We start from the raw sequence: 72,089 nt of genomic DNA on the forward strand, positions 1-72,089 counted from the left end.
ACACACAAACCAAACAGATTAAACTATCTATACACGCTACACACACTATAAACAAAATACACACTTCACGCACACTATACATTCAATACATTCCAACCAAATATACTAGTCAAACAATACAACAAAACACATAATTTACTCATACTATGCACAATATACACAAACTATACACTAAATATAGATGTACAAAAATACACTATAAGCACCATACACAAAGTACACGCTCTATACACAAAATACAAGCACATTTATATACACACAACACAAAATACACACACCATAGATTGCACATAATACACACACTATACCTAAAGAACATATACATATACATTGCACATAATACGCACACTATACACAAATTACTAATGAAACACGGCTCAATAAACAAAATATATGCACACATACATTACTACACACAAACCAAACAGATTAAACTATCTATACACGCTACACACACTATTAACAAAATACACACTTCACGCACACTATACATTCAATACATTCCAACCAAATATACTAGTCAAACAATACAATTAAACACATAATTTACACATACTATGCACAAAATACACAAACTATTGACAATATACACAAACTATACACTAAATATAGATGTACAAAAATACACTATAAGCACCATTCACAAAGTACACGCTCTATAAACAAAATACAAGCACATTTATATACACACACAACACAAAATACACACACCATAGATAGCACATAATACACACACTATACACAAAATACAAGCACATTTATGTACACACACAACATAAAATACACACACTATACCTAAAGTACATATGCATATACATTGCACATAATACGCACACTATACACAAATTCCTAATGAAACACGCACTATAAACAAAATATATGCACTGCAAAACACACTACACACATACATTACTACACACAAACCAAACAGATTAAACTATCTATACACGCTACACACACTATAAACAAAATACACACTTCACGCACACTATACATTCAATACATTCCAACCAAATATACTAGTCAAACAATACAACAAAACACATAATTTACTCATACTATGCACAATATACACAAACTATACACTAAATATAGATGTACAAAAATACACTATAAGCACCATACACAAAGTACACGCTCTATACACAAAATACAAGCACATTTATATACACACAACACAAAATACACACACCATAGATTGCACATAATACACACACTATACCTAAAGAACATATACATATACATTGCACATAATACGCACACTATACACAAATTACTAATGAAACACGGCTCAATAAACAAAATATATGCACACATACATTACTACACACAAACCAAACAGATTAAACTATCTATACACGCTACACACACTATTAACAAAATACACACTTCACGCACACTATACATTCAATACATTCCAACCAAATATACTAGTCAAACAATACAATTAAACACATAATTTACTCATACTATGCACAAAATACACAGACTATTCACAATATACACAAACTATACACTAAATACACTAAATATAGAAGTACAAAAATACACTATAAGCACCATACACAAAGTACACGCTCTATACATAAAATACAAGCGCGTTTATGTACACACACAACACAAAATACACGCACTATACCTAAAGTACATATACATATACATTGCACATAATACGCACACTATACACAAATTACTAATGAAACACGCACTATAAACAAAATATATGCACTGCAAAACACACTACACACATACATTACTACACACAAACCAAACAGATTAAACTATCTATACACGCTACACACACTATAAACAAAATACACACTTCACGCACACTATACATTCAATACATTCGAACCAAATATACTAGTCAAACAATACAACTAAACACATAATTTACACATACTATGCACAAAATACACAAACTATTGACAATATACACAAACTATACACTAAATATAGATGTACAAAAATACACTATAAGCACCATTCACAAAGTACACGCTCTATAAACAAAATACAAGCACATTTATATACACACACAACACAAAATACACACACCATAGATTGCACATAATACACACTATACCTAAAGTACATATACATATACATTGCACATAATACGCACACTATACACAAAATACTAATGAAACACGCACAATAAACAAAATATATGCATTGCAAAACACACTACACGCATACATTACTACACACAAACCAAACAGATTAAACTATCTATACACACTACACACACTATTAACAAAATACACACTTCACGCACACTATGCATTCAATACATTCCAACCAAATATACTAGTCAAACAATACAACTAAACACATAATTTACTCATACTATGCACAAAATACACAGACTATTCACAATATACACAAACTATACACTAAATATAGATGTACAAAAATACACTATAAGCACCATACACAAAGTACACGCTCTATACACAAAATACAAGCACACACAACACAAAATACACACACTATACCTAAAGTACATATGCATATACATTGCACATAATACGCACACTATACACAAATTACTAATGAAACATGCACTATAAACAAAATATATGCACTGCAAAACACACTACACACATACATTACTACACACAAACCAAACAGATTAAACTATCTATACACGCTACACACACTATAAACAAAATACACACTTCACGCACACTATACATTCAATACATTCCAACCAAATATACTAGTCAAACAATACAACAAAACACATAATTTACTCATACTATGCACAATATACACAAACTATACACTAAATATAGATGTACAAAAATACACTATAAGCACCATACACAAAGTACACGCTCTATACACAAAATACAAGCACATTTATATACACACAACACAAAATACACACACCATAGATTGCACATAATACACACACTATACCTAAAGAACATATACATATACATTGCACATAATACGCACACTATACACAAATTACTAATGAAACACGGCTCAATAAACAAAATATATGCACACATACATTACTACACACAAACCAAACAGATTAAACTATCTATACACGCTACACACACTATTAACAAAATACACACTTCACGCACACTATACATTCAATACATTCCAACCAAATATACTAGTCAAACAATACAATTAAACACATAATTTACTCATACTATGCACAAAATACACAGACTATTCACAATATACACAAACTATACACTAAATACACTAAATATAGAAGTACAAAAATACACTATAAGCACCATACACAAAGTACACGCTCTATACACAAAATACAAGCGCGTTTATGTACACACACAACACAAAATACACGCACTATACCTAAAGTACATATACATATACATTGCACATAATACGCACACTATACACAAATTACTAATGAAACACGCACTATAAACAAAATATATGCACTGCAAAACACACTACACACATACATTACTACACACAAACCAAACAGATTAAACTATCTATACACGCTACACACACTATAAACAAAATACACACTTCACGCACACTATACATTCAATACATTCGAACCAAATATACTAGTCAAACAATACAACTAAACACATAATTTACACATACTATGCACAAAATACACAAACTATTGACAATATACACAAACTATACACTAAATATAGATGTACAAAAATACACTATAAGCACCATTCACAAAGTACACGCTCTATAAACAAAATACAAGCACATTTATATACACACACAACACAAAATACACACACCATAGATAGCACATAATACACACACTATACACAAAATACAAGCACATTTATGTACACACACAACATAAAATACACACACTATACCTAAAGTACATATGCATATACATTGCACATAATACGCACACTATACACAAATTCCTAATGAAACACGCACTATAAACAAAATATATGCACTGCAAAACACACTACACACATACATTACTACACACAAACCAAACAGATTAAACTATCTATACACGCTACACACACTATAAACAAAATACACACTTCACGCACACTATACATTCAATACATTCCAACCAAATATACTAGTCAAACAATACAACAAAACACATAATTTACTCATACTATGCACAATATACACAAACTATACACTAAATATAGATGTACAAAAATACACTATAAGCACCATACACAAAGTACACGCTCTATACACAAAATACAAGCACATTTATATACACACAACACAAAATACACACACCATAGATTGCACATAATACACACACTATACCTAAAGAACATATACATATACATTGCACATAATACGCACACTATACACAAATTACTAATGAAACACGGCTCAATAAACAAAATATATGCACACATACATTACTACACACAAACCAAACAGATTAAACTATCTATACACGCTACACACACTATTAACAAAATACACACTTCACGCACACTATACATTCAATACATTCCAACCAAATATACTAGTCAAACAATACAATTAAACACATAATTTACTCATACTATGCACAAAATACACAGACTATTCACAATATACACAAACTATACACTAAATATAGATGTACAAAAATACACTATAAGCACCATACACAAAGTACACGCTCTATACACAAAATACAAGCACACACAACACAAAATACACACACTATACCTAAAGTACATATACATATACATATACATTGCACATAATACGCACACTATACACAAATTACTAATGAAACATGCACTATAAACAAAATATATGCACTGCAAAACACACTACACACATACATTACTACACACAAACCAAACAGATTAAACTATCTATACACGCTACACACACTATAAACAAAATACACACTTCACGCACACTATACCTTCAATACATTCCAACCAAATATACTAGTCAAACAATACAACTAAACACATAATTTACTCATACTATGCAAAAAATACACAGACTATTCACAATATACACAAACTATACACTAAATATAGATGTACAAAAATACACTATAAGCACCATTCACAAAGTACACGCTCTTTACACAAAATACAAGCACATTTATATACACACACAACACAAAATACACACACCATAGATTGCACATAATACACACTATACCTAAAGTACATATACATATACATTGCACATAATACGCACACTATACACAAAATACTAATGAAACGCACACTATAAACAAAATATATGCACTGCAAAACACACTACACGCATACATTACTACACACAAACCAAACAGATTAAACTATCTATACACACTACACACACTATACACAAAATACACACTTCACGCACACTATACATTCAATACATTCCAACCAAATATACTAGTCAAACAATACAACTAAACACATAATTTACTCAAACTATGCACAAAATACATAGACTATTCACAATATACACAAACTATACACTAAATATAGATGTACAAAAATACACTATAAGCACCATACACAAAGTACACGCTCTACATAAAATACAAGCACATTTATATACACACAACACAAAATACACACACCATAGATTGCACATAATACACACACTATACCTAAAGTACATATACATATACATTGCACATAATACGCACACTATACACAAATTACTAATGAAACACGCACTATAAATAAAATATATGCACTGCAAAACACACTACACACTACACACTACACACTACACACATACATTACTACACACAAACCAATCAGATTAAACTATCTATACACGAAACACACACTACACAAAATACACATGCTACACACAAACAAAATACACACACTTCATGCACACTATACATACAATACATTCCAACCAAATATACTAGTCAAACAATACAACAAAACACATATTTACTCAGACTATGCACAAAATGCACACCCTATTCACAATATACACAAACTATACACTAAATATACATGTACAAAAATACACACTATAAACACCATACACAAAGTACACGCTCTATACACAAAATACAATCACATTCATATACACACACAACATAGATTGCACATAATACACAAAGCAAAGCTACACAATATTACTCAAATACACACCATGTGCTAAAAATACATATATTGAATACAATACACACAATACACATACTACTCACACCACATACATTATAACAAAAACATACTATATAGAAAAAATATGTACGTAAGGAAAATATATACGCAGAATACATGCACTACACTGCACAGACACTTACACAACCTACAAAAAAATACATGCACTGTAAACGCAAAACATAGACTATGCGCTACACACACTACAGAAGGACACAATACACACACTACATAAAACACACATTATAGAATATAAACTCACATATAGAAAATACACACTGCACATACATATGCACAGAAATACATGTACTGCAAATACACTGCCCACTTAGTTACACAACCTATAAACAAAATACATGCACCGTAAATACAAAATACAAAATACAAAATACAAAATACAAAATACAAAATACAAATAATGCGCTGCACACTCACTACAAAATAAATAATACAGACTAACACTAAACTCGTACACTATAAAAAAATACACACTGCACACTAATAATATTACACAATAAATGCATTGCAAAAACACATTCACACACTACACACTGCACACACAAATACAAACCAACAAACACTACACACAAATTTCACATGAAACACACTCTATAAACAAAATACATGCACTGTAATTACACTACAATACATACACATATAATACATACAAGCATTACAAACACACACCCACATCACAAAATACACACTATATACGTTGCACAAAATATAAAGAAACACTACACACAAATTACAAACATAGTACACACTATAAACACATGGACACACGCTATACCTAATAAATACAAAATAAAAAAACTAAATACACTATACACAAAACAGACACACTACACGCACGCTATACATACAATACATTGCAGTCAAATATACTAATCAAACAATACAAAAAACACACACTGCACAAAATACACAAATTATACACAAATTATACATAAAATACACATTACAGAAACTATACATAAGATACCCACATTACACATATTTTAAACCAAATATACACTATATACAAAATACACACTAGATATACATACAGAAAGCAACATACAAAAAAAAACACATATATGCTACAAAAAACACACACATCACACACAATAACACACTGCACAAAATACATGCACTGGACGCACACTAATACACGAAATTCACATTCTATACACAATACAAGCACATCACATACATACACAAAATACACATTACATAAACTACAAATAATAAAGTATATACATAGAATACACAATACATACTACACATACTATACATAAAATAAATGCACTAAATACACAATACACAATACACAATACACAATACACAATACACAATACACACAGTTTACATACACGTACGCGAACAAAACACACCACACAATATAAACACAACAAAAAGACTAAATACACCATACACTACAAAAAAACATAGTACATGCAAAAACACACAATATATAATAAATATACATGTACTGAAAATACACAAAATACAAACAAATACTACACACAAATTACAAATGAAACACTCTATAAACAAACTAGATGCACTACAAACACACAACACACAATGCATTGCAACTATGCACAAACTAGATAGATTAATTACATTATATACAAAATACACACATTACACACACTATAAACCAAATACATATACTAGACACTATACATACAGAACTATACATACAGACAGCTACATACATAAAATACACATATACAAAAAATACAAACAAAGCACCCACAATAAACACACATTGGACACATGCTATACGCAATGTTCACAAAACAAAAAGACTAAATACACTACACAAAACAGACAGAACCCTAAAATTACACAGATTATAAACAAAATACACACACTACATTATATAGAAACTGCACATTATACATAGGACACAAAATACACGCTCTACACACAAAATACAAGCACCGCACATACACACACTACATAAATTACGCATAAATGCACATTATACATTGGACACAAAATACATGTACAGAAAATACACATATATCACATAAACACACTATACACAAAATAAAAGCACTGGACAGACAAAATACAAGCACCGCACATACACACACTACATATATTACACATAATACACACGCTATAGACAAAATATATACACAAAATACATACAATTCATATTGCATACACTACACCGCACATACACACACTACATATATTACACATAATACACACGCTATAGACAAAATATATACACAAAATACATACAATTCATATTGCATACACTACATAAAACAAACGTGACTAAATACACAATAGACAAAAAACACAGTTTACGCACATACACATACACATACACATACACATACACATACACATACACATACACATACACATACAATCACAAAATCCAGACACTATGTTACACACACTATACAATCACACTACAACATACACACTACAAACACTGTACACACATACGCACTATACAAAAATATACACCCTCCACGAACTATAAACACACTAGATACACTACACTTAGGTGGCACATACTACACTCATTATGCACACGATAAACGAAAATGCAAAAAAAAATAATAAGACAACTTTTGAGGGGTTTAGATGTTTGATGTTAAACACACTTCATGGCCTGAGCACGAGTCTTTATGTCGGCTCCTCTTTGAGTGATACCTATCAAGTAAAAATTAGCATACGTAAGAAATAACCAAAAGCTTATTAATTTTAACTCAACGAATATCAGAAAAACATCAGGAAAAAATATGAGCATTTGCATCTCATAACTACGTGTAAGAGTTACAATTGTGACAAATAACTACATAGCTAATCAAAGAAATGCAAATAAATAACTTGTTGCAGGACCTTCTCAACAGACCATTCTTAGGTTAAGTTCAGTAGTCCAAGTAGTCTCAAGAGAAAGCTATAATTGCCCAAATAAACGTAGAAATGACATTGGACAAACAAAACAGAATTGGAGATGCAATCAGTACACAAAATTATTAAGAAAAATTAGAACAGTGGATAAACAAAGTTCTAATTCAAGCAATAAGAAAAGTGCTAATACAATTTTGAAAAACTAATAATTATATGAGATCATGTGAACATACAATTTTTAACATTTTAAGATATTACCGACCAACATCAACGACTCAGTAATGCAATCTTGTTAGATCTTTTAAAAAAAAATGTCAATCTATTTGCTTCCTCAGTATTGTACAAACTTTTCAAACTAAAATCCAAAGAATTATCTACGTAGTAAGTTAGTTAAGATGTCCCTAATAGATTAAATGTGATTCGAAGACTCTTGATTCCCAATAACTAATATTAAAAAATTATCACACTATTTGGTTCTTTGGACAACTTTTTTCAAATGTATCGATTAACAATTCTGAGTAGATATTTCAAAGACATACCTAATCTTCCGAAAAAGCATTCCATTGAAAAATATTCCTCATCATTACCCCTTACCCTGTTCAGGAGAACCTATTCTATGATTTTTAAAGCTTCATTCCAGTCTGAGCCCAACACCAGACTAAGTCTGTGGCATTGGTAGTCTATCTGTGTGGATTTCAGAAACACCATAGTTCTCCCTGAGAGTTAAAAAAAAAACAGAAATTAGTAGAAAGTGAACACATCTTAAAAATTATTAAGAGATGTGTTCAAGGGAAAATAGCAAATCAGTTTGGATAGTGGTGTTGATTATAGACAATCAGTAATTCAGTACATAAAAGTTTGAGTAACGATTGAATGTTGGGATGCCCACGGGTCTTGATATGTCCCCACTTTGTTCAGATGGATCAGACCTATGGGCCAATGAGGTCATTAATAACTAATTACCATAACCAAAAAGGAAAGGAACAATGAGGTCATTAATAATTTTTCCCTTTAATAGTATGCAAATATAAATTATAGCAACAATTTACAATGAATGTCTTGCCTTGACACACAACAATTTGGAACAGATTTGGGTCCAAAGTCATTCCTCTCGATCATTTAAGTATATTATAGAGTATACATAAATAACAAGAAGTTCAACATACCTCGGTGCTTCCTGACATATATCCAAATATCATCACCTACATAATTTTCAGAATTATCAGGAAAGACGATGTTCAAAACAGAAGTAATAACTATGCATTCACTCACCACAACTTCCTTAGCTTAATAAAACTTTGGATACTGGTTGAGATATTACATTTAAAAAAAAAAATTCAATCCAATTCAAAAACAGCCGAAATCACATGCCAAAGACATATAGCCAGAAGACTATTAACAACATATCACATAGACAGTTAACAAATCAGTTACCTTCTCAGCCAAGCAAGGAAGAAAGATGGTTTCCTCAACTTCTGTCATAGTGTAGCCCTCATTTGTCAACATATCCAGAAGCTCGTGAATAAATTCAAGTACCTTATCAAAGTTGTAGAAGGTCAAGAGAGATAGTTTAAATATGATAGATAAGAATATCCGAACATATATATTCACTGGCTGTAACATCATTAGAGAGCTAGATATTGGAAAATCAATAACAATTTGTAATTTTAGCAATTCCACAAACAAACTGAATAAATAAATGTTCTAATAACAAGTGTCTTGAGAATACTCAACAAATATGATAACTCTCATTTTTTTTCATAATATCATTAGATAAATTCAGACAGCTAAGCACACGGCATGCTGACAAAAAAAAACTAACAAATTAATAAAATCTTATTTACCTTTTAATAAGCATGATGTGTTGGATTCACAAAACCTCAACACAAATCACTTTAAAAGTATATCGAAGACTTCAATCACCTCCCTTCCCATGGATGGAAGAGCATGTATATCTTAAACTTACCGAAGGTTAAAAGAAAATTTCAAGTTACACAATAGAAACTAGAATTTATGTTGAAAGAACCTTCTGCAACATCTCAATGCCATCATCTTGTTCTTTGAAGTCAGCACTAAATATACATGTACAGAAAATACACACATCACATAAACACACTATGTACAAAATAAAAGCACTGGACACACAAAATACACGCTCAATGCACAAAATACAAGCACCGCACATACACACACTACATAGATTACACATAATACACATCCTATAGACAAATTATATACACAAAATACACACAATTCATACTGCACACACTACACAAAACAAATGGACTAAATACACAACACACAAAACACACAGAGTTTACATACACAAACACATACACAATATACACAAATAACACATTGTACACAAGATACATGTATTGTACACAAAAACACAAAATCTAGACACTACGTTACACACACACTACAGCAAAACATACACACTACAAATTGTAAACACACTAGTTACACTACACTTAGGCAGCACATACTACACACATTATACACACACGATAAACAAAAATGCAAAAAATAAAAAATAACTAAGACAACTTTTGAGGGGTTTAAATGTTCTGATGTGACACTTCATGGCCTCAGCACGAGTCTTTATGTCAGCTCCTCTTTGAGTGATACCTATCAAGTAAAAACTAGCATATGTAAGAAATAACCAAAAGCTTATTAATTTTAACTCAACGAACATCAGAAATAAATATGAGCATTTGCATCTCATTACTATGTGTAAGAGTTAGGATTGTGACAAATGACAACATAACCAATCAAAGAAATCCAAATAAATTTTCATGATAATGATTGCACCAAACTATAGAAGTCTATTACCTGAAAGGCAAAGCACAACACACTCTTTAGGAAACTTTGATGTTGTTGCAGGACCTGCTCAACAGACCATTCTTAAGTTAAGTTCAGTAGTCCAAGTAGTAGGTAACAACAAAGAAGTTATGTAAAAAATTTATGCAGCACCTAAACATTTTTCTCATCATATGGATCAAAATCTGTTTGTGATTCAACCTGCTCTTAAAAAGACACAAAAGCTAAAACAAAAAATTCATAAATTAAAAATTGTAGTACAAATATGATTTTATTAGTAGCAACATAAAAATTTTGAATAGGCGGCCTCATTTGTCAATGCAATTCATACAAAAGCATCTCAGTAAGCGCAATACTCTAACATCAAAGAACCAAAGACAACATGTATATAATAGTATTATCTAGCATTTTTAAAAAAGACCAATAAATAAAGATTGTATATAAATATTCACCATATGAAGGAAAGAGAATATCAAGAAAATTACATGATATGCAGATTAATCTACACCTTATATACGATTTCAGTTCAAATATCCATGATAAATTTATCAAAGTTAAACAATGGCAAAGGAATGGATAAAGGTTTATCTTAAAAGCAATACAAATATTTAAACAAGCAGATTCTTGACACCATAAACTTGTAAATATTGGAGAAAGAATAGCTAAGACATGACTATACCATATACTAAAGTTGCTAAATCTATAAAATATTTAGGTAGACGAGGAAACCACACAGAAAAACTAACAATTTCTTCAACGGGAGCATATTAACTAACCAGAAAATATTTCCACAAGAAAAACATAAGAATGCTAAATTATATTGAAAAATGGTCATCTATGAAATGATCAAAATACACCAAGTGACTTACAAAACAGATGCATTGGTCCCAAGAATGCTAAGCATCAGAGCTAGACAACAACTGTTTCAATTCTTAATAAATTTCTATGATATTGTGTCCAAAATCTCAGTTGAGACCAAACACGGAATCATTTTTTTCAGTAAGCTGCAAATCATATGAATTAGGGACAGATTTACACCCAAGAAAGTGGGATACTACCTCCGTCCCACTCAAGATGTCGGTGGCACGGAGTTTTAGAAAAAATTATTTAGTGTAATAAAGTAGTGAGAGGCAAGATAGTTGGGACATCTTAAGTGGGACAAACTTGGGTGGGAAGGGGGGAGTACAATGAACACACATAAATATGACCTAAATATACAACTGTCATAAATAAGGTCATGCAGTAATTTGAACCCTAACCTTCAAATATACAGAGTATCGGTTATTAAAACAATAAAGAAAGCATAATGTCATAAGCAATTATATAATATGTCTTGGTTCAATAATCAAAATATAAAATCGTCATAATAATAATTATTATTATTTTATGTTTTTGTTTTAATTTAGTACGTAATAACTAATTAAGAAAATTTGAAATTGTGAATTATATTCTACTACATTCATATACTAATAATAACTATAATTATTATTATTGATATTATTATATTATTTTGAAATCTGAATCATACATTATAATAATAATAAAAATATTATAATTATTATTATATTTTCATTAATGGCACAGAGATTTTTAGGTGGAGTAGCTCGGTATGATAAACTAGAATGAAGAAACGGTGATATATTTTAACAGCCCATTGTGCGACTCGTGGGATCAGCAGTTGCTTGTGACAATTCATAGCACACCTTTCATGCCTTCATCAGCCTGTTGCCAAAAACAACAATAAGTTTCTCAAGAGAAAGCTATAATTGGCCAAATAAACGTAGAAATGACATTGGACAAACAAAACAGAATCAGAGATATTATCAGTAGACAAAATTATGAAGAAAAATTAGAACAGTAGATAAAAAAGTTCTAATTCAAGTATTAAGTAAAGTGCTAATACAATTTTGAAAAACCAATAATCATATGAGATCATGTGAACATACAATTTTTAACATTTTAAGATATTACTGACCAACATCAACCACTCAGTAATGCAATCTTGTTAGATCTTTTAAAAAAAATGTTAGTCTATTTGCTTCCTCAGTATTGTACAAACTTTTCAAACTAAAATCCAAAGAATTATCTACACATTAAGTTAGTTAAGATGTCCCTAATAGATTAAATGTGATTCGAAGACTATTTATTCCCCATAACTAATATTAACAAAATTATCACACTATTGGTTCTTCGGACAACTTTTTTCAAATGCATCGATTAACAAATCTGAGCAGATATTTCAAAGACATACCTAATCTTCTGAAAAAGCATTCCATTGAAAAATATTCATCTTTACCCCCTACCCTGTTCAGAAGAACCATATTCTATGGATTTTAGCCCAACAGCAGACTAAGCCTGCGGCATTGGTAGTCTATAACGATTGAATGTTGGGATGCCAACGGGTCTTGATAAGCCCCCACTTTGTTCAGATGGATTAGACCTGTGGGCATTAAAAACTAATTACCATAACCAAAAAGGAAAGGACCAATGAGGTCATTAATAATTTTTCCCTTCAATATTATGCAAATATAAAGTATAGCAACAATTTACAATGAATGTCTTGCCTTGTCACACTACAATTTGGAACAGATTTGGGTCCAAAGACATTCCTCTCCATCATTTCAGTATATTATAGAGTATACATAAATAACATCAAGTTCAACATACTTAATTGTGCCTCGGTAAGCATCCTGACATATATCCAAATATCATCACCTACATAATTTGTAGAATTATCAGGAAAGACAATGTTCAAAACAAAAGCAATAACTATGCATTCACTCTCCACAACAACTTCCTTTGCTTAATAACACTTTGGAGATGCTGGTTGAGATATTACATTTTAAAATAAAAAAAGAAATTCAATCCAATTCAAAAACAGCCAGAATCACATGCCAAAGATATATAGCCAGAAAAACTCTTAACAACAAATAAAAGCATATCACAAAGACAGTTACCAAATCAGTTACCTTCTCAACCAAGCGAGGAAGAAAGATGGTTTCCTCTACTTCCGTCATAGTGTAGCCCTCATTTCTCAACATATCCAGAAGTTCGGGAATAATTTCAAGTACCTTATCAAAGTTACTTTGTGTTAAAATTTCAAGTACCTGCTCTTTAAAAGACACAATAGCTGAACAAAAAATTCATAAATTAAAATTTGAAGTATAGATTTTAACAATTTTGAATAGGCGGCATCATTTATCAATGCAATTAATACAATAAGTGTAATACTCTTAACATCAAAGAACCAAAGATAACATGTATACTATAGTATTATCTAGCATTTTTAGAAAAGACCAGTAAACAATTGGAGTATATAAAAAGAATATCAAGAAAATTAAAAATAAAAAGGCATGATATGGGGATTACGCTTCAAATATACATGATAAATTTATCCAAGTTAAACAATGGCCAATGTTATCAATCTCGTATGGCGGCTTATGGTGGTTCGCCTAAAAACCGCCACAGGGATATGGCGTATTAGTATGGAGGATAGGGCGGTCAATAATTAAATAAATAAAATAATTCTTATATATTTATATATAATTCAAAAATTAGAAAATAATAAAAATATAACATCTAAAACTATTAAAACAATTAAAAAGCATAAAATACAACTCTAATCTCCATGTTTCTTGCATAGTGCCCCATTCCTAAATGCAGTACACACGCAATGTTGTCAAATGGCAGATATGGCGGCGCTATGGCAGCGCCATGGTACTATGGCGTTTCCATCACCGAACGTCATGCTATAGCGCCATGGCACCGCCATATCTGCTATTTGATAACATTGTCAATGGCAAAGAAAAATTCAAAACAAGCAGATTCTTGACACCATAAACTTTTAAATATTGGAGAAAGAATAACTAACACAGAACAATACAATATACTAAAGTTGCTAAATCTGTAAAATATTTAGTTAGACAAGGAAACCATACATAGAAAAACTAACAATTTCTTCAACGGGAGCACGTTAACTAACCAGAAAAATTTCCTCAAGAAAAACAAAAGAACGATAAAATTATATTGAAAAATGATCATCTATGAAACGATCAAAAGACACCAACTGACTTACAAAACAAATTCACAGGTTAAGAGTTATTTTTCTAAGCAGACATTTGCATCATAGCTAGATAACATTGTTTCCATTCTTAACAATGATGCAGGATATTTTTCCCAAAATCTCAGTTGAGACCAAACATGCAATCATTGTTTTCAGTAAGCTGCAAATTATATGGTTGAGGGACAGTTTTACACCCAAAAAAAGTGGGATACAATGAACGTACGATGCAAAATCATAATTTAAGGGGGAAAACACACTTTAAATATGACCTAAATATGCAACTATCACAAATAAGATCAAGCAGTTGTTTGAACCCCAACCTTCAAGCCGCTCTTTCCACACAACACCTTTTAGTTGGGTAATTGTCTCTGCTTGGATAAAGGATCCTAATCTGCTCTAAAACTCTATAAACTCATTTCTGTTGGCTGTAAAGAAAACTAGGACAGTTAGTCAAAAATATCGTTCGCCGTGTCCCTGATGAGCCATCATACAACAGGTAAAAGAGGAAAAGTAAACAGCAGCTCAGACCTCGACATCTTCACGCTCCATAGGTTTAGAAATTTTTATTGTTTGTCATCCTCCATCACCCTTTTTGTTGGTACCAGATTTTCCAGATGTGGCTTTCTTAGTGGCAGCTGGCTAAAAAGAGATGTGCATACAAGTAAAACGGAAGAGTTAATAGTGATTAACTATATATGTATGTGAAGTAGCTAGATGTCTAGAATACTTGCTCCAAATGTGTCTCGTTATGTAATAGTAATATTTTACATTGCACTTACCTCTGCAGCAATAGGCTTCTTTCCACTAAGCATGAGTATGTTGATTATCCTTACGGCGAATGATGTATTCCAATTCCATAATCCTCTGCATAAGTAGGAGAAATTTGTCATAAAGAATACTAGTAATTAGTAAACAACAATGTTTATGGATGGCGTTTGGCGGCCAACCCAAAAACCGACAGTATGACATGATATGGCGGTCGATAAAATACTATGAACATACATATTTATCAATTCAAATAATAAGAAAATAATAAAAAAATGTAATATATCTGCTATTAAAACAGTCTAAAGCATAATGTCATAAGCAATTACTCTGCATATAATGTCTTGTTCAATAATCAAAAATATAAAACCGTCATAATAATAATAATAATTATCATTATTTTATGTTTTTGTTATAATTTAGTAATAACCAATTAAGAAAATTTTAATGAAAATTTGAAATTTTAAATTACATTCTAACTACATCAAAATACTAATTAATAATTATAATAATAATTATTATTATATTATTTCTTATTATTATGCTATATATTTACTTATTAAGAAAATCTGAATTTAAATAATAAAATTATGCATTATAATAATAAAAATATTATAACAACTATTATTATGTTTTTCATTAATAATTCATTAAGAAAATCTTAAAATAATTTTAATATTATTGATTATATTAAAATTATTATTATTATTACTTATTTATTAATAAAATTTTAATTATCATTAGATCATTCAGCCAAGGCAGGGGGCGGCAGGGAAACTAGGGCACTATGGGTGGCAGCGCCATGGCGCCACACTCATGGCGAAGTAGGGTGTTTTTGAGGGACTGTAAACTGATTCTAAAAAAAGCTCAAGTTTTGAGTTAATTTGTCATTTTATTTTATTAATTGGGCAGGGTTCAGGGCTAAAAACAAAGGCCATGGCACCGCCATGGCGCCTCACTCATGGCGGCAAATGTTCAAAACAAAAGTAATTAACTATGCATTCACTTGCCACAACTTTCATAGCTTAAGAAACAATGAATATCGTATAAAAAGTCTAAATGAACAACCCAACAATAGTAAGTTATAAGCTTACCAAGAATATTATAACCTATAGCCAAATTATTTAATACAGCTTTGGGGTGTCACCATGTTGTTCAGCAGTTAACTTGCGACTATTTGCAAGGATTTTAACTGGCTAATTATCTGCCAACAGGAATACATGGAACGATATAGCACACAAAAACAATAAAGCACTAGACTTATGCATTGAAGAATAAATAAGGCTGCTGGCTAACTCGTTACCTCAGCTCCATAGTTATCTAATAAGACTCCAACATGGTCAGCGGACTCGGTCCTCGTTCTGTTGTTCCTAGAACGCAAACCCTGTAAAATGTAAGGAATAGTCGTTGCAGCAGAATATGTTTGGATGACTTGTTTCATCAGTTCACGCATTTTTTCTCGAACTTTTTAATGTTATGTCCAGACTGCAGTCAAGATAATAAGACATTAGATACTGCTTGAGATATTACTTTCTGAAAAAAAATAAAAAGAAATTCAATCCAATTCAAAACAACCAGAATCATTTGACATTAACTTATAGACAGAAAACTCATAACAATAAAGAAAAGCACATCACATCAGTTACCTTCTCAACCAAGTAAGGAAGAAAGATGGTTGCCTCTGCTTCTGATAGTGTAGCCCCTCATTTCTCAATAGATCCAGAAGCTCTTGAAGAAATTCAAGTACCCTATCGAAGTTAAGGAAGATCAAGAGTCAAGAAAGGATCCAAGATTGTTCAAATATGTTAGATAAGAATTATCAGGACATATGTATTCTACGATGCAGGATATTGTGTCTAAAATCTCAGAATGAGACCAAACATGCAATCATTGTTTCCAGTAAGCTGCAAATTATACGGTTGATGGACATTTTTATAACCAATAAGTGGGATGCAATGAACCCACGATGTAAAACCATACGGTTGAGGGACATGTTTACACCCAAAAAGTGGGATACAATGAGCCCACGATGCAAAACCATAACTTAAGGGGGAAAACACACATAAATAGACCTAAATATTTAACTGTCACAAATAATGTCAAGTAATAATTTGAACCCTAACCTTTAAGCCGCTCTTTCCACACCGCACATTTTAGTTGAGTAATCGTCTCTACTTGAATAAGAGATCCTAATCTACTCTCAATCTCTTCCAAACTCATTTCTCTTGGCTGTAAAGAAAAATGGGTTGTTAGTAAAAAATATCTATCGTGATGTCCCTAATAATAATGCATTCAGCTATCATACCAAAGGTAAGAGGGGGAAAAGAAAACAGCACCTCAACAGTTCGTTCAAGCTCCACAGGTATAGTTGAATGATAATCTCTACTTTTTTCTCTATTTTTCCTTTTTTATTCCTTTTTTCTTTTTTTCCATTTTTTTCCTTTTTCCCCTTTTTTTCTTTTCTTTTTTTTCCTGTTTATCTTCTTTTTTTGGGAGTGTTCTCAGACTTCTATAGGGTTGTCCAGAGCTTGAATAGCTTCAGCTGCAACAGCGCTTTTTTTTTCCTTTTTTTCTTCCTATCGTAATGTTTACATCTGTAACCTGCAAGATTCAAAAATGTTGCTAAGGCAACACCGATTACTTGGTCACAATATTAACACTAACAACATGTTCTACATAGAGTCAAGAGAGAACTGAATTAACTTGTGGACTTGCGGTCATTGAAACCATAGCATACCTTCTTTATTGTTCGACAAACTTCTGAAAAATCTAGAGGAGTAATCTTTTTGGTGGATGCAAGTTCTGTTAGTTCAGCGACAACCTCTTTCCTCTCACACCATTTGAACCTTTTTGAAAATAAAATATAAACAGTATGAATAAAATGCTACCAGAATTATAATTATCTGCAGTGGATATGTGGCACGAGAAAAATCAATATAATGATATCGAAAAGTGGAATAACCTAATATATTTTTGATTATGAGATAAATGAGTTATAATGGAAAGTAGCATAATACCTTCAAAAGCACCATATGGCTTTAATCATTCGCTATTCGCTAATTGCTAATAATAGCTAAAGCAGAACCTTGTATATCTCTCAAGTTTTTCCCCTTTTTTCTTTTTTTTCCTTTTTATTTTTGTTTTCTTTTCCTTTTTTGTCCTCCTTGGGAAGTGTTCTCAGACCCCTATAAAGGTTGCCCAGTGCTTGAATAGCTACAGCTGCAACAACAATGGTTTTTTTATTTTTTTTGTCCTTTTTTTCTTCCTATAGTAATGTTTACATTTGCGATATAGCCTGCAAGATTCAAAAATATTGCTCGGGCAACACCAATAACTTGGTCAAGAAATTAACAACAACAATATGTGATGTATAAGTCAAGAGAGAACTGGATTAACTTGTGGACATGTGGTAATGGAAACCATAGCATACCTTCTTTATTGTTCGACAAACTTCTGAAGAATCTCCAAGAGCAATCTTTTTGGAGGATGCAAGTTCTGTTAGTTGAGTAAGCGTCTCTACTTGAATTCCTAATCTGCTCTCGATCTCTTCCAAACTGCTTTCTCTTGGCTGTAAACAAAATGGGTCGGTTAGTCAAAAATATCTATTGTGATGTCCCTAATAATGTATTAAGCCATCATACAAACGGTCAGAGGGGAAAAGAAAACAACAGCTCACACCTCAACATCTTCATGCTCGACAGGCTTAGTTGAGTAATCGTACTTCTTTTTTCTTTTATTTTTCCTTTTTTTCTTTTTTCCCATTTTTCCTTTTTTTCCTATTTTTCTTTTTTTCCCTTTTTTGTCCTTTCTCTTGGGACTTGTTCTCAGACCCCTACAAAGGTTTCTTATAGTAACCTGCAAGATTCAAAAATGTTGCTCAGGCAACACTAATTACTTGGTCACAATATTAACACCAACAACATGTTCTACATAAAGTCAAGAGAGAACTGGATTAACTTGTGGACTTGCCGTCATGGAAACCATAGCATACCTTCTTAATTGTTCGACAAAATTCTGAAAAATCTCCAGAAGTAATCTTTTTGGTGGATGCACGCTCTGTTAGTTCAGCGACAATCTCTTTCCTCTCACACAATTTGAACTTTTTCTGAAAATAAAATATAAAAAGTATGAATAAAATGCTACCAGAATCATAATTATCTGCAATGGATATGTGGTACGAGAAAAATCAATATAATGACATGGAAAAGTGGAATAACATTATCTATTTTTGAGTACAAGATGAATGGGTTATAATGGAAAGTAGCATATTAACCTTGAAAAGTTCCATATTGCTTCACTCATTCGCTAATAATAGCAAAAGCGGAACCTTGTAATCTCTCAAATTTTTGGATAACTACAAGGGGAGAGATATAAGATAGGTTTAGTGCCACCAAACAACTAAAGTTAGCAAACCTCATTCAAGGAATAAAAATTTTAGATGTTCATACAATTTCTTGTAAACAAACCCTCAATGTTTCATAAAAGCATGTTTCAGCTGCTCTTTAAAAAGACACAGTAGTTGAAACAAAAAATTCATAAATTAAAAATTGAAATATAGATTTTATAATTAGGAAGATAACAATTATGAATGGGTGGCCTCATTTTTTAAAGAGATTCATACAAAAAAGCATTTAAATAAGTTTAATACTCTAACATCGAAGAACCAAGGACAACATGTATACTCAACTAAAATTGACAAAGCGGTATATAAAGAGAATATCAAGAAAATTAAACATAAAAATTCATGATATGAGGATTAATCTACACCCCATATACTATTTTGCATCAAATATACATGATAAATTTTTCCAAATTAAAAAATGGCAACAGAATTGATAAAGGTTTATCTTAAGAGCAATAGGAAAATTCAAAACAAGCAGATTATATGATCCATATAATTGTAAATATAGGAGGAAGAATAACTAAGACAGAACAATTCCATACTAACGTTGCTAAATCTATTAAATATTTAAGTAGACAAGGAAACCACAAATGGAATAACTGACAATTTCTTCAACGGGAGCATATTAACTAACCAGAAAAAATTTCATTATGAAAAACAGAAGAACGATAAACTTATAATGAAACAATCATCTATGAAACAGATGCACCGGTCAAGAGTTATTTGTAAGTATACATTAGCATCAAAGACAGATAAATTGTTTCCATTTGTAACAAATTTCGGTGATGCATGATATTGTGTCTAAAATCTCATTTAAGAGACTAAACATGCAATCATTGTTTCCAGTAAGCTGCAAATAATACGGTTGATTGACATGTTTATACCTAAACAGTGGCATACAATGAACCCTTGATGAAAAACCATATCTTAAGGGGAAAACACACATATCTGACCTAAATATGTAACTGTAATTAAAAAGGTCAAGCGCTATTTCGAACCCAAACCTTTAAGCTGCTCTTTCAACACATCAGATTTTAGTTGAGTAATGTCTCTACTTGAATAAGGGATCCTAATCTGCTCTCAATTTCTTCCAAACTCATTTCTCTTGGCTGTAAAGAAAAATGGGCCAGTTAGTCAAAAATATCTATCATGATGAATATCTATCATGATGCCCCTAATAATAATGTATTCAGCTATCATACCAAAGGTAAGAGGGGGAAAAGAAAACAGCACCTCAACATCTTCAAGCTCCACAGGCATAGTTGAGTAATAGTCTCTCCTTTTTTCTCCTTTTTTTCCTTTTTTTCTTTTTTCTTTTTTCTTCCATTTTTTCCTTTTTTTTCTTTTCTTCTCTTTTTTCCTTTTTTTCTTTTCTTCTCTTTTTTCCTTTTTTTTCCTTTTTTTGGGAAGTGTTCTTAGACTCCTATACAGGTTGCCCAGAGCTTGAATTGCTTCAGCTGCAACAGCAATGTTTTTTTTCCTTTTTTTCCTTCCTATCGTAATGTTTACATCTGTGATATAACCTGCAAGATTCAAAAATGTTGCTCAGGCAACACTAATTACTTGGTCACAATATTAACACCAACAACATGTTTTACATAAAGTGAAGAGAGAACTGGATTAACTTGTGGACTTGCGGTCATTGAAACCAAAACATACCTTCATAATTGTTCGAGAAATTTCTGAAAAATGAAAAATCTCCACGAGTAATCTTTTTGGTGGATGCACGCTCAGTTATTTCAGCGACAACCTCTGTCCTCTTACACATTTGAACCTTTCTGAAATTAAAATATATAAGGTATGAATAAAATGCTACGAGAATCATAACTATCTGCAATGGATATGTGGTATGAGAAAAATCAATATAATGATATGGAAAAGGGGAAAAACCTTGTCTATTTTTTATTATAAGATGAATGGGTTATAATGGAAAGTAGCATATTAACCTTGAAAAGCTCCATATTGCTTTAATAATAGCAAAAGCGGAACCTTGTAAATCTCGTAAATTTTTGGATACCTATAAGGGGAGAGAGAGATATAAGATAGGTTTAGTGCCACCTAACAACTAAAGTTAGCAAACCTCATTCAAGGAATAAAAATTTTGGATGTTCATACAGTTTCTTGTAAACAAACCCTTAATATTTCATTAAAGCATGCTTCAGCTTCTCTTTAAAAGACACAGTAGTTGAAACAAAAAAATCATAAACCAAAAATTGAAGATCAGAATTTGTCCTTAGCAAGATAACAATTTTGAATGGGTGGCCTCATTTTTTAAAGCGAGTCATACAAAAGCATCTAAAAAAGTTTAATACTCCAACATCGAAGAACCAAACACAACATGTATACTGCAACATTATATAGCCTTTTTAAAAAAGACCAATAAACAAAGCGGTATATAAAGAGAATATCAAGAAAATTAAAAATAAAAAGCCATGATATGAGGATTAATCTACACCCCATATACTATTTTGCTTTAAATATACATGATAAATTTTTCCAAATTAAACAATGGCAACAGAATTGATAAAGGTTTATCTTAAGAGCAAAAGGAAAATTCAAAACAAGCAGATTATATGATCCATATAATTATAAATATAGGAGGAAGAATAACTAAGCAATTCCATACTAACGTTGCTAAATCTATAAAATATTTAAGTAGACAAGGAAACCACAAATGGAATAACTGACAATTTCTTCAACAGGAGCATATTAACTAACCAGAAAAATTTTCCTTATGAAAAACTGAAGAACGATAAAATTATAATGAAACAATCATCTATGAAACAGATGCACCGGTCAAGAGTTATTTGTAAGTATACATTAGCATCAAAGATACATAAATTGTTTCCATTTGTAACAAATTTCGGTGATGCATGATATTGTATCTAACATCTCATTTAAGAGACTAAACATGCAATCATTGTTTCCAGTAAGCTGCAAATCATACCGTTGATTGACATGGTTATATCTAAACAATGGCATACAATGAACCCTTGATGCAAAACCATATCTTAAGGGGAAAACACACATATGTGACCTAAATATGTAACTGTAATAAAAAAGGTCAAGCGCTAATTCGAACCCAAACCTTAAGCTGCTCTTTCCACACATCAGATTTTAGTTGAGTAATGTCTCTACTTGAATAAGGGATCCTAATCTGCTCTCAATTTCTTCCAAACTCATTTCTCTTGGCTGTAAAGGAAAATGGGCCAGTTAGTCAAAAGTATCTATCATGATGCCCCTAATAATAATGTATTCAGCTATCATACCAAAGGTAAGAGGGGGAAAAGAAAACTGCACCTCAACATCTTCAAGCTCCACAGGCATAGTTGAGTAATAGTCTCTCCTTTTTTTCTCTTTTTTTCCCTTTTTTCTTTTTCCTTTTTTTCTTTTCTTCTCTTTTTTCCTTTTTTTCTTTTCTTCTCTTTTTTTCCTTTTTATGGGAAGTGTTCTTAGACTCCTATACAGGTTGCCCAGAGCTTGAATAGCTTCAGCTGCAACAGCAATGCTTTTTTTTCCTTTTTTTCCTTCCTATCGTAATGTTTACATCTGTGATATAACCTGCAACATTAAAAAATGTTGCTCAGGCAACACTAATTACTTGGTCACAATATTAACACCAACAACATGTTTTACATAAAGTGAAGAGAGAACTGGATTAACTTGGGGACTTGCGGTCATTGAAACCAAAACATACCTTCATAATTGTTCGACAAATTTCTGAAAAATCTCCACGAGTAATCTTTTTGGTGGATGCACGCTCTGTTATTTCAGCGAAAACCTCTTTCCTCTTACACCATTTGAACCTTTCTGAAATTAAAATATAAAAAGTATGTATAAAATGCTACGAGAATCATAATTATCTGCAATGGATATGTGGTATGAGAAAAATCAATATAATGATATGGAAAAGTGGAATAACCTTGTCTATTTTTTATTATAAGATGAATGGGTTATAATGGAAAGTAGCATATTAACCTTGAAAAGCTCCATATTGCATTACTCATTCGCTAATAATAGCAAAAGCGGAACCTTGTAAATCTCGTAACTTTTTGGATACCTATAAGGGGAGAGATATAAGATAGGTTTAGTGCCACCTAACAACTAAAGTTAGCAAACCTCATTCAAAGAATAAAAATTTTGGATATTCATACAGTTTCTTGTAAACAAACCCTCAATATTTCGTAAAAGCATGCTTCAGCTGCTCTTTAAAAAGACACAGTAGTTGAAACAAAAAATTCATAAATTAAAAATTGAAATATAGATTTTATCATTAGGAAGATAATTATGAATGGGTTGCCTCATTTTTTAAAGAGATTCATACAAAAAAGCATCTAAATAAGTTTAATACTCTAACATCGAAGAACCAAGGACAACATGTATACTCAACTAAAATTAACAAAGCGGTATATAAAGAGAATATAAAGAGAATATCAAGAAAATTAAACATAAAAATTTATGATATGAGGATTAATCTACACCCCATATACTATTTTGCATCAAATATACATGATAAATTTTTCCAAATTAAAAAATGGCAACAGAATTGATAAAGGTTTATCTTAAGAGAAATAGGAAAATTCAAAACAAGCAGATTATATGATCCATATAATTGTAAATATAGGAGGAAGAATAACTAAGACAGAACAATTCCATACTAACGTTGCTAAATCTATAAAATATTTAAGTAGACAAGGAAACCACAAATGGAATAACTGACAATTTCTTCAACGGGAGCATATTAACTAACCAGAAGATAAACTTATAATGAAACAATCATCTATGAAACAGATGCACCGGTCAAGAGTTATTTGTAAGTATACATTAGCATCAAAGACAGATAAATTGTTTCCATTTGTAACAAATTTCGGTGATGCATGATATTGTGTCTAAAATCTCATTTAAGAGACTAAACATGCAATCATTGTTTCCAGTAAGCTGAAAATCATACGGTTGATTGACATGTTTATACCTAAACAGTGGCATACAATGAACCCTTGATGCAAAACCATATCTTACGGGGAAAACACACATATCTGACCTAAATATGAAACTGTAATAAAAAAGGTCAAGCGCTAATTCGAACCCAAACCTTTAAGCTGCTCTTTCCACACATCAGATTTTAGTTGAGTAATGTCTCTACTTGAACAAGGGATCCTAATCTGCTCTCAATTTCTTCCAAACTCATTTCTCTTGGCTGTAAAGGAAAATGGGCCAGTTAGTCAAAAATATCTATCATGATGCCCCTAATAATAATGTATTCAGCTATCATACAAAAGGTAAGAGGGGGAAAAGAAAACAGCACCTCAACATCTTCAAGCTCCACAGGCATAGTTGAGTAATAGTCTCTCCTTTTTTCTCCTTTTTTTCCTTTTTTCTTTGTCCTTTTTTTCTTTTCTTCTCTTTTTTCCTTTTTTCTTTTCTTCTCTTTTTTTCCTTTTTTTCCTTTTTTTGGGAAGTGTTCTTAGACTCCTATACAGGTTGCCCAGAGCTTGAATAGCTTCAGCTGCAACAGCAATGCTTTTTTTCCTTTTTTTCCTTCCTATCGTAATGTTTACATCTGTGATATAACCTGCAACATTAAAAAATGTTGCTCAGGCAACACTAATTACTTGGTCACAATATTAACACCAACAACATGTTTTACAGAAAGTGAAAAGAGAACTGGATTAACTTGTGGACTTGCGGTCATGGAAACCAAAACATACCTTCATAATTGTTCGACAAATTTCTGAAAAATCTCCACAAGTAATCTTTTTGGTGGATGCACGCTCTGTTATTTCAGCGACAACCTCTTTCCTCTTATACCATTTGAACCTTTCTGAAATTAAAATATAAAAAGTATGAATAAAATGCTACGAGAATCATAATTATCTGCAATGGATATGTGGTATGAGAAAAATCAATATAATGATATGGAAAAGTGGAATAACCTTGTCTATTTTTGATTATAAGATGAATGGGTTATAATGGAAAGTAGCATATTAACCTTGAAAAGCTCCATATTGCATTACTCATTCGCTAATAATAGCAAAAGTGGAACCTTGTAAATCTCGTAAATTTTTGGATACCTATAAGGGGAGAGATATAAGATAGGTTTAGTGCCACCTAACAACTAAAGTTAGCAAACCTCATCCAAGGAATAAAAATTTTGGATGTTCATACAGTTTTTGTTAAACAAACCCTCAATATTTCATTAAAGCATGCTTCAGCTAACCTCATTCAAGGAATAAAAATTTTGGATGTTCATACAGTTTCTTGTAAACAAACCCTCAATATTTCATTAAAGCAGGCTTCAGCTGCTCTTTAAAAGACACAGTAGTTGAAACAAAAAATTCATAAATTAAAAATTGAAATATAGATTTTATCATTAGGAAGATAACAATTATGAATGGGTTGCCTCATTTTTTAAAGAGATTCATACAAAAAAGCATCTAAATAAGTTTAATACTCTAACATCGAAGAACCAAGGACAACATGTATACTCAACTAAAATTAGCTAAGCAGTATATAAAGAGAATATACATGATAAATTTTTCCAAATTAAAAAATGGCAACAGAATTGATAAAGGTTTATCTTAAGAGCAATAGGAAAATTCAAAACAAGCAGATTATATGATCCATATAATTGTAAATATAGGAGGAAGAATAACCAAGACAGAACAATTCCATACTAACATTGCTAAATCTATAAAATATTTAAGTAGACAAGGAAACCACAAATGGAATAACTGACAATTTCTTCAACGGGAGCATATTAACTAACTAGAAAATTTTCCTTATGAAAAACAGAAGAACGATAAACTTATAATGAAATAATCATCTATGAAACAGATGCACCGGTCAAGAGTTATTTGTAAGTATACATTAGCATCAAAGACAGATAAATTGTTTCCATTTGTAACAAATTTCGGTGATGCATGATATTGTGTCTAAAATCTCATTTAAGAGACTAAACATGCAATCATTGTTTCCAGTAAGCTGCAAATCATACGGTTGATTGACATGTTTATACCTAAACAGTGGCATACAATGAACCCTTGATGCAAAACCATATCTTACGGGGAAAACACACATATCTGACCTTAATATGTAACTGTAATAAAAAAAGGTCAAGCGCTAATTCGAACCCAAACCTTTAAGCTGCTCTTTCCACACATCAGATTTTAGTTGAGTAATGTCTCTACTTGAACAAGGGATCCTAATCTGCTCTCAATTTCTTCCAAACTCATTTCTCTTGGCTGTAAAGGAAAATGGGCCAGTTAGTCAAAAATATCTATCATGATGCCCCTAATAATAATGTATTCAGCTATCATACCAAAGGTAAGAGGGGGAAAAGAAAACAGCACCTCAACATCTTCAAGCTCCACAGGCATAGTTGAGTAATAGTCTCTCCTTTTTTCTCCTTTTTTTCCCTTTTTTCTTTTTCCTTTTTTTCTTTTCTTCTCTTTTTTCCTTTTTTCTTTTCTTCTCTTTTTTTCCTTTTTTTCCTTTTTTTGGGAAGTGTTCTTAGACTCCTATACAGGTTGCCCAGAGCTTGAATAGCTTCAGCTGCAACAGCAATGCTTTTTTTCCTTTTTTTCCTTCCTATCGTAATGTTTACATCTGTCATATAACCTGCAACATTAAAAAATGTTGCTCAGGCAACACTAATTACTTGGTCACAATATTAACACCAACAACATGTTTTACATAAAGTGAAAAGAGAACTGGATTAACTTGTGGACTTGCGGTCATGGAAACCAAAACATACCTTCATAATTGTTCGACAAATTTCTGAAAAATCTCCACAAGTAATCTTTTTGGTGGATGCACGCTCTGTTATTTCAGCGACAACCTCTTTCCTCTTACACCATTTGAACCTTTCTGAAATTAAAATATAAAAAGTATGAATAAAATGCTACGAGAATCATAATTATCTGCAATGGATATGTGGTATGAGAAAAATCAATATAATGATATGGAAAAGTGGAATAACCTTGTCTATTTTTGATTATAAGATGAATGGGTTATAATGGAAAGTAGCATATTAACCTTGAAAAGCTCCATATTGCATTACTCATTCGCTAATAATAGCAAAAGTGGAACCTTGAAAATCTCGTAAATTTTTGGATACCTATAAGGGGAGAGATATAAGATAGGTTTAGTGCCACCTAACAACTAAAGTTAGCAAACCTCATTCAAGGAATAAAAATTTTGGATGTTCATACAGTTTTTGTTAAACAAACCCTCAATATTTCATTAAAGCATGCTTCAGCTAACCTCATTCAAGGAATAAAAATTTTGGATGTTCATACAGTTTCTTGTAAACAAACCCTCAATATTTCATTAAAGCAGGCTTCAGCTGCTCTTTAAAAGACACAGTAGTTGAAACAAAAAATTCATAAACCAAAAATTGAAAATCAGAATTTGTCATTAGCAAGATAACATTTTTGAATGGGTGGCCTCATTTTTTAAAGCGATTCATAAAAAAGCATCTAAACAAGTTTAATACTCCAACATCGATGAACCAAAGACAACATGTATACTGCAACATTATATAACCTTTTTAAAAAAGACCAATAAACAAAGCGATATATAAAGAGAATATCAAGAAAATTAATAATAAAAAGCCATGATATGAGGATTAATCTACACCCCATATACTATTTTGCTTCAAATATACATTATAAATTTTTCCAAATTAAACAATGCAACATAATTGATAAAGGTTTATCTTAAGGGCAAAAGGAGAATTCAAAACAAGCAGATTATATGATCCATATAATTATAAATATAGGAGGAAGAATAAAAAAGACAGAACAATTCCATACTAACGTTGCTAAATCTATAAAATATTTAAGTAGACAAGGAAACCACACATGGAATAACTTACAATTTCTTCAACGGGAGCATATTAACTAACCAGAAAAATTTTCCTTAAAAAAACTGAAGAACGATAAAATTATAATAAAACAATCATATATGAAACAGATGCACCGGTCAAGAGTTATTTTTCTAAGCATATATTAGCATCAAAGACAGACAAATTGTTTCCATTTGTAACAAATTTCGGTGATGCATGATATTGTGTCTAAAATTTCATTTAAGAGACTAAACATGCAATCATTGTTTCCAGTAAGCTGCAAATCATACGGTTGATTGACATGCTTATACCTAAACAGTGGCATACAATGAACCCTTGATGCAAAACCATATCTTACGGGGAAAACACACATATCTGACCTAAATATGTAACTGTAATAAAAAAGGTCAAGCGCTAATTTGAACCCAAACCTTTAAGCTGCTCTTTCCACGCGTCAGATTTTAGTTGAGTAATGTCTCTACTTGAATAAGGGATCCTAATCTGCTCTCAATTCTCTTGGCTGTAAAGGAAAATGGGCCAGTTAGTCAAAAACATCTATCATGATGCCCCTAATAATAATGTATTCAGCTATCATACCAAAGGTTAGAGGGAGAAAAGAAAACAACACCTTAATATCTTCAAGCTCCACAGGCATAGTTGAGTAATAGTCTCTCCTTTTTTTCTCCTTTTTTTCCTTTTTTCTTTTTTCTTTTTTCTTTTTTTTCTATTTTTTCCTTTTTTTCTTTTCTTCTCTTTTTTCCTTTTTTTCCTTTTTTTGGGAAGTGTTCTTAGACTCCTATACAGGTTGCCCAGAGCTTGAATAGCTTCAGCTGCAACAGCAATGCTTTTTTTCCTTTTTTTTTCTTCCTATCGTAATGTTTACATCTGTGATATAACCTGCAAGATTCAAAAATGTTGCATAGGCAACACTAATTACTTGGTCACAATATTAACACCAACAACATGTTTTACATAAAGTGAAGAGAGAACTGGATTAACTTGTGGACTTGCGGTCATGGAAACCAAAACATACCTTCATAATTGTTCGACATATTTCTGAAAAATCTCCACGAGTAATCTTTTTGGTGGATGCACGCTCTGTTAATTCAGCGACAACCTCTTTCCTCTTACACCATTTGAACCTTTCTGAAAATAAAATATAAAAAGTATGAATAAAATGCTACGAGAATCATAATTATCTGCAATGGATATGTGGTACGAGAAAAATCAATATAATGATATGGAAAAGAGGAATAACCTTGTCTATTTTTGATTATAAGATGAATGGGTTATAATGGAAAGTAGCATATTAACCTTGAAAAGCTCCATATTGCTTTACTCATTCGCTAATAATAGCAAAAGCGGAACCTTGTAAATCTCGTAAATTTTAGGATACCTATAAGGGGAGAGATATAAGATAGGTTTAGTGCCACCTAACAACTAATGTTAGCAAACCTCGTTCAAGGAATACAAATTTTGGATGTTCATACAGTTTCTTGTAAACAAACCATCAATATTTCATTAAAGCATGCTTCAGCTGCTCTTTAAAAGACACAGTGGTTGAAACAAAAAATTCATAAACCAAAAATTGGAGTACAGATTTTGTCATTAGCAAGATAACAATTTTGAATGGGTGGCCACATTTTTTAAAGCGATTCATACAAAAGCATCTAAAAAAGTTTAATACTCCAACATCGATGAACCAAAGACACCATGCATACTGCAACATTATATAGCCTTTTTAAAAAAGACCAATAAACAAAGCGGTATACAAAGAGAATATCAAGAAAAATAAAAATAAAAAGCCATGATATGAGGATTAATCTACACCACATATACTATTTTGCTTCAAATATACATGATAAATTTTTCCAAATTAAACAATGGCAACAGAATTGATAAAGGTATATCTTAAGAGCAAAAGGAAAATTCAAAACAAGCAGATTATATGATCCATATAATTGTAAATATAGGAGGAAGAATAAAAAAGACGGAACAATTCCATACTAACGTTGCTAAATCTATAAAATATTTAAGTAGACAAGGAAACCACACATGGAATAACTAACAATTTCTTCAACGGGAGCATATTAACTAACCAGAAAAATTTTCCTTAAGAAAATCAGAAGAACGATAAAATTATAAGGAAACAATCATCCATGAAACAGATGCAACGGTCAAGAGTTATTTGTAAGCATACATTAACATCAAAGACAGATAATTTTTTTCCATTTGTAACAAATTTCTGTTATGCATGATATTGTGTCTAAAATCTCATTTAAGATACTAAACATGCAATCATTGTTTCCAGTAAGCTGCAAATCATACGGGTGATTGACATGTTTATACATAAACAGTGGCATACAATGAACCCTTGATGCAAAACCATATCTTAAGGGGAAAACACACATATATATGTCCTAAATATGTAACTGTCATAAAAAAGGTCAAGCGCTAATTTGAACCCAAACCTTTAGGCCGCTCTTTCCATACATCAGATTTTAGTTGAGTAATGTCACTACTTGAATAAGGGATCCTAATCTGCTCTCAATTTCTTCCAAACTCATTTCTTTTAGCTGTAAAGAAAAATAGGCCATTTAGTAAAAAATATCTATCATGGTGCCCCTAATAATAATGTATTCAGCTATCATACCAAAGGTAAGAGGGGGAAAAGAAAACAGCACCTCAACATCATCAAGCTCCACAGGCATAGTTGAGTAATAGTCTCTCCTTTTTTCTTTTTTCTCCTTTTTTTTCCTTTTTTATTTTTTTTTCCTTTTTTCCATTTTCTTTTCTTCACTTTTTTCCTTTTGTTGTGAAGTGTTCTCAGACTCCTATACAGGTTGCCAGAGCTTGAATAGCTTCAGCTGCAACAGCAACTCTTTTTTTTCCTTTTTTTTCTTCCTATCGTAATGTTCTGCAAAATTCAAAATGTTGCTCAGGCAACACTAATTACTTGGTCACAATATTAACACCAACATGTTCTACATAAAGTCAAGAGAGAACTAGATTAACTTGTGGACTTGCCGTCATGGAAACAATAGCATACCTTCTTAATTGTTCGACAAACTTCTGAAAAATCTCAAGGAGTAATCTTTTTGGTGGATGCAAGCTTTGTTAGTTCAGCGACAGCTTCTTTCCTCTCACACCATTTGAACCTTTCTGAAAATAAAATATAAAAAGTATGAATAAAATGCTACCGGAATCATAATTATTTGCAATGGATATGTGGTACGAGAAAATCAATATAATGATATGGAAAGTGGAATAACCTTATCTATTTTTAATTATAAGATGAATGGGTTATAATGGAAAGTAGCATATTAACGTTGAAAAGCTCCATATTGCTTCACTCATTCGCTAATAATAGCAAAACCGGAACCTTGTAAATCTCTCAAATTTTTGGATACCTATAATGGGAGAGATATAAGATAGGTTTAGTGCCACCTAACAACTAAAGTTAGCAAACCTCATTCAAGGAACAAACATTTTGGATGTTCATACAGTTTCTTGTAAACAAACCCTCAATATTTGATTAATGCATGCTTCAGCTGCTCTTTAAAAGACACAGTAGCTGAAACAAAAAAATCAGAAATTAAAAATTGAAGTACAGATTTTATCATTAGCAAGATAACAATTTTGAATGGGTGGCCTCATTTTTTAAAGCAATTCATACAAAAGCATCTCAATAAGTTTAATACTCTAACATCGAAGAACCAAAGACAAAATGTATACTGCAGCATTATATAACCTTTTTTAAAAAGACCAATAAACAAAGCAGTATTTATAGAGAATATCAACAAAATTGAAAATAAAAAGCCATGATATGAGGATTAATCTACACCCCATATACTATTTTGCTTCAAATATACATGATAAATTTTTCCAAGTTAAACATTGGCAAAGGAATTGGATAAAGGTATCTTAAGAGCAAAAGGAAAATTCAAAACAAGCAGATTATAGAATCCATATACTTGTAAATATAGGATGAAGAATATCTAAGACAGAACAATTCTATACTAACGTTGCTAAATCTGTAAAATATTTAGGTAGACAAAGAAACCACACATGGAATGACTGACAATCTTCAACGGGAACATATTAACTAACCAGAAAAACTTTCCTTAAGAAAAACAGAAGAACGATAAAATAATTATGAAACATAATCATCTACGAAATGATCAAAACACACCAACTGACTTAGAAACAGATGCACCGGTCAAGAGTTATTTTTCTAATCATACATTGGCATCAGAGCAAGATAAAATTGTTTCCATTTGTAACAAATTTCTGGGACGCATGATATTGTGTCTAAAATCTCAGTTTACAGACAAACATGCAATCATTGTTTCCAATAAGCTGCAAATCATACGGTTGATGGACATGTTTATACCCAAAAAGTGGGATACAATGAACCCTTGATGCAAAACCATATTTTAAGGGGGAAAACACACATAAAAACTCACATATATATATGACCTAAATATGTAACTGTCATAAATAAGGTCAAATGGTAATTTGAACCCTAACCTTTAAGCTGCTCTATCCACACAGCACATTTTAGTTGAGTAATCGTCTCCGTTTGAATAAGGGATCCTAATCTGCTCTCAATCTCTTCCAAACTCATTTTTCCTGGCTAGTTAGTCAAAAATATCTATCGTGATGTCCCTAATTGTATTCAGTTATCATACGAAAGGTATTAGTGGAAAAGAAAATCGTAGCTCAAACCTCAACATCTTCAAGCTCCACAGGCACAGTTGAGTAATCATCTCTACTTTTTTTTCTTTTTTCCTTTTTTTTCTTTTCTTTTCTTTTTTTCCTTTTTTCCTTTTTTTTGAGAAGTGTTCTCAGACCCCTAAAAAGGTTGCCCTTTTCTGCAACAGAAACTATTTTTTTTCCTTCTTCCTATCGTAATGTTTACATCTGTGATAACCTGCAAGATTCAAAAATGTTGTGCAGGCAACACGAATTATTAGGCTACGATATTAAGACCAACAATATGTTCTGAATAAAGTCAAGAAAGAACTGGATTAACTTGTGGACTTGTGGTCATGGAAACCATAGGATACCTTCTTTATTGTTCGACAAACTTCTGAAAAATCTGCAGGAGTAATCTTTTTGGTGGGTGCAAGTTCTGTTAGTTCAGCGACAGCCTCTTTCCTCTCACACCATTTGAAGCATTCTGAAAATAAAATATAAAAAGTATGAATAAAATGCTACCAGAATCATAATTATCTGCAATGGATATGCAGCATGAGAAAAATCAATATAATGATATGGAAAAGTGGAATAACCTAATCAATTTTTGATTATAAGATGAATGAGTTATAATGGAAAGTAGCATAATACCTTGAAAAGCTCCATATTACTTCAATCATTCGCTAATAATAGCAAAAGCGGAACCTTGTATATTCTCAAATTTTTGGATACCTATAACGGGAGAGATATAAGACAGAATTACTAAGGCAGGACAATACCATGCTAACGTTGCTAAATCTATAAAATATTTAGGTAGACAAGGAAACCACACAGAAAAACTGACAATTTCTTCAACGGGAGTATATTAACTAACCAGATAAATTATCCTCAAGAAAAACAGAAGAACGATAAAATTATAATGAAATGATCAAAAGACACCAAACTGACTTGCAAAACAGATGCACAGGTCGAGAGTTATTTTTCTAAGCATACATTAGCATCATAGCCGGATAAAATTGTATCCATTTGTAACAAATTTCTATGATGCAAACATGCAATCATTGTTTCCAATAAGCTGTAAATCATACGGTTGAGGGACATGTTTACACCCAAAAAGTGGGATACAAAGAGCCCACGATGCAAAACCATAACTTAAAGGGGAAAACACACGTAAACAGACCTAACAATATAACTGTCACAAATAAGGTCAAGCAATAATTTGACCCTAACCTTTTAACCGTTCTTTCTACACCGCACATTTTAGTTGAGTAATCGTCTTTATCCTAATCTGTTCTCAATGTCTTCCAAAGTCATTTCTCTTGGCTATAAAGAAAAATGGCTCAGTTAGTCAAAAATAATAAATTCAGCAATCACACAAAAGGTAAGAGGGAAAACAACAGCTCAAACCTCAACATCTTCATGCTCCACAGGCATAGTTGAGTAATCGTCCCTACCTTCTTTTTTTTCCTTCTTTTTTTCTTTCTTTCCTTTTTTTCTTTTTTTCATTTTTTCCATTTTTTTTCTTTTTTCTTTTTTCTTTTCTTCTTTTTTTTTCCTTTTTTTGGGAAGTGTTCTCAGACTCCTATACAGGTGGCCCGGTGCTTGAATAGCTTCAGCTGCATCAGCAACACTTTTTTTTCCTTTTTTTTCTTCCTATCGTAATGTTTACATCTGTAATAACCTGCAAAATTCAGAAATTTTGTGGACTTGTAATGGTTACAAATGTTTACGTCAGCAACACTTGGCCACGATATTAAGACTGACAATATATTATACATGAAGTCAAGAAAGAACTAGATCAACTTGTGGACTTGTGGTCATGGAAACCATAGCATACCTTCTTTATTTTTTCTACGTACCTACTTTGAAAACTGTTCTGCATTAAACGGTTCTCTTAAAATTGGTGTTTTGCCTTTTTCCAAAGCTGCAATCATAATCTTCTCTTTCTTATGCAACCTGATCCATAAATAGAAAAATATATTCAAATAGGTGAGTAATATAATTAGTAAAGTTTTTTATATAAATCAGTAGTAGAACAAACAATAGGCATGAAACAATATGGGACCTTAAAATCACAAGTTCATCATCTTTGTTTTTGGATACCATATACAAATGTTTTGATGCATCTAAATATTAGACTTTATAACCTATTTATTGAATTGAAGAATTAACAGAAAAATATGGCAAATATTGAATTAAAGAATGAGCTCAAATGCATGACCGAACTAGTATTACTCAACATCCCAGATATAATGCTTACTATATTAAATAGGTTTCTTAATATCCCAGAGATATTGCTTATTCAAATGCACGCAGCAAACAAAGGCATGAAGTGCCCCAAAACCTCAACAGTGGGCATAATTGTGCAATGTTTAGTTTGTGTATGACATTGAGTATACAAACCTAAACAAAATTGCTCGTCCCGTTGCAGCTAGCCATAGCCCATATAGCACACATGCATTATCTTTTTCAAAATCTTGCATGAATAAATCCTCCCCATGCATGCTCCAACAGTGAGTTAATTAGAATCAGAGGAACAAAGTCCCCAACACCATGATGAGTATGAAGAATAAGAGGAGAGGAGCCTTATGTATCTTGTCGCCACATTCAACATCACACGGTAAGAAATTCACTATAAATAGAACATCCCTATCAACCCTTTTTCCCATCACAATCTCTCATCAGTTTCATCATATACACTTATCCATTCCACCCACAAAAATCCATGTTTCCACACATTCAAGTTTGGAGGAAAGTGCTTCAAGAGTCTAGCTAGCAAGGAGAGGAGAGTTGCATATTGTTCATTCATCAAGCTTTTTCTCATCATCTAAGTAAGTTCCCTACCAAAATTCTTTCTGCAAAGCATCATTTAGTACGTATCTCCATCCCAAAACCCAAAACACAAGCATGCTTAATATTTCTTCAAGATCTCAACTCTTAAGCATAAATAGGAAAACCTTGGCCTCTAGAATCACAAATACATAAGCCAATTAATTAAAGATTAAACTAAGGAAATAAGAAATCATACATGGGCTGGAGTTTCTGCCCTCCGGCGGCTCGGCGGCGGCGACGGCAGCCCGGCGGTGGTGACGAAATCCGGCAAAAGACGACACTCTTTTTCAATGTCTTTTCAACCCCTCTTGATTTCTGAAAATTTAAGCAAAGATTCAAAGTTTAGAAACTTGTTTTACAAAATTTAAAAAGTGAAATATACTCACCTCCGAAGCGACGGCGGCCGGCGCAGCGGCGGCGGCAGCCCGACGGCAGCAGCGGTGGTGCTGGTGGAGAAGGAGACCGAGAGAGAGAGTGAGAAGAGGGGAAAGAAGGAAAGAGAAAGGAAGAAGGGAGAGAGGGGCGGCGGGACGGCGGCTGGTCGGCGCCGGCGTGACCGGCAGTAGCCGTTTCTGGCAGAGGCGAGAGAGAAGGGAGATTTGAGAGAGAGACGTGGGGAGGGGGGCAGGAGGCGCAAAGTTAGTATGACGTGAGTAGGGTTTGATCATTTATTTCTTTAATGGCTAAAGAATGGATCTTAAAATTAATTACTTTTTGGGGCCTCTTTTATTTATCTTTTATTATATTGAATGGACTCTTTAAAATTAAAATATTTGAGCCAAAGTCTTCTTTAAATTTGAATATTGGATTAGTCTAACTTTTATGATAATTATAATTAATTCTTGAAGTTAGAATTATTTAACTAGTAAGTTATGTCTAAGTTGAAGCTCTGGGATTTATTGCCTTAAATTTGTTTGTGTCCTTGCATAAATGGAGTAAGGTAAATTCATGGTTAAATTATTTAACCTCTTGATTTAATTAATTTCTTGTAAATGGATTAAATCTCTTAGTTGAATTAATGAAGTTGATGGTTTAAAGGAATGAGACGAGATATGATCCAAGGTGCATGACATCTACTTTTACTTATCTTGAAGCTAAATGGTAATTATTAATTTTTTTTAACTAAGGCAATCGCAAGGAAGTAATATCCTAAGAAGGAGGCATTTTCTTAAAAAAGTTGCAAGGTTTAAGGTGAACTTTCTATCCTATATACAAATGAAAATATGAAATGTTTTTGAAATATTTTATCTATGCAAATGATATTTTCTTGCCATAAATGTTTTGTTTTTATGTAATGTTGCCTATCTGGTTATACCGAATGTGCTATGCCAAATAAAGTAAGAAATCGAATTCGGGTCCCAGCAAGGGGAGAGTCCCTATTCGGACTAGTGTACACGTGGACTGCGTGTCATCGAGAGGGTTGGCCGGTCCGATGTCCGTGGAAAGTGGCCACTTTCCTGGCACAAGAAGGAATGTTCAGATATGGCGGATTACAGAAGGAACGGAACTGCTATCAAACTTTTAAGCAAATGATTTTAGTAAGCTTGGGCCTTTTTAACAAAAAAAACTCCCAAGTGTTATTGTTATAATGGCTTGATAATATTTCTTTTATACATGTATATTTATATCTTTCGGCAAAAAAAACTCCCTTAGTTTTTTTATATATATAGTTGTATTTCTTAAGTCAAATTTTTCCGGTGCCCTTTATAAAAGTATGTTTATTTACGTCTTTTAAAAAAAATGACCTTAAACTTCTTTAAACTAAGTTGTTTTTCTTCTTTAAGTCTTAAGTTGTTCTTTTAAACTGTTGTCCATGCATGTTGGTCACGATCGCTGCGTTTGTGATACCCCTGGTATGGGCGGTCGTGACAGAGTGGTATCAGAGCTTTGTTCTTTCGCTCTGGTCCGAGAGTCTTCTTTTACTTTGAGTCTAAGTTAGTGAACCCTTATTGACTAGAAGTGTCATGAAGGCTCAACATCCACAGCATCACGCTCAACCAATGAAAGTGAGGTATGTTTTATTTGTTGAAGGCATGTGAGATGGATGCACGAAATGGATGATGATATGATATGACGTTTGACAAGTTTATGCATGTGAATGAACGATATGCATGAGGATGAGTTATAATGGGATGACTATGTGAGCATGATTGCCATGATAGCTTGAGCATGTATTATGTGTGTAGACATGATGTTGTAATAGCATGATTACGTGGAATACGAGTATGACTGGCATGATAAGTTAAGACACATGTTGTATTTACGAATGTGATATTGTTATAGTATGATTATGTGAGACATGAGCAAGATTGGCCTGATGACTTAAGTATGTGCTATGTGTGTGAAAGTGTTACGACGTAAATTGAAGTAGATGGTGATCTATGAGATGATGAATTGTGTTGTGAACTTAGAGTACCTAAAACATAAGCCTAGTTGACCGCGCGAATCGTAGTTCTAAGTGAAAAACATAACTATTGCTTTTCCGAGCAATGAAACGTACGAGAATATGAGAGTTTAGGCAAACGCTTAAGTCAAGGTGCGAGACAAGAAGAACCGATGCTAAGAGATATTTTCATGCAACGACGAGCGATCATACTCGCGATTTAAATTAGTATAGTTTAATCTTGCGTAAGTGGAAGCACGAAGATGTATCGAGATTTGAAGCAACAGTTTTGGTGGAATGGAATGAAAGGGGACGTAGCGTCATATGTGGAACGATGTCTAGCATGCCAACAAGTGAAGGCCTTACACCAACGGCCATATGGGAAGTTACAACCGCTTGAAATTCCAGAATGGAAGTGGGAGCATCTAGATATGGATTTCGTGACGGGTTTGCCAAGGTCACAGAAGGGCAACACCGCGATTTGGGTGATCATTGATTGACTTACTAAAAGCGCGCACTTCTTACCGATGAAAATTACTTATGGCGCGGACAAGTTAGCTAAACTCTACGTGAATGAGATTGTGCGATTGCATGGAGTGCCAAAGACCATCGTGTCCGACCGCGATACGAAGTTCACATCGAAGTTTTGGATGAGTTTGCAACGAGAATTGGGCACAAAACTAAACTTCAGCACTGCTTATCACCCGCAATCGGACGGGCAGTCAGAGAGGACGATTCAGACGCTTGAGGATATGTTGCGAGCCGTTGTCCTAGATCGAGGGAAAAGTTGGGAAACTGTCGTACCATTGGTTGAATTCGCCTACGACAACAGTTATCAAGCAACGATCGATATGGCTCCGTACGAAGCTTTATATGGTAGGAAGTGTCAATCTCCACTTTATTGGGATGAAGTCGGCGAGAGGAAGATGTTAGGACCCGACGCTATAAAGGAGATGACTGAAATTGTACATCAAATCCGCGCAAGGATCAAGGAAGCTCAAGACAGACAGAAGTCGTATGCTGACGTGCGTCGAACGGAAATCAAATTCAACGTTGGTGACAAAGTGTTCTTGAAAGTGTCCCCGACGAGAGGAGTTGTGAGATTTGGAGTGAAAGGCAAGCTGAAACCGCGTTTTGTGGGACCGTACGAGATTATCGACGAAGTAGGTCCTGTAGCGTATCGATTGGCGTTACCACCCAGCTTTGGGAACGTGCACAATGTGTTCCACGTATCGCAGTTGCGCAAGTACGTGTTCGACCCCAAACATGTGATTCACCAAGAGGAAGTGATCCTAACCCCCGACATGAGCTACGAGGAAAGGCCCGAAGCAATCCTAGATCGGAAGGTACAAGAGCTACGAAACAAGACGATAGCGTCCGTGAAGGTGTTGTGGAAGCACCATGGTCCCGAGGAAGCTACGTGGGAGTTAGAAGATAAGATGAAAGAAAAGTTTCCCGAATTGTTTGTGTGAGACGATTAAATTTCGGGACGAAATTTCTGTTTAGAGGGGAAGGATGTAACATCCCAAATCTTCTTATATGTTATTCGAATTTTGGATTCTTGGAATTATGAAACTTTCGTTTCTATGTGATTAAGTGTTTTGCGTGAAATAAATTTTCGTGGTTAATGTGGGATGATGAGCTTGATGTTTTATATTTTCCAATGTGGGGAAATAATTAATATGATCATGCATTTATATTCTTCGAGCCAATTCATTGAAATTTTCGGCTCTTCCTAATTATTGAAATAGTATTTCATTTCTTGGATTTAATTAATTGTCTTGGGATACTTATCCAAATTAAATCCAAACCAAATGACCCCTAAATGGTACTACATGGAATTCGAACTCCATTTTAATTTTCCTTGGGAGTTTTCGAAAATCTCCTATAGGAGAAATAATTATTTTCATTTGATTTAATTGGTGCTTTATTGACTCTCTTCCTTTGAATTTAATCCAATTAAATCATGTTATAATTTATTTCTTCACCTAAAATAAATAGAGAGTTGGGACATTCCTTGGTTAGCAATTTTCGGACCCCTCCACTAAATTTTGGAGGATATTTTATTTGTTTCCTAATTTGTGGAATCCCTTTTTATTCAAATAAATTCCTATGTCTAATTAATTGGGGATGTGAATATTTTTCTCCTACTTTTCTTCCATATCACACGCCCCCTATGCAATATTTTCCTTGTGGGAATTTAATTAATTGTTGCCTATTTTATGGGAGCCATTTTCCTATAAATAAATTGCCTAATTTAAATCCTATTCTTTTAATTGAGGATTTAAATAATTTCCTTGTGCAATTCCTTATGGAAATTTTCAGCCCCCACCATTATTTTCATACTTGAAGATTTAATTTATTTTGTTCCCTTGTTTATGAAATATTCGCTTTTATTTCCTAAGTTGTGAATATATTCTCTCCAAGTAAATACCAAATAAATTCCTTGCTATTCCTACATGGAATTTTTGAAAATTTCCTCCCCTTCCCACATGCTTATTTTATTCTTTTAATTGTGGGATTTATTTAATTGTATTTTTCCCCACAATTAATTAATTAATTGATTTTAAACCTAACCCTAATCCTATAAAACACCTAAACTAAACCCTAGCCCCCATTCTCCCTCAATTTTCATGCCTCCCTCCCCCCTCTCCACATTCTCTCCAAAAAACTTCTTCCACCATTGTTTCTTGCATCCACTGAAGTTTATTTTCAAGAATCTCCGACGAATCACCTCGTTTCTTGGTTCTACCGATTCGTTTTGTCAAAGAAGGTATATTGGCTTCACTTTTCCTCATTCTTTTCATTTGAACCATGTTCTTGAATCCTACATGCATGTAGTGGGTGTAGGAATCGTAGATCGCAGGTTTAATCGGGGGGAAAAGTGAGTTTGCTTGAAAACTTCGATAAATATGCGTTTTCAATTGATTTGTGTGAAGTTTGATTTGAATCTTTGGTGAATGATGTAAGTTTATGTGCAAACATGTTTAAGAGAGTCTTATCAAGCATGATTGTGTGTTATAAGCATGAGAATTGGTGTTTGGATGATTGAGAAAGAAACCCTAATTTAGAAATTGTGTATCTGTTATCTGTGATGTTCGACCAGTAGCTTCTGATGAGTAATTGACCTACCAAACGGCCGAATTTTGATATGAAAATTTTACTGAGTAAACTTCAAGGTGTTACCTGTGTTTCGTGTAAATTTCAGCCCTTTTTATCGAAAAATGAACTTTTAATAAATTTCTGAAGTTGACTGCGCAAATCTGCCAGAAACTCGTGTTCTCGTCATGAATGTTTCGTTTTCTGTTTGACTGACCAAATGACCTTCGATTGATGTGATTCTTGAACTAGATGAAAATTTGAAGTGTCTTCTGAGTCAAGTTAAATTTTCAGTCTTTTTGGGCATTGGATGAATTTATGGTAAAATTTTCAAATAAACTGCGCAGTGCTGTCAGAGATTGTATGTTCCGACCAGAGAGTTTAATATGTAATATGACTGACTAAATGACGTGATTTCGGTGTGAAAATTTTCATGGATAAACTTGAATGTGTCCTCTGTATTGTGACCAAAATTTAGCTTCATATGAGGTCGGGTGAATTTATAGTGATTTTTACAAAACGGTCGCGCAGTTCTGCCAGTTTTCTGCTTTGTTAAAATGACACCTAGTTTCAAGTTTAAAAGTATTATATGATGCATGTATGTCCAAGGAACGTGTTTAAATGTTGAAATCACTTGTGATAAGTTGGAATGTGTTACGTGTGTCTTTACACTTTTGTGACGTATGTTGGGTTGGAGAATTTGAGAAAAACGATGAGAGAGAAAATGATAGGACATGCATAGTAAAATGTTGTTGTGGAAGGCTGACTTGTGTTGTCGTTGACAAGGGTGTTGTGTACTCGTGAACTCGAGGATCGAGAGTTGCTATAAGTTGGGTTGTGAATTTGCTAAGCGATCGAGGTGGGCTTTCTTTTCAAACCTCTTTATTTTTCCGAAAGTATGATGTGGTGTTATAAGGGTGGTTTAAAGTGTTATGTCATGCCGTGATTGTTTTGATGTTGAGATTTTTGTCTGATGCCTAGTTCGTTTGAGCTTGCTCCGTTAGGCTATAGGGCTATGTTGAGATTGTGCTTGATGCCTAGTTTGTGAGTTCGCTCCATTAGGCTATAGGGCTATGATAAACGAATTCGGGTCTGAGTAGGGCCGCAAACCCTATCAGGTTGTGTACACAGAGGGGATCGTGAGCCGTCCTTGCTAGTCAGCCGGTCTCGTGGGCGAATAGTGTGGCCACACTTTCGTCGCACTATGGTAAGAGGATGTGATTGATTGATTGATATGGAAAATGAGGAGATAAATTGTCTGGCCAGACTTGGATTTTTTGTGTTCTCGTGATATTTCTTACTATATAAAACTCGAGATCACTGGTATGGATGACATAACTTATTAAAATGTTTTCGGCATGAGCCCATTGAGTACAACAAGTACTCAGCCCTGCATATTATTTTTCTTATGTGCAGGTTGAGCGGGATGTTGCGGTGGATGTTGAGCTGGCTAAAGACCCTAGGATACGTTGTGTCGTCATACATAGGCGTGATCCTTGACTCTCCCTGAACCTTATTTATCCGCTGCTATGTTTTAAATTATGTCTTAAGACCTTAATCTTTTCGTGTTGTGTTTGAACATGTATGGCGGTGTTAGGTTTAAACGAGTGTTTACGTTGTCTTTCTGAAAATGGTGTTTTCCGAGATTTAAGTTAAATGTTTGTTTTACCTTAGTTTTTTTATATATATAGTTGTATTTCTTAAGTCAAATTTTTCCGGTGCCCTTTATAAAAGTATGTTTCTTTACGTCTTTTAAAAAAATGACCTTAAAACTTCTTTAAACTAAGTTGTTTTTCTTCTTTAAGTCTTAAGTTGTTCTTTTAAACTGTTGTCCATGCATGTCGGTCACGATCGCTGCGTTTGTGATACCCCTGGTATGGGCGGTCGTGACAGCCGCGATGAAGGGAGAGTGCTTAATCAAGTGGGCTTATATCTAAATCATGAAGTACTCTCGGAGGTTCATGTCTTCATACATGGAACCGTGTTTCAGTCGTTTCCGCTGTGCTAATTTCTATTTTTTCCTAAGACGTTGATATTTAAATAAATCGTGTTGTACAAACCTCTAAACTCGAATTCTTGTGTGGTCGAGTGTGAAGAGGTTGGCAGCGGAAGCGCATGATAAAATCAATTACATAATAATTCTGATCTATTTAGTAGATTATTTAGACAAATTCTATTCGCGCAATTATTACATGTATCATGCTCATAACTTAAATTAAAACATGCTATAAGTATAATTGAAACCTAAAAAATGCTTTTATAAGGTGATCAGTCATATAAATGTATAAGCACAAAAGAAATCAAAATAACCGCATGAGCCAAAGCATAGGAAGAACTCTACGAAAGAAATCAAAATAACCACATGTATTGTTTATTTTTTATAGTGAGTGCGTGTAGCGCACTATCTGTATTTTGTATTTGCGGTGCATGTACTTTGTTTATAGGTTGTGTAAATTAGTGTGTCGTGTGTGTGCAGTACATGTATTTATGTGTATATTGTATCTCCCTCGTAGAACTCTACGAAGTGTTTAGCTATTCATGTTCGTCACGAAAGTCAAATAACAAAAGGAATGACTCATCATGAAAACGAAACTAACTACCTGGGGAATATTGATTGGAAGCTCCTTCTTCAATCTAGGAATGGATTGGGGAAGTTCAATCTTGAATCCTTCCTCTCAAGGTTGTTTTTCTCTCTCTTGGATTGTAGGAATGGTGAAGAATGGTGTGAAAATCCTCCCAAATATCATATATTTCGTGCCCTAAGTGTAACGCCCCACTTTTTCGAACTCTAAAGTACATGTATTTAATGTTTTTGATATTGCGAGGTCCGCGAATTAATTATCGAGTAAAATTGTTGGATATCTCTCGTGACGTAATTTTGAGTTGGAATTTTGACTAGGTCAACAGTGTTGAATATGTGACGTGGCTGCTCGAATAATTGAACACGGGGGTAAATTAAAGGTTTTTGGATAATTGATTATTTGTTATGAGAGCTAGAAATTATGAAATAAATTACATCGCGAATCTAAATAATTTCCTTTCCGTGAGGAATATTTATTGGACTCAATTCCATGTTGGATCCGATAAATAAAATAAATAATATGAAAGTCCAGTCCGTGATAAATAAATTGTGTACTACATAATTTAAAATAAAATACAATGGGCTGTGAATTAAACTAAACTAATTAAAATAAAATATCTTTAATTCAAATTTTAATTAAATATTCTACGCAGATTTTCCTCCTCCGTGAGTAGATATTTCTCCTCCGTAAGCTGCAAATAAAATACCAAAACAAATCCAACTTCAGCAAAATCACATTAAATAAAAAAAAGGGGAATTCGAAATTCATCCCCTAATTCCACGTTGAAACCGTTCCCCTCTATCCCACAAATTCGAAATTCATCCCCTAATTCCACGTTGAAACCGTTCCCCTCTATCCCACAAATCTCTCCCATATCCCCAACCCCCTCTCCATTACATTAAATCCTATATCAGTTATTCTTTTCTTCACCTATCGTATCTGCAAGCAAGAAACCAAGAACCATTCTTCAACTTATATTCAAGGTAATCAATTTCATCAATTCGTTTTGTAGACTTCTCAATGTTGTTCGAAATCAACATCTGTAATCTCTGTTGACAGAAACCACATCCGGAGGACCTCTTTGTTCACCCAACACTATTATCATCCCAATTCAACTTTAGGCAGAAGGTAAAAATTCCTTTTAAATTTGAACTCTATACACATCAATACACGCTTACTTTCTACATTCACCCATGTCTGCCATCTTAAACTTTCACAATTTATACGAACAAATCCCCATCAACAATTGAACCCCATCATAGTGTAATTGAAATCTAAGAACGGAAGAAACATACCTTGAATAAGAACCGAGCTCTTCAGTTGAAATCGGAGTTAATCGGGGCTGCGTGGTATCTGTTCGGGGTTGGTTCGGTGATGAACGGTGGATGAATTGGACGACAGCGCTGTGGCGGCAGCGACACATCTTCACGGTGGCGGCACCCTTCGCGCCAGAGGCAGCACCTCCCGGCAGCGACGGCAGCGTCGGGTGCAGCGGCTGGAGACGACTCACGGCGACGGCTCAGCGGCTGGAGACGACTCACGGCGACGGCGCAATGGCACGGACGGCAGCATCAGCCTCTCCCAGACGAGCAGTAGCAGCAGCGGCGTCCGGCGTCGTGAGGCGAACGGAAGAAGCCGACGGGAGATTTGGGAGAAATTCCTGCCGGTGAGAGAGAAGAGAAGAGAAAGAAGAAGAGGGAGAGAGAAGAGAGAGAACCGAGAGTGAGGATGTGAGATCTTGATTTTGGGCTTTTGATATTAATTGGGTTTGGGCCTCATTAATTAGAATTGGATGTTGGGCTCCATTTAATTGTTTGTGCCTCTTTAATCTAAATGGTAGGATTTGGCTAGTTGGGCTCCAATTTAATTTGTTGGGGCTTCTTAATTTAATTGGAGACATAAAGTGGGGGAAATAATTAAGTTTTGGGGCTTTTAAATAAATCTTTGGGCCGATAATTAATAGTGACGAATTATCTAATTAATTTCGGAATATTTCAACGAACGAATAATTATATCCTAAGTCCGAAATAAATATAGTTCGAGGGGAAATGCTTGCGATAATTTAATTACTTTTTATTAATTTTGGGAATTTTATTTCGATATCGTGGAGAAAAATACGAGGAGCTAACGGAGGAATTAAGGGTGTAAGCGGCCGCCGAATAACCAAAAACCGAGATAAATAACTTCGCTTAGGATGCATGCATTTTTTTGATTTAATTGGAAAGTATGTTGATATATGTATTATTTAAATTCTAAAGGTGAGACTTCGCAAGGGAATCGAGATACCAAAGGAAATGAAGTGTAGAGAATTAATCAATTGAGGTGGGCTTTCTTTTAAATAAGGACAACGTCCTAAATATTTTATTGATGGAAATGAAACTGTATTTATCATGCTATGATTTGATTTTTACGTGCCTATCTGATGTGGCTTTATGCCACTATTATATAAATCGAATTCGGGTCCTTGTAGGGCCGCAAACCCTACTTGGGCTAGTGTACACCTATGGTAGATTGTGTGCTAGCGTACGGGCTGGCCAGTCTAATGGCTTGGTTTGTGGCCACATTCCAAGTCATGTATTGGCAGATATGGTAAACGTCTATGGGAAAATGACTGATCAGTCGATGTTTGAAATGGAAATGATTTTGAGTGCCTCGGGCATTTCTAAAGCTAAACCCCGATGGTTACTTGTGAATGGCATGATAAATTACTCTTTATTGACATTGTTTTGGCATGAGCCACTGAGTATTCTTATAATACTCAGCCCTGCATGTGTTTTCCCTATGTGCAGGTTGAGCGGCGACGAGGATGTGGTGGTGTTGAGCAAGTGAATTTAAGATATTATGGTTGTTTTTGAACCTTGGGTGTCGTTGTGTCTTCACACATGACGTCACTCTTTCTCTTGGTTGTTTCCGCTGTGACTTTTCGTTTATTCATGTTTTGTTTGGGCCGACAACTTTAATTGTTAGGATAATGGATATTCCGAATTTCTTGTTGGATAATATTAAACTCTTGGTGATTTAATAGGATATTAATAGTTGGTCCAACTTGTGTTGAAACCCTAATCTTTATCGTCTGCTTATTAAAATTCTTTTAATCACAATCGCCCATATTTATTAACCCTAAAGGGCGGTCGTGACAGTTTGGTATCAGAGCCTCAGTTTCTTTCCGCTCTGGACCTAAGAGTCTTTTTGAGTCAAAAATCCATTCTTGTATTAATTGACTAAGGTATGAACATTGAAGGCTCAACACCACGACTCGTCACGCCCAACCGCGAAGAAAGAGGTAAAAGTATTTTGGTGACTATGGGATTGGATTATTGAATATTGAGAGTTTCAATGGAAAATTTTGATTTTGGTGATGGAAGTCAATACGTTAGTTTTGGAAAAATTGCATATACTTCAAAAATGTAGTATGATATATATATAAGGATGTTACTATTTGATTGTGAAGCATGATTTTGCTAAGTACCATGAATACCGTCAAGCATGAGAAATAGTATATATTTAAATGAGGAAAATACGTGATTAAATGTTAAACTTTCACGAGTCTTGGAAGAATTTAACTCGTATCTTACCTATGTGGGGTGGAATTCAATGTGATTTTGAGAGTCATTAAACGCCGAGTACGAAATATTGATTTTGATAGATACTAAGATAGAGATACGAAATACAATGCCTAGGACGATTAACTTCTTGCGTGTAACCATACGTACCTATAGAATACGTAATATATAATTTCGCGATGAAAATAAATGTGGAAGTACGAAATACGAGGCAAGTAGCCTATGGGAAATAAAAGTTGACATACTGTGACATGATGAAATGCGAAATCAAACAGAATGAGTGAACCATCCACCTTGAGCACCCAAGTTTATTTTTGGCATGATGCGATCATCATACCCTTATCTTGTATACACATCTATATGTACCCATTCTATACTCTCAACATCATTCAGAGCCATATATCTTCCTTGTTCTTTCCTATCTTGAGCTGACGTTGAGATTTTCCTTCTATGTAGATGGTTGGATCATATTTTGCCCAGATGCGTAATAGATACGCCAAAAATAGAAATTTCCCCGTGGAGAGATATAGGGATTATGAATGGGATGGAAGGACTGACCTCATGAGTTACGTCACTAAATTTTGGAATCTTTGGATGGACGCCTATGCGTTCGGGGGAGCCACCCACCATGCTGGAATCACAAAGCTTATTCACACTCTACCGCTCCTCTGGAGTCAGTGGGTAGCTCAAGCGGTAGAATCGTTTACGTGGTATAGCCTGCCCGAATACACACCGCGTGGGTACTTGCCCGGTCTTCTGGAAGTACTACTTCCGGCCTTAATAAGGGCAGCTGACGGACCACCACGTTCTCCACCACCACAGATTTATCCGCCGGAGCAAGCACATGCAAGGAAGTTTCGATCTGATAGTGAGCCACATGTCTCACGTGTGCCCCGAAGAACAAGGCTCGGGATGCGCACTTCGGCCCCTTTAAGAATAGAGAGGGAGGTCGAGAAAATAATCACGACAGTTCTTTCCCCAGTTCGCATTGGAGTAGAAGACGAGGAGAAAGAGGAGGAACCCCTCGAGGAGGAAGAGGAACCTCTCGAGGAGGAAGAGAACTCGCATATGGAGACTGATGGTGAGGCCGAGGAGGAGGAGGAGTGGGAGGAAGGAGAAATTCGGGATTGATAGTCATGGTTTAGTTTGTTTCATTTTAGTTTCCCTTTTGTTTTAATACCGTTTTTTTGCTAAGACTATTTATTGTTTTATCTCCACATTCTATTTTCCTACTTCGTTTGCTGTGATTGATGCTAAGACCTCTTGGAGGCAACATTTTGACGGCTATGGAAATTATATTTTTGCTACCTTGTTGGGCCATTGTCTTTTGACATCCTATTGTGCAATTGATCTTGCTATTCGATTTTGAAATCGTCCTTTATTATTCTGTTGTGCAAACACCTATTACTAACCATGGAACAATCGTCTTTCTCTATCCCATTGTGCGACTACCTTGTGCCAACTTATTATGCAAATGTCTTTTGTTAATCCATGGTACAATTGTTTCGCTCTTTTCTATCGTGCAAACGTCTTTTGTTATCCTATTGTGCGAACCTCTTTTGCTAATTCATGATACAATTGCTCCTCCTTATACTATCGTGCAAATTTCTTTTGCTATTCTGTTGCGCGAACATCTTTTGCTTCTCCATGGTACAATGGTCTTACTCTATCCATGATACAAGTATATTTTGTCTTGTTGTACAATTGTCCCTTGATCCCCACTTGTGACATATTACATGACCTTTTCAACTTTACAACATGACTATTGATCGATTTGAATAAGTGCGATAATAACCCGTTTGATTGGTAATAAAGCAGAATGCCGCCAAGACGTAATGTAAGGAATGCGAACCGGGCGCCTACACCTCAGGCGACGGAAGTCGAGAGTGTGGCACAACCAACCCCACAACCTCCACCACCACCACCTCCACCTCAAGTGGACCGAGAAATTGTGAAGTTGTTTTTGAAACAGAAACCACCTGTCTTCGATGGAATGGGAGAGCCGGAAAAGGCTGAGAGTTGGATACGCGCATTGGAGCGCATTTTTACAATTCTGATGTGTAACGATGTCGAGCGAATGGCTTGTGTGACCTATCAGTTGACTGGGTCAGCTGACTTCTGGTGGGATACCTAGATGAAGACCACGCCCCGAGATCAAGTGAATGGAATGACCTGGGAGAATTTCAAGGAGACGATATATAACAAGTACGTGCCAAAGAGCTATCGAAAGGCGAAGGCGGCTGAGTTTTACAACTTAACTCAAGGGCGCATGTCAGTGATTGAATATGATCGCGCACTCTGTGATATGACCCAGTATGCACCCGAACAAGTTGACACGGATGAGAAACTGGCAGAAAAATTCCGTGAGGGTTTAAGGCATGAGATAAAGATGGCATTGGCTAGCCGTGGAAGACTTACATATGCGGAGGCGTTGCCCCTCGCGCTAGATGTTGAGGCAGCTATGCCTAAGGAGAGGGTGACGGAGAACACTACACTGGCTTTAACTCCATCACATCATTCCCGGGAGAAGAGGAAGTGGGATGGGAACAGGACCCACTATGACAACAAGAGGTACCAACCTACTCAAAACCGACCACAGTATGGAGGCAGACATAATTTCTCTAACCAGAGGGGTGACTTCCGACCCAGACCACCCCAATGCAATGTGTGCTCCAAGTACCATTTCGGAGAGTGTAGGTTGCAGAACACCACCAAGTGCTTCAACTGTGGTGGAAATGGTCACTTCTCTAGAGAGTGCCCGAGCAAGAACGTGGGGATGGGTTCAAGGCCGAACAACCAAGGATTTTATCCGCAAACGAGGGAACCACCGGCGGAACCAAGGATGAATCGTGATCAACCCCCGCGACAACAACAACCTCACCGGCCGAGACTACCCTCCCAGGCTAGAGCATATGCGCTGAGTTATAGACAACCCAAGACTGAACAAGGGAATCACGAGAGTGGAAATTTGGCAGGTATGGGCGAACTCCTCGATACACCTATTGTTGTGTTGTTTGATACGGGTGCATCGCATTCTTTCATATCAGAACTATGTGTGGACACATTAAGTTTGCCTGCTTATAAATCTGAACATAAGATGATGGTGACCTCACCAGTGGGAGGGGTAATAAAGATTTCACGGACATGCTCGAACGTAGAAATTTCCATGGGAGAACTTAGGCTAGTCGCGCACAACTTACGAGTTATGGCCATGAAGGATGTCGACGTAATCTTAGGAATGGATTGGTTGGCTGTGAATTTTGCTACGATTCGATGTAAGGAAAGGCAAATATCATTACGAGCCCCTGGAAAGGAACCAATCGTGTATCATGGAATCTCGATGAACAGAAAAACGTCCATCATCTCCGCACTCCAAGCCACAACGATGCTGAGAAAAGGGCGTCCTGCCTATCTAGTCTATCTACAAGGAGATTAGAAGAAAGAAAGGAAAGTGGATGATGTTGCTGTGGTATGAGAATTTTCAGATGTCTTTCCTGAAACGTTGCCTGGTCCACTGCCAGATCGACAATTGGAGTTTATAATCGACCTAGAGCCAGGGTCGGCACCGGTGTCCATGGCCCCATATCGGATGGCGCCTAAAGAATTGGAAGAACTCAAGATACAACTACAGGAGCTTATGGACTTGGGTTTCATTCGACCCAGTGTTTCACCGTGGGGCGCGCCTGTGCTTTTTGTGAAGAAGAAGGATGGATATTTGAGAATGTGTATCGATTATAGAGAGTTGAACAAGATGACTCTCAAGAACAAATATCCACTGCCGAGAATAGATGACCTATTCAATCAACTTCGAGGAGCTGGTGTGTTCTCAAAGATGGACTTAAGGTCCGGATACCATCAGTTGAGAGTCCGACGAGAAGACATACTGAAGGCTGCTTTTCACACGAGATATGGTCACTATGAGTTTGTGGTAATGCCGTTTAGATTGACAAATGCACCTGCGGTATACATGGATTTGATGAATCGAGTGTTCCATCCATATTTGGATAAATTCGTTTTGGTGTTCATAGATGATGTACTTTTCTACTCGAAGGACGAGAAGGAACATGAAGAACACCTGCGAATCACGTTGGAGACGTTGAGGAGTGAGAAACTGTATGCCAAATTCAGCAAGTGCGAGTTTTGGCTTAAGGAAGTGAACTTCCTTGGTCACGTTGTGTCAGCAGAGGGAATCCGAGTGGACCCTGCCAAGGTTGAGGAGGTACAACAATGGAAAGCACCCTCAACACCAAACGAGATTCGGAGTTTCCTAGGATTGGCAGGATACTACCGAAGGTTTATAGAGGGATTCTCCAAGATAGCGAGACCCATGGCCCAGCAACTCAAGAAGGGGGTAAAAGTCAAATGGACCCCTGTGAGGCAAGTTTCCAGCTGTTGAAGGAAAAGCTAACTAGTGCACCGATTCTAGCTGTGCCAGAGCCTGGAGTGAACTACGTGGTATACACTGAAGCTTCAAAGGTGGGACTTGGATGTGTATTGATGCAAAACAACAAAGTGATTGCTTATGCATCCCGACAATTGAAGCCACACGAGTTGAACTATCCAACCCACGACTTGGAGTTAGCAGCGGTAGTTCACGCCTTAAAGATTTGGAGACATCATCTCTACGGAGTTCGATGTGAGATCTTTACAGACCAAAAAGCCTGAAGTATTTCTTCGAGCATAAAGATTTGAATATGCGGCAAAGAAGATGGCTCGAGTTGGTGAAAGACTACGATTGTGGCATCAATTATCACCCCGGCAAAGCAAATGTAGTGGCAGATGCATTGAGCCGGAAGGACCATTCCCAACTGGCCACTTTTCTCACCAAAGAGGAAAGCCTGATTAGCGAGTTCAGCAAGATGCGTTTGGAAGTGGTGAGGGCACCTGAAACAGTGGATGCACGAATCGCCACTCTAGCTGTTGAACCTGATCTAAGGTCGAGGATTATTGAAGCACAACGGATGGATGCGAAATTAGAAGAAATTCGTATAGAAGTGCGAACCGGTGAATCTGGGAATTTTAGCGAAGAAGGTGACAATGCTCTTACTTTTGAAGGAAGATTATGCATGCCGAATAGCGAGGAGCTCAAAAACGAGGTTATGAGTGAAGCGCATGAAACTCCTTACACCGCCCACCCAGGAAGTACGAAAATGTATCAAGATTTGAAGAAATCCTTTTGGTGGAATGGTATGAAGAGGGACATAGCATCATTTGTCGAAAGATGCCTAGTCTGCCAGCAAGTGAAGATTCTACATCAACGACCGTATGGGAAGTTGCAACCACTAGAGATTCCTGAATGGAAATGGGAGCACATCGCCATGGATTTTATGACGGGATTGCCAAGGACTCTGAGAGGGAACACCGCCATTTGGGTAATCATAGACCGACTCACTAAGAGCGTGCACTTCATTCCGATTCTTGTAAGCTTTGGGTCCAACAAACTGGCTCAAATCTACATAAGGGAGATAGTTCGATTGCATGGAGTCCCAGTGACTATCACGTCCGACCGTGACCCAAAATTCACCTCAAGATTTTGGATTAGTCTAAAGAAAGAGCTTGGAACCAAATTGAATTTCAGTACAGCGTTTCACCCGCAAACCGATGGACAATCCGAAAGAACGATCCAAACTCTCGAGGATATGTTGAGAGCCGTAGTACTCGACTGAGGAGGAAGTTGGGAGGCAGCACTACCACTGATCGAGTTTGCGTACAACAACAGTTTTCAGGCAACGATAAACATGGCACCGTACGAGGCATTGTATGGAAGAAAGTGTAGATCGCCGCTCTACTGGGATGAAGTTGGCGAGAGAAGAATACTTGGACCTGATGCAGTTGAAGAGATGGTGGGAATCGTTTGACAAATTCGTGAGAGGATAAAAGAAGCTCAAGACAGACAGAAATCATACGCGGATGTCCGACGAACCGACTTACAATTTCAAGCTGGCGATAAAGTTTTCTTGAAGGTATCTCCGTCAAAAGGGATAACACGATTTGGCGTCAAGGGCAAATTGAAGCCGCGATTTATCGGACCTTACGAAATTCTCGAAGGAGTGGGCCCCGTTGCATATCGATTGGTGCTACCACCAAACCTTGGAAATGTGCACAACGTTTTCCATGTGTCGCAGTTACGAAAATACATGTTCGACCCAAAGCACGTGATCCGTCTTGAGGAAGTCGCGTTGAATCCAGACTTGAGCTATGAGGAGAGACCCCAATCCATTTTAGACCGAAAGATCCAGAATGTGAGGAATAAACCTGTTGCTTGTGTGAAAGTGCAATGGGAAAATCATGGGCATGAAGAAGGCACGTGGGAGAATGAGGATAAAATGATGGAATTGTACCCGGAACTCTTTACTTGAGGGTAGCAAATTTTGGGACGAAATTTCTGTTAAGGGTGGTAGGATGTAACGCCCCACTTTTTCGAATCCTAAAGTACATGTATTTAATGCTTTTGATATTGCGAGGTCCGCGAATTAATTATCGAGTAAAATTGTTGGATATCTCTCGTGACCTAATTTTGAGTTGGAATTTTGACTGGGTCAACAGTGTTGAATATGTGACGTGGCTGCTCGAATAATTGAACACGGGGGTAAATTAAAGGTTTTTGGATAATTGATTAATTGCTATGAGAGCTAGAAATTATGAAATAAATTACATCGCGAATCTAAATAATTTCCTTTCCGTGAGGAATATTTATTGGACTCAATTCCATGTTGGATCCGATAAATAAAATAAATAATATGAAAGTCCAGTCCGTGATAAATAAATTGTGTACTGCATAATTTAAAATAAAATACATTGGGCTGTGAATTAAACTAAACTAATTAAAATAAAATATCTTTAATTCAAATTTTAATTAAATATTCTTCGCAGATTTTCCTCCTCCGTGAGTAGATATTTCTCCTCCGTAAGCTGCAAATAAAATACCAAAACAAATCCAACTTCAGCAAAATCACATTAAATAAAAAAAAGGGGAATTCGAAATTCATCCCCTAATTCCACGTTGAAACCGTTCCCCTCTATCCCACAAATCTCTCCCATATCCCCAACCCCCTCTCCACTACATTAAATCCTATATCAGTTATTCTTTTCTTCACCTATCGTATCTGCAAGCAAGAAAGCAAGAACCATTCTTCAACTTCTATTCAAGGTAATCAATTTCATCAATTCGTTTTGTAGACTTCTCAATGTTGTTCGAAATCAACATCTGTAATCTCTGTTGACAGAAACCACATCCGGAGGAACCTCTTTATTCACCCAACACTATTATCATCCCAATTCAACTTTAGGCAGAAGGTAAAAATTCCTTATAAATTTGAACTCTATACACATCAATACACGCTTACTTTCTGCATTCACCCATGTCTGCCATCTTAAACTTTCACAATTTATACGAACAAATCCCCATCAACAATTGAACCCCATCATAGTGTAATTGAAATCTAAGAACGGAAGAAACATACCTTGAATAAGAACCGAGCTCTTCAGTTGAAATCGGAGTTAATCGGGGCTGCGTGGTATCTGTTCGGGGTTGGTTCGGTGATGAACGGTGGATGAATTGGACGACAGCGCTGTGGCGGCAGCGACACATCTTCACGGTGGCGGCACCCTTCGCGCCAGAGGCAGCACCTCCCGGCAGCGTCGGGTGCAGCGGTTGGAGACGACTCACGGCGACGGCGCAGCGGCGCAGACGGCAGCAGCAGCTCCTCCCGGCGACAGCAGCCTCTCCCCGACGAGCAGTAGCAGCAGCGGCGTCTGGCGTCGTGAGGCGAACGGAAGAAGCCGACGGGAGATTTGGGAGAAATTCCTGCCGGTGAGAGAGAAGAGAAGAGAAAGAAGAAGAGGGAGAGAGAAGAGAGAGAACCGAGAGTGGGGATGTGAGATCTTGATTTTGGGCTTTTGATATTAATTGGGTTTGGGCCTCATTAATTAGAATTGGATGTTGGGCTCCATTTAATTGTTTGGGCCTCTTTAATCTAAATGGTAGGATTTGGCTAGTTGGGCTCCAATTTAATTTGTTGGGGCTTCTTAATTTAATTGGAGACATAAAGTGGGGGAAATAATTAAGTTTTGGGGCTTTTAAATAAATCTTTGGGCCGATAATTAATAGTGACGAATTATCTAATTAATTTCGGAATATTTCAACGAACGAATAATTATATCCTAAGTCCGAAATAAATATAGTTCGAGGGGAAATGCTTGCGATAATTTAATTACTTTTTATTAATTTTGGGAATTTTATTTCGATATCGTGGAGAAAAATACGAGGAGCTAACGGAGGAATTAAGGGTGTAAGCGGCCGTCGAATAACCAAAAACCGAGATAAATAACTTCGCTTAGGATGCATGCATTTTTTTGATTTAATTGGAAAGTATGTTGATATATGTATTATTTAAATTCTAAAGGTGAGACTTCGCAAGGGAATCGAGATACCAAAGGAAAGGAAGTGTAGAGAATTAATCAATTGAGGTGGGATTTCTTTTAAATAAGGACAACGTCCTAAATATTTTATTGATGGAAATGAAATTGTATTTATCATGCTATGATTTGATTTTTACGTGCCTATCTGATGTGGCTTTATGCCACTATTATATAAATCGAATTCGGGTCCTTGTAGGGCCGCAAACCCTACTTGGGCTAGTGTACACCTATGATAGATCGTGTGCTTGCGTACGGGCTGGCCGGTCTAGTGGCTTGGTTTGTGGCCACATTCCAAGTCATGTATTGGCAGATATGGTAAACGTCTATGGGAAAATGACTGATCAGTCGATGTTTGAAATGGAAATGATTTTGAGCCTCGGGCATTTCTAAAGCTAAACCCCGATGGTTACTTGTGAATGGCATGATAAATTACTCTTTATTGAAAATGTTTTGGCATGAGCCACTGAGTATTCTTATAATACTCAGCCCTGCATGTGTTTTCCCTATGTGCAGGTTGAGCGGCGACGAGGATGTGGTGGTGTTGAGCAAGTGAATTTAAGATATTATGGTTGTTTTTGAACCTTGGGTGTTGTTGTGTCTTCACACATGACGTCACTCTTTCTCTTGGTCATTTCTGCTGTGACTTTTCGTTTATTCATGTTTTGTTTGGGCCGACAACTTTAATTGTTAGGATAATGGATATTCCGAATTTCTTGTTGGATAATATTAAACTCTTGGTGATTTAATAGGATATTAATAGTTGGTCCAACTTGTGTTGAAACCCTAATCTTTTTCGTCTTCTTATTAAAATTCTTTTAATCACGATCGCCCATATTTATTAACCCTAAAGGGCGGTCGTGACACTAAGTTTCCGAACATGATTAGGCATCAAAATCTCGATCTGCATTTCCACCTTTCCAGAGCGTGCCGCTCCCAATTTCTGACTGGGAGATTGTTTTTCGGCAGAATTCTGGAGCGGGCCGCCCGGCTTCTGCGCGGAGGTTGAGTAGGCCGCTCCATGTTTCTAGACAGCGCACAATCTTTGTAAAATGAGCATAACTTTTTCTACAGAACTCCGATTGAGACGTACAAGATAACCACACGAATCTCTTTCAAAGACGAAGAGAATGATATGCATTATGAACTAATTGGACTTCAAAATCGCCATAAAAAAGAGTCTCCAACCAAGGCTGCTGCACATCCACATATTATGTACCTTTTTCTACACATTCTTCACAAAATGGTCAAAATACCAACATAATAGAAAAGTGGATATGAACATGCCTAATAATAGACAAAATATGATTGGATTCATATAAAACTACCTTCTAAAACCATTCAAAATCCAAGTATATCAGTAGGGTTAATAACTTATCTATAGATAGAAATCTATGAACAAGAATGTCTTTTTTGTTCATAGAATTCCATGTATAGATGAGTTATCAACTCTACCAAATATGCTTTAAGTGCATAAGAGTAACAGTATGTGCCTTTAAGCCTAAAGTAAGAGAGAAATACATGTATGAAATTTCCTAGAAGCATAAGACTATAAATAAATATATAATATTATTAGTAGGCGAGTATGCACCTATAACAAGAGAGATGTCTTCACTAAATGCTTTCTTTAAGAGAGAGAAACAGAGAGATGACTTATTTTATTTATTTAATAGACCTAAAAAGTTGCTACACTGCCATTAATTGTTTGCTTTAAGATACCCAAAAAGTTGTGCTTGAATTATAACATTAGAATAAAAGTGACTCCTTCATCTTCCTCATCCCTTCTTCACTTATTAAACACGCCAGAATTTTGAGCATGAAACAGCCGACACCCCACCGTTGCCCCACGTGCACTTCAGCTGCCCCGGCTCGCCCCAACCCACCCCATCCATATCGTTCGGCGGGCTGGGGCGACTACAGGATGGCCCACACTCCAAGCGCGGCCTGAGCCCGATTTTCACAGCATTGAACGCATTGTCTTTGTTTTGCGTTTACAGTGCTTGTATTTTTTTTATAAGTTGTGTAAGTGTGTGTGTATTTTGTGTATAATATGTTTAGTTTTTGTGTATTGTGTAATATGTGGAGTGAGTGTACTTTCCCTATGTATGTATTTTATCTTTATAGTGTGTGTTTGTATAATGCAGTGTGTGTATTGTATATATTTTGTGTGTAGTGTGTGTACTGTAGTGTTTCTAGTAAGTGTAGTGTGTGTATTGTTTGCAATATATGTATTGCGTGAAGTATGTGTATTTTGTATGTTGTGTGCAGTGTGACTATTTTGTGTATAATGTGGGTGTTTTGGGTAAGGTGTTTGCATATAGTGTGCGTAATTTATGTATATTGTGTGTAGTAAGTATATAGTGTAGTATGTGCATTGTGTATATTGTGCGTATTGTGTGTATACTTTGTGTTTATTGTGTGTATTTTGTTTATAGTGTTTGTAGTGTGTGTATTTTGCGTATTGTGCGTATTTTGTGTTTGTACTTTGTGTATAGCGTGTGTACTATGTGCAGTTTGTGAATTTGTGTTGTGTATGTGTGTATTAGTGTTGTGTGTGTGTGCAATGCTTGAATTTTGTGTATAGAATAAGTATGTTTAATGTAGTGTGTGTATTTTGATTATATTGTGTTTAGGGTGTGATATGTGTGTATTTTCTTTACATGTATATTTTCTATATAGTGTGTGGTTTTGTGGTTTTTGTTTGTTTTGTGTATAGTTGAAGTGCTCGGATATTATTAGAGTGTGCTTTTGTGCTAGTTCAAGCTTCGCAAACCTAGAGAATCCGCTAGATCACAAGGTCTAGGAACTCAGGGGATCCTAGAAGTCTCGGTCGTTGGAGTCAAGCTGGACCAAGCCGCGAGCCACGAACAAAAATGGAGATGCGGATGAGAGAAACAATGTCCCAATTAATCCGACACATCATATGAGTGGTGAACCGAGTACGAACCATAATAGTCATCCAAGGACCATGGCGGACATGGTTAGGGACCAGCCTAATCCTGAAGGCCCACAAGTATTCATACCGGAAAACATCCGGAACATTGGATTCGCTTCTTCCTCAAATGGCATCCCGACTATCTACTTCAATGGATCGGAGACTGAGAAATTGGCAACGAACCTTGGACACGCCATCGTCAGTAAGTTTTCTCATTCCATCCCGGCATCTCATCAAATTCAAAAATCTCTTGAAAATATCAAATTTGCCCGGGGTTACACTTGGAAATATATTAATGCAAAACATATACTTGTGCAATTTGAGGATCTTGCGGACTATGCTCGTCTACTTAGCGGCCCCAAAGGAACACCTGTGTGGTTTATTGATCGACACCCGATGCGAGTCTTCAAATGGTCTCCAAAGTTTGATGCCTATTGCGAATCCCCCATCGCGGCCTTTTGGTGCAATTTAATTGGCCTACCTATCCACCTCTTTGATCAATCGGCCCTCTATGCAATCGACAAGCTACTAGGCACTCCGATCCAAGTCGATCGTGCAACCGCAAACAAGACACGACTATCCTTTGCCCTATTTGTATTGAGATCGACATAACAAGGCCCCCACCGGAGAAAATCATTTTCGATATCTGTGGTCGAGAAACGGTCCAACAAGTGAGGTGGGATAAAATCCCATCTTATTGCCGGGAATGTAAGCACGTTGGCCATTCAAGTGAAGTGTGCTATGCGGTAGGGAAAGGGGAGCGACCCGTTAAAAGAAACTACCACACCGCAACGCCAAAACAACCTCACCAAGATGCCCACGGAGATAAAGGAAAGCACGGTCAACCGAAACAAACCCCACACGCCAATGGATGGAAATACCAAGGAAAGGCTAAGAGTACGTTTAATCATTCATCGATCACCCCCATCGAGAAGGAGGTCGAAAAGGATGGTTGGTCCAGCCCGGATATTATGGGAGAGCTACTAGAGGACCAGGGGGTCTGATCGGGTAACCATCTCGAGCGATGCAACCATTCGGCCCGAGAGGGAAAGAAACACCCAAAGGGTTCGGCCTCCGGACATTTGCACCAAGATGATGCATCCCTCAGTGCCGAGAGGGAAAGCCACTCCGAATACCGAGGTGCGCTTGTCTCTACACGAAACGGCTCACAAGCCTCGGGGTACCCTTCTGCGGCAAAGGGGCGTAGTGGACGTACACCGAGAAACATTCTAAGTACCAATCAATACTACTCCCTTATGGCCGAAGAAGACTTTGATACTAATGATGGGGGAGTAGAAGGTGACACGGAAATGGATCTACATGCCAATGCGGGTTCTGAAGCCGAGGGCCCCTCGAACACGAGGGGTGAGCTTGGACATAGGAGGCACATGGAGGTCGATCCAAGCCAAAGATGCAATGATAGGCAGATCATCCAATTTCAAGGGGGCCCCTCATGCCCGCCGGGTACGTACCCTTCTTGTTAATTATGTCACTCAACTTCATGTTTTGGAACGTTAGGGGAATTGCGAATGCGCCGACCCAAAACGTTTTAAAGAGAATAATAAAAAATAATAATATCAATTTCCTTGCTATTTTGGAGCCACTTACCACCCCGAACCCGAATAGATTCTCAAGGGCTCTTGGGCTGGAATACAAAGGCTCTAACATGAATGGGAAAATCTGGATTTTTGCGGAGGAGGGAGACAACTTTGAGATTGAGAGTGACACGGAACAACTCCTCCATGGGCGCTACTTTTCTCCCCGATTGGCAAGGCATGTCTATATTTCGGTTGTCTATGCAAAGTGCACACGGGCAGAAAGGTATGCACTTTGGGAAAAGATGAGGGAAATCTCGCATATGCCCGAGGGTTATCCTTGGTTGATCGGGGGTGATTTCAACACTATCCTCTCACCCCGGGATAGAGTCGGGAGTGACACCAACAGACAAGCTGAAATGGTTGATTTTGCGGAGGCTATTGAGGACTGCAGACTGCTTGATCCGGGCTTTGACGGTGCGGACTTCACATGGGCAAAGAATGGCCTTTTTGAGAGGCTGGATAGAATTCTTCTAAGCGAAGCGTGGTCTCCTTTGTTCGATGCAACACGGGTGTCCAACCTCCCTAGGATTTCATCGGATCATGGACCGGTCCTAGTGAGGTGCAAGATGAGGAACGACCAAAATGGGGGTAGAGCTTTCCGGTTCCAAAACATGTGGACTCGGCATGAAGGGTTCATCGGCCTCGTTCACGATGAGTGGTCTCAACCGCGGGGGCCGTGGGAATGCTCAACCTCCAAATTAAGCTCTCGAGAATTAAAAAGACCCTGAAGAAATGGAACAAGGAAACCTTTGGAAACATCCACAACAATCTGAAGGAGATGGAGGGAAGGATTGTCGAGGCTCAAGAGGAATTTGAAACGAGCCCGACTCTTGTGAATAGGACAACGGTCAACAAACTTATTGCCAAGTACATCCTTTTCCTCAAGATGGAGGAAGATTTTTGGTGGTAGAAAGTAACGCTCCGGTGGCTTGCAGAAGGTGATAAGAATACACGGTTTTATTAGAGCTGGGTTAAACAGAAACGGATCTGTATGCGTATCCACAAAATTAATGCGCACGGACAAGAACTCACGGATGATGAGGACATACAAAACTCAGTGGTCGAGTTCTTTCTAGCACTCCTTGCACCGGATCCCATGGTTCTAGCGGATCCGGACCTAAGTTTGATCCTGCAAATCCCAACATCGGTGGATCTGGCAGACCTCGCAACACCACCGAACGAGGAGGAGGTCAAGAGGGCGGTGTTTGATATATCCGGTGATAGTGCACCAGGCCCAGACGGTTTCTCCTCTATTTTTTTCCAAGCAAGTTGGACAATTGTGGGCAAGGATGTGGTGGATGCAATTAGGCAATTATGCCTTGGGGCCTTCTTTCCACGGAGCATCATGACTACAAGTATTGTGCTTATCCCGAAGAAAACTTCACCGAGCACATGGGGAGATTATCGACCCATTAGCCTGTGCAACGTTATTAACAAGGTGATCACGAAGATTTTAACAAAAAGGCTAACTCCAATCCTCCCGAGGGTGGTCTCCCCAAATTAGAGTGGCTTTGTGAAGGGTCGTCTATTGAATGACAATGTTCTTTTGGCCGAGGAGATGTTTCATGAACTTCCACCAAGCACCCTAGCCCCGAATGTGGCTATTAAGATAGACATGGCCAAGGCCTACGACCGTGTACAATGGCCATTCCTCATGAAAGTCCTTCGCCGAATGGGTTTCCTGGAGGCTTCGATCTCGATGATTGAGAGATGTGTGGGATCGTGCTGGTTCTCGGTGTTCATCAATGGAGCCCCATCCGGATTCTTCAAATCGACTAGAGGATTAAGGCAGGGAGACCCGATATCTCCGGCTCTGTTTGTTCTTGCCGCGGATTACCTCTCACGGGCCCTCGACAAGCTGATCCTTGGAAGGAAAGAAATGTCTTACAAGGCTAATAGGCAATGCTTGGAGGTCAGCCACCTCGCCTATGCGAACGACATCATCATTTTTACACAAGCGGCAACAAACTCCCTCCAAAAACTTAGAGCTTGCCTCGATGAATACGCGAGGATCTTAAGCCAACAAGTCAACATCTCCAAGAGCAACTTCTACATTGATGAAGCTCATAAAGGAAGTGCACGAAGGAGGCTTCTCCCGAGGTACCGCCCCTTTCCTTTACTTGGGGGTCCCTATTTACCGTGGAATCAAGCGCACAGATATGTTTATGTTTCTCCGAGAGAAAATTGCAACGAGAGTCTCAGGTTGGGCACACCGACACCTATCTTTCGGGGGAAGGCTCACCCTCATTAAAAGCACCCTTGAGGCAATCCCAATTCATATCTTTCAAGCTATTGAACTAACGGTCGATGCCCTTAACCAGTTGGACCAGCAGCTGGCCCGATTCTTTTGGGGCGCAACAAATGATAAGAAAAGGACGCATTGGATTGGTTGGGACCAAATCTGCCTCCCAACAGAGGAAGGGAGGCTTGGCATCCGAAGATTTAAGGAAGTGATACGAGCCTTCAATATAAAGTTATGGTGGAGATTCCGGGAGCAAAGCTCCCTCTGGGCTAGATACATGAAGGCAAAATACTGCTCCAAGGTGTCTCCTCTCACGGCCAAGCCATCCAGTAGCGCGACATGGAAGAGATTATTGAGGGCGCAGGCCCAAGCACAAAACCACATTAGATGGGTGGTGGGGCAAGGAGGGATTCACTTTTGGGATGACATCTGGCTCGACGACGTCCCTCTTGAGAACTTTGCATGGATGAGAGGGGTGCTCCACTTACCATGGTCTCGAACTTCATTCGAGAGGGAGCTTGGGACGCTCCTAAATTGCAGCTGCTACAATACCAAGCTGGTATCCCCCAACATGTGATTAACAAGATTCTTGAAACACCAATAATTGAAGGCGAGCAAGATATTCTGAGGTGGTCGCTCTCCCGGAATGGGGACTTTTTGGTAGGCTCTACGTGGGACACTTTCCGGTCACATAGACCAATCATACCAGGGCTTGATGATATATGGCAAGCCAGACTGACCAAGTCCATTGCGATCTTTAACAGGCGGTTGCTATCGAACTGGATTCCGGTCAACACAAAGCTCCAATGCCGAAAGATTGAGATGGCATCCAAGTGTCAATGCTGCCCTCATAGGCCGAATATCGAGTCCCTCCAGCACCTTTTTATCCAAGGACGAGGCGCAACAAGCATTTGGAGGGAGTTCAACGAATGGTTCGAGGGATCTTCACCATCCCTACGAATCAATGATACTATCCCAGACAGAATCGAAGTCTGGGCACGTTGAACTCAACCACAAGCCAAGAAGCACCTAAGTCGCTCCATGCCGTATCTTATCATTTGGTTTATTTGGGCGGAGCGTAATAGAAGCAGACACGAGCAAGTTCAATTTAAACCATTTAATGTGGTTTGGCAAGTCCAAATGTTCATTCGGAATGGTATGGCCAACGGAAATATCAAGCCAACACATTGGAGAGGCATGCAACTTAGGATGAAGCCTCCGACGCAGGCCGAGACTAGAAGGCCGAGACTAGTTGCCATGGCAGTCAAGTGGCACCCCCCGGACCAACCATGGATCAAGGTCAACACGGATGGTGCCTACGCGGACGCAACAAAAAAGGCAGATGGAGGGGGAATTGTGCGAGATGGGGGAGGAAATATCCTTGCCGCTTTCTCGGCCACTCTCGAAGCACAATCAGCTTTGGAGGCCGAACTTTTGGCAATTATCCATGGCACTGACCTGGCCAAGGAATTTGGGCGGCCAATTTGGGTTGAAGCAGATGCAGAACAAGTGGTCAAGCTCATTAATAGCACTTCATGAGGGCCTGCACACACCCGCCGAGCCATGGCGCGCATTGGCATCCTCATGCGCCAACACACCATCCAAACCACATTCATCCATAGGGAAGGAAACAAAGCAGCCGATTACCTAGCCAAATTGGGTCTTGACCGAACCATCTTCTGCCGCATGTCTGCAGAAACAGCCCCAAGAATGCTCAAAGCTATTGCCCGTATGGACGAGATGGGAATTCCCAACATCTGGGTACACGATGAAGACCGAGAGTAGTTCAAGAGACTGGATGACTCCACCGATCCGGACCCAAGAGACGCTGCAGAGTATGTAGGTGTCAAGCCACACCTGGCATGTTCGCTCCTTACTCTTATAGTGTAATGTTCTAGGGTACTTTGTAATTAGTTTTTGACTTTCTAGGCATAGTCTGATCGGCCCCTTGTAATTCTATGAATGTAACCTTTTGACGTGATATATAGGGATGAGGGACCCACGAACCCTCCACCGAGACTGTGTTTTTCTAAAAAAAGGCCGTGAGCCATCAAATTCAAATATCAAACAATTATAATTGGTGGTACATTGTCATATGGAGGTTGTCATTTTTTTTAATGGTTAAATGTACATAAATTTAAAGGTCGTGCCATGGAGGATTCGAACCTGAGAACTTTGGCCTCACGCATTATTAGCCTCTATACCTCTTGGCCAACTCACACACACGAGTTGTCATCTTAATACATCCATGGGTTGCACAATGGCGACACCGTAGTTAAAATGACAACTTGACAACCTAGACAAGCAATCCACGTTACATAAGCCAGCAGTCTACGGTACAAAGGAAAACAACTTGGCATATGGTTCCAAACAATTTGCGATACAAAATCAGAGCACTATGTGACACCATAGTTAAAATGACAACCTAGGCAAGCAAGTCAGTGAGGGGTCTAAAGATGATTCCATAGTTTCTGATAAACCTTCTATAATATCCAGTAAGCCCCTAAAATCATCTAAGTTTAGTAATGTCAGAGAGAATAGGCCAATCTTGCTTAGCTTGTAGTTTCTTAGGGTTAGTAGAAGCTCCCTTCCCGGAAATGATATGCCATGATATACTATTTCCTCTATTGCAAAGTCACACTTGCTCTTTTTTGCAAATAAAGAAATAACTCCATGTGAGCTAAATGTGAATTTACATCATTACTGTAAACCAATATGTCTTCAGAAAATAAAAGAACAAATTACCTCAGGTACGACCGAAAGATATCATTCAATTGGCTTTGAAATGTTGATGGTGCGTTTGTAAGATCAAAAGGCTGCTGTGAACTCATAGTGTCCAATCATGAGTCTTGAAAGTTGTTTTTAGAATATCCTCCAACTTCATTCGAATTTGATGATAGCCAACCCTCAAATCAATTTTAGAAGGGACTACTATAGTAACCTTATTAAGACTACTATAGTCAATACACATCGTCCATGATCTATTTTTTTTCTTTACTAATGATAAGGCTAATTTCATGCATCGGTCTAGGGGTTCATTTCATGAAATTATTGGGTCTAACGCATTGAATTAAGTCAGGTATGTGAAGTTTTTCGCCAGATCCAGGAAAAGAAGAGGACGCTTGCATGGTCCTAGGAAACTGGCGAAAGGGTGAACAATTGGAAGAAAATTGCTAGACGGAGGAAGCCTCGGAGTTGAAGGGTAGAATAGGGATTTCTACGAAAACTCTAGAAGGCTATGTGTGCATCTATAAAAGGGAGAAGCATGCAGGCTGGAGGGACCTTCTCGGGTGGAGGCCTCACTAACAGCCCCTTGCTCGATTCACCTTTCCACACACTTGACTCCAAATTCGCGAGAGATTCCAGTTAGCACTTGGCTGGGGTTCACATTTTAGCTTTCCGAGAGTGGTTCGAGGGTTGTAACACCGTCCTAGTTCAAGGGCGAAGAAACAATTTATATTTCCGTTGCTATTTACACTGATTCCACCGAGCTAAGCTGTTCGAAGCTCGGTTTTCTTTTGTTAACCAATATTTCCTGTTTTATTCCAGATTTTACTTTCGCTTATGTCTATTGTGTTCATTTCTGGTTTGCTGGTTGAGTTCGCTTGATTTCGAGTTGGATTGTCGGAGTTGTTTATTTTTCTTGCAGTTGGTTTCTGATTATTTGCTGATATTTTTCGTTTGGATCTGAAGAATGGTTCTGTTTTTGGATGAATCGGAGGTTGGGTTTTGCTGGAGTTTGTGATTTGTTTGCAGATTGTTCTTGATTGATTGAATTTGGCGGTGATCGGAGCAGATCTGTTAGAATCGGAGTTATGGAGTTGATTTAGTTGATTGTTGAGTTTGGATTGCTTGGATCCGGAGTGGATTAAGCGTCCGACGTGATTCTGAGCAGGAGTGTTTAAATTTCATGCCTAGCTTACGTGTTTTCATTTCATTCCGCCTAGTTTACGTAGATCTGGTTTATTTCCGATTCGTAGCAAGTTTCCGGCATCTCAATTTCTATATTCTGTTCGAATCTGGGAGTATGCTCTATTTTCTGCATTTGCGTTTCTGAATCTGTTAGGAACTTTGCATGCGAAGCTAGCTGGAGCTGTTCTGTTATCTGCAGCTTTTTACCGTACTTGCTATATTTGGAATCATGTTCCCCGCTGTTTTATTCTTTCTGCCTAGTCTCAATCAGTTAGTTATTTACTCAGCCAAGGAAGTGATTGTGTCTTTCGGATTTGATGTCTGATTCCAGTAAGTTTTCTGTGTCCTAGGTCTAACGTTTACATTTCTTGCCTAGATCTAGTGGTAGTTAAAATCTCAACCCCTTTGCGTGGCAGCAGCCGTTTGTTTCCATAGTCTCTTAGCGCTACCCTGCGAATCCATCTCTGTGGGATCGACCCCACTTCCCTATACTAATTCATAGTGTTCGGGTTGAGGGATTTATTTTTTGAAGGGGAGTCGAGTGTGTCCAACGACAAAAACACTGTAGTTCTCTTGAGTTCCTGGACCCAGTGATCCAGTGGATTTAAGGAGCGTTGTGTCTGGACCGAGCCTTGCATTAATTCTCATACGTGCACACTTGCTTACTCCTGAGTCTAGTCATTCGACATTAGAGTCGAGAGGCAGGCCCAACTCACTTCAAATGGCGCCGTTGCCGGGGATGGATGGCGTGCTTAGTGTTAGTGTTCAGAGTCTGTGGTGTAAATAGTTTTGATTTGTTTTCTTTCTCTTTTGTTTGCAGTTTATGAGCAGAGGCTCAAGGTCTACCTACTGGAGCAACTCATCTGGGTGGAAACACGGCCAGTTTGATTGGCGAGTTAAGGATACAGTCTCTACTGTGACCACCAGATCAGGGTTCACCACGGGAGGCCCGTTTCTGAGTGAATTTACTAGCGACGAATCTTGGACGTCATCAGGACGCGAAGATCCAGAATCACCACCCGAATCAGAAACAGAGTCAGAAACAGGGGAAGAAGAGGAAGTAGTCATGGCGCAGGTGGTAGACCCAGATCCAGAAATCGGCTCTCTCACTACCCATTTAGATGGAGAACCAGCTCAAGCTATAGTGATGAATCCATGCCAGAGGACTATCGAGATCAAGACAAACGTACTCGGCATCTTGCCGACGTTCTCTGGGCGTAGAAATGAGTGTCCGTATGAGTTCTTAAATGAATTCAGTAAGTTATGTGGTATTCAGAAGAGGCCGAATGATGCAACAGAGGAGGATTATCGCCTACGAGCGATTTCGTTTACCTTAAAGAGGGAAGCTAATACGTGGCTATTGAGGTTGCCTCCGGATTCTATCCGCACATGGAGGGACTTCAAGTTAGAATTCTTAGATTATTTCTTCCCATCCAACAAGACGAATGCACTTAAGAAAGAAATACTAGAGTGTAAGCAAGATTACGATGAATCGTTGAGTCAGTATTGGTCGAGATTTAAGGGGTTGTTGGATGCATGTCCGAATCACCGAATGATAGAGGCAGAGACCTACTCTCTGTTTTACGAAGGAGCAACTCCCGAGTCAAAGGACTTAATGAACTCCTCGAGTGGGGGAAATTTCACAAGAAAAAGGGGAAGTGAGGCAAGAGAGATCCTAGGGAAGTTGATTGACGCTAAGAAGGCGTACGATAACCCTAGGAATGCAGTGAAAAGAGGATCGGTGCATGCTGTGAGAGAACAAGAAGATGACAAAGTCGATGCAAGGATTGATAGGCTCGAGAAGGCTCTTTTGAACGCGATTGAAAAGACGATTCCACTAGCTTCACAAGGGAAGGAGAAATCTCCTGGTCCAGGAGATAATCAAATGCAACAATATTACGGGACCCAGGAAGGAGATTATCAGGCCCAGGTCAATGCAATGGGAAGTTGGAATCCCGATGGGAGCTGGAATCCAGGGAGACAGAGAGATGCGCCTTGGAGAAACCATCCAAAATTCAGATGGACTGACAATGAACAGAATCAGCTGGCACCACAACAAAGTCAGCAGTTTGCACCTCAGCCCGAAAGACAAGGTAACTGGTCAGGAAGGAATCAAGAAGGGCAGGGCAACTGGATCAATCGTAACCAAGGAGACCACCCAAACTGGGGAAACAGAAATCAGAGCAATCAGGGGAACTCTTATGTACCACCACACCAAAGGAATTTTCAGAACAATTACCAGGGCCAAGGAAATCAATACAATAACTCTTCAGGCGGTCAAGGAAACGCTCGTCAGAATCAAGTGAGTGGACCAACTCTGAGTATATGGCCAGGGCCCAGTCAGCCCCCGAAACCACCAAAAAGTATCGATGATATGGTGCACGACCTCGTCAGTTCTCAGCAACATATGCAAAACAACCTGCAATCGAACAATGACGTAGTGCACAAGCTTCAAGACGCTCAGCAAGAACAGAAAGCAGCCATGGATATGCTGGCTAAGCAATTGTCCCAAATAGCCACTTCTTTGAGTGACATGCGGGGAAACGAAGGAAAAATTCCGGCCTCAGTAAGGCCACCTGATAGAGCTAATATAAGTCAGATTACCTTGAGGTCCGGGAAAGGATATGAGGGACCGGTAGTGAGAACAAAGGAGGGGACAGATCCTAAGGAAGGCAAGAAGAAAGAGGATACAACTCCCAGACCCAGACACTTGGAGGGAGGAAGTCCCTTGGTCAAGGATGATCTTGAGGAAAAAGATTTGGAGAAACAATTGCCTAGACCGACCGAACCATTCTTCCTCGACCCAGAGCCGGAGTTGGAAGATGAGGCAGTGGGAAAAGAAACTGGAGAGTTATCAGCTGAAAGTTCTACCGGAGCAGGGAAGCGACTGAAACCTTTTCCAAGTCGGGGGGAAGCCAAGAAACAGAAGGAAGAACCGGTAGACTTCAGGGACATTTTGGGAAGTTGGAAATCAATCTGCCATTTTTACAGGCCCTGAAGATGCCAGTCTTTAGCAAGTTCATCAAGGAATTTATAGCTGGGAAGGCTAGGCCCAGTGGGAAAATTCTGATAGGCGAGAATGTCTCCGCAGTAATTCAGAAGAGGAAGATGCCTTCAAAATGCAATGACCCAGGTATGTTCACCTTACCCATCTCTATTGGTGACGTGAAAATCGAGCATGCTATGTGTGATTTAGGTGCGTCGATAAACGTGTTACCACTTTCCATATACAAGAAGTTAGTTGGGGTAGGCATGGTAGATACGAAAGTTGTGATTCAATTGGCGGATAGGTCATGCATCTGTCCTGAAGGGGTGCTTGAGAATGTGATAGTCAGGGTACATGACTTCTTGTACCCTGCTGATTTCCATGTGATTAAGATGAGTGATAATGAGTCTGCTGAGTCGGGCGGAGTACTTTTAGGGAAACCTTTCCTACGTACCGCTAAAACTATCATTGATGTTTTTGATGGAACAATTTGCCTTGATTATAATGGGGAGAAATATACATTCAGTATAGATGAGGCAATGAAGAAACCTCTTGACGTTGAAACCTGCATGCTATAGATGTTATTAACCCTTTGGTCCAGGAATACCATGAGACGGAATTAATGCAGGAACAGATTGAGAATTCCGAGATGAGTCATGCTATTGATAGAGAGGTAGCCAGTTGGTGTCAAGCAATGAACACAAGTGAGTTATCTGATGAGGAGTTAGCTGAAGCAATTCTGGAATTCTGTGCAAATCCGGAACTAGTTAGGTCAAGAAAGACACCGTATGTGGCGAGTGTGGAAGGTTCTGCTGGGTCGAGGAAGGGAATGACTACGGAAGAAACAGAGAAAAATCCCTTGCTCCAGGAAAAAGATGTTCCCAAGAAAGAGCTGAAAACACTTCCACCAACTCATCTGGGTGGAAACACGGCCAGTTTGATTGGCGAGTTAAGGATACAGTCTCTACTGTGACCACCAGATCAGGGTTCACCAC

The 72,089-nt window shown here is 36.8% G+C and overlaps 1 protein-coding gene and 1 long non-coding RNA gene across 38 annotated transcripts; one reads left to right on the top strand and one right to left on the bottom strand.

Annotated features, from left to right (window-relative positions):
* Window positions 1–11,433: 11,433 nt before the first annotated feature.
* LOC121745579 lies at window positions 11,434–38,028 on the bottom strand. Of its 37 annotated transcripts, XR_006038884.1 has the most exons (54): window positions 37,763–38,028; window positions 37,573–37,691; window positions 36,404–36,500; window positions 35,952–36,225; window positions 35,775–35,867; window positions 35,196–35,276; window positions 34,916–35,028; window positions 34,575–34,779; window positions 34,377–34,482; window positions 33,351–33,420; window positions 33,119–33,256; window positions 32,896–33,008; window positions 32,531–32,763; window positions 32,318–32,422; window positions 31,161–31,242; window positions 30,880–30,992; window positions 30,475–30,743; window positions 30,278–30,366; window positions 29,036–29,117; window positions 28,755–28,867; window positions 28,351–28,618; window positions 28,138–28,242; window positions 26,991–27,072; window positions 26,710–26,822; window positions 26,307–26,573; window positions 26,094–26,198; window positions 24,980–25,061; window positions 24,699–24,811; window positions 24,302–24,562; window positions 24,090–24,193; window positions 22,948–23,018; window positions 22,661–22,779; window positions 22,235–22,524; window positions 22,006–22,110; window positions 20,873–20,953; window positions 20,591–20,704; window positions 20,278–20,454; window positions 20,030–20,167; window positions 19,617–19,818; window positions 19,337–19,445; window positions 18,936–19,200; window positions 18,723–18,828; window positions 18,246–18,347; window positions 17,903–18,084; window positions 17,694–17,803; window positions 16,614–16,698; window positions 16,363–16,473; window positions 16,155–16,259; window positions 14,741–14,842; window positions 14,439–14,486; window positions 14,023–14,211; window positions 11,925–13,493; window positions 11,784–11,837; window positions 11,434–11,579 (listed from the first exon to the last, which is right to left on the bottom strand). It is a non-coding gene; the product is annotated as an uncharacterized LOC121745579 (long non-coding RNA). The 37 variants fall into 37 exon arrangements; XR_006038882.1 differs by lacking the exon at window positions 17,694–17,803 and having other exon boundaries at window positions 34,377–34,478; XR_006038867.1 differs by lacking the exon at window positions 17,694–17,803 and having other exon boundaries at window positions 33,369–33,420.
* Window positions 38,029–62,022: 23,994 nt separating this feature from the next.
* LOC121757415 lies at window positions 62,023–62,682 on the top strand. Its single transcript, XM_042152984.1, has one exon. It carries the CDS (start codon window positions 62,023–62,025, stop codon window positions 62,680–62,682), a length of 660 nt encoding a protein of 219 aa, XP_042008918.1.
* The last annotated feature ends 9,407 nt before the right edge of the window (window positions 62,683–72,089 follow it).

The sequence above is a fragment of the Salvia splendens genome, chromosome 1, assembly GCF_004379255.2.
Source record: "Salvia splendens isolate huo1 chromosome 1, SspV2, whole genome shotgun sequence".
Lineage (NCBI taxonomy): Eukaryota > Viridiplantae > Streptophyta > Magnoliopsida > Lamiales > Lamiaceae > Salvia > Salvia splendens.

Bases quoted from the DNA above. Each gene is read 5' to 3' on its own strand.
- LOC121757415 (XM_042152984.1), top strand. From the start codon at position 62,023: ATGAATGGGAAAATCTGGATTTTTGCGGAGGAGGGAGACAACTTTGAG.